Here is a 63,724-nt window from a genome sequence, read left to right as displayed (position 1 = left end):
GCAGTCAACATCACCTTGCCTAATGTGATAGTAAGTTTTAATATTTGATAACAACCAAATATCTCAATTATGTTCTAATTATTCTGCTATGTTAAACGATCTGGGCACGATTTTTATAATATCTTAACATTAATGATTAGCAAACAACCAAATTACGCACTGGGTTCCTTAGGTGTTTCTATAGTATAGGTATTACTCCATTATTTATAAACAGCAATCGCCGGAACCTTGCGCTGGGTCGGCTGCTGATGTGTACATCATATTTCTTTTGATTTTTCTCGACAATATCTCAACAGTTAAGAGCAGCAAACGTAGGAACTATGGGCTTGGTTGGCTGCTGATGTGTAAATCATATATCTTTTGATTTTTCTCGACAATATCTCAACAGTGAAGAGCAGCAAAACTATGGGCTGGATCGGCTGCTGATGTGTATATCATTTTTTTATTATTTTTATCGACAATATCTCAACAGTTAAAGAGCCGCAAACGAAGAATTATGGGCTGGGTCGGCTACCGATGAAAACATCCTATTCCTTTTGATTTTTCTCGACAATATCTAAACAGTTAAGAGCAGCAAACGAAGGAACTACGGGCTGGGTCGGCTATTGCTATCGACGTCATCGTAGCTGCTGAGGCGCTGCTCGATGTCGTGAAGGCGACGCTGCTGAGCCAGCGTGGCCGGCGTCGGCTGGTCGTAGCCATCATCACGCCCTTCTGGTCCGTCGATGTTGTCGTCCAGCCTGTCAAATTAAAAAATATAACTCAGTACTCACTGCAGTGAGTGACAGAGAGCGCATTTTCTCGTCGACGAAAACGTGAAGTCACGGACGGACGGACGGACAGACAGACGGACGGACGGACGGACGGACAGACAGACATGGCGAGCACAATAGTGCATTTTTTCCATAAATGAGAAAATGCGCTAAAATAAGATGATGGAATGTTTAGAACGATTTGTTGCTGATAACTTATTATTGGCATGAAAATGTTATTGATTCTTCTAAATTTATCGTGATTATGTTATTATTCGCGGGAGAAGTTATAACATTCTGTTTTTGGTTCGAGTTTGCATTTTCAGACTGCAACTAAATTTGACAAAGTCTGTATCAATATCTCATGATGTAACTGTTGCCTTTAATCCATTGTAATCATCGAAGATGAAGCGAAAAATTTATTTTAACAAATCTCCAAATGCGAGTCAATTTTCTGATTGAATGATAATTTGGCGTTTTGATACCGAGTGTGTATTAAATTTAAACACTATATATGAACTGATGCCATGTGAAGGGATTTTCTTCAATTGTTTATATACATAAGATACGAAAAAATCTTCCCATCAATCATTCATTCTATCAGAAATTGTTTCAGTTAGAAATATCTAAAGCACGATTGAATAATGTCGGTGTGAAATAAATTTTAATATTATTTAAGCAGAATTCAATGAAATTTAGCTTACGAAACCGCTAAGAAAGGAAAGAATAATGCTTCGAGACCGATGACAGTGCAGGATAATTTTGAAATGAATTCTTACCTCAGCAAGTTAAATAATAATACAGAATAATAATATCAGTTAATATTGGAATAAATACTATTTTCCGCCCTCACCCTGTAGTTCCATTCGCAGGTGAATCGGCTGCGCTTTCCACGGTGAGATCTTCAATATCTTGACTGTAGAAGTGAGGTGATAGCATGCAAAATAAACATAAAAAGTGACTTCTCACCATGCAATTCATGCAGATGAAGTTCCCATTTCAGATAAGCCATACTAATGCAGAGCGTAATAAATGCAGCTTTTCATGTATGGTCAACGTTGCTACCATATATTAAAATTTTCGGCATTTATTTTTAAGAATTCATCATTTTTATGCTAATTTTGATGAGATTAAATAACAATAATTGCATTATTAATTACATTATTCATTAGACAGTGCTCTCAGACTATCCTATAAGGAATATAGTTTCAAGTTTGCAAAAGCAAGAAAGTTTTTAGTTTAATATAATTCAGCCAAGCTTTGTTTGTGGGTCGTTGACGTTACCTTATATACATAAGCAAAAGACGAGGAAACTGTTCAATGTCATGTGCATTTAATCAAAAATTTAACACGTCTAAAAATATATGATAGGCACACATTAGTAAAAAGTTATAAAATTGATGAGTTTTGTGGCAAGTAATTCTATCTCAAAATGATGTTTTGTAATTAAGTTTTTACCCTAGGTCTACGAATACATTGATGGTTTTCGGTGATTTTCACATCTCATTGTCTGGTGGCTTGAGAAGCCGTTAGTAGATAAATAGTGAAGCATTGAATTTGAGAATTTTCCTAACAAAATTTAGAGGTGTGAGCGACCCTGCATTAGGGCCACCTTAGACTCGAGGAGCACGTAAATTAGATTATCTAAGTCCGCTTGCGCTCGGGTTACGAATTAAGGGCAGCCTTTTGGCAGCTTGCTAGCTCGGTATGACTCGTGTCGGCCAACCCTTTTCATATTCTCAGACACAGTAAAGTCGAAGAGGAGATTCTGACCAGAAACTGATTTCGGTCGGGCGGCCAAACACACCCATAATAACTTTGCGCCGAAGTAGTGACTCTTCGGCCGAAGCCTAGGAGGTACCCGAATCTTGTAGGGGCTTGTTCCATACTAAAAATGTAGCTCTGGTGATTATAATTATTTAGATTTCCTACTTACTCGACGTCTTTTACGGCCCAGACGTTGAGTTTAGCATCAGCGCCGCCAGTGTACATGAGCTCGCCGACGATGGCGAGGCACTGGATGCTCGACTCGTGACCGACGAAGAGCTTCTTGAGAGCGCCGCTCTTAGCATCGTAGGCGCGGACGAAAGAGTCCACACTGGCTGTGAACACTGTCGGAAATACGTTTCGTCAGCAACAGTGCTGCATAATTCGTGTATATTTTGTGTATGAACCCAATCTATGGCCATGTGTTACATAGTTCCGGCTACTGACATATCCCATTATGCAGCTTAACGCAGATGATGGCATGTTTAGCGCCTTTGTAAACTCTGGTGCAGTTGCCGAACTCGCGCACCCAACAGCGCGCAGTACCGTCTTGACTGCCTGAGTACAGCAGAAGGTTGAAGACAGTCAGGCATATTACTGGACCTGAGTGACCTTCCATCACCTGCGCACAAAGACAACGTACAATGACTGCATCTCAGCCATCTTTTACCTATGACGTAGATAGTAAATATCAGAGTCATACCTTCAAACTTGACTGTTTATGTATTTCTTCACTACCAGATTCGAAATTATCCACATGAACTTTACACCAATTTAAAATTAGATCTGACATATCAGCTTGAATAGCTTTTAAGTTGAAATTTTTATACGTTCCAAGGAATTTCTTCAGTTGAAGTTTGAGTTGTACCTTGAGACACTTGTATCGTACCTTGAACCACTTGTTTTGTACCCTGAGACACTTGTATCGTACCTTGAGACACTTGTATCGTACCTTGAGACACTTGTAGCGTACCTTGAGACACTTGTATCGTACCTTGAGACACTTGACACATCTAGATGTGTATAAGAGACAGGTATATCATCATTCAATGTCACATAATCGTATATGTATATCATCATTGAATGTCTCATAATTGTATATGTATATCATCATTGAATGTTTCGTAATCGTATATGTATATCATCATTCAATGTCTCATAATCGTATATGTATATCATCATTCAATGTCTCATAATCGTATATGTATATTATATCAATGCTCTTTTATTGCGGGTGCGATGCAAGTAATCGTGTAACACTCTGATTTAAGTAGTTAATGATCTTACGAGATTATGAAGTGTATAGCGTTTGTTTAAATCGATGTTTTTCAGCGGGGGAAAATAGGGGTTCAAGTAAACTAGTTTCAGTTAAATTTAGTTAGTCTGTAATAATACTAGATTATAAAGTGTAAAGCTTTAGCTTTTACCACGGTAAATGTGTAGCCAAGTAAGCGCGATATGTTCCAGTTATCGTAATCTTATAATCATCAACAACTTTTTAAAACAAAGCACGACCCGAAAACTATTTCCAATTAGAAGATAAAATTTCAAGAAATAATTTTTTCAACACTCAATCATGTACCATGCAATGGTTCAATAATAAGCGAAACACTCACCGTAATAACCGTAAATTTCAAATATTAATACATTTTCACATAATCTATTATTGAATAATATCGTTCAATAACAAGAGAGACACTCGTCGGAATAGCAGTACATTTTCAATAATTATATATTTTTACATCATCTATTATTAATAATATAATGCAATAATAAGAGAAACACTGACCGGAACAGCCGTACATTTCCATTAATACATTATCACATTACCTATTATTAAATGATATAATTGATTAATAAGCGAAACACTCGCCGGAACAATCGTACATTTCCATTAATACATTATCACATTACCTATTATTAATAATATAAATTATATAATGCAATAATAAGAGAAACACTGACCGGAACAGCCGTACATTTTATTAGCCAGTTTTATGTCCATGAAGCTGAGCCAGAGGCGGTTCCCCAACAACGGCTGAGCGAGAACCTGTTTAGCCACAATCGTTGCTTTGCCGTTCATGGAGAAGAACTGGAAACAAAGATTTTGTGCATTAAAAGGCAACTTTTTGTCTGAGTTTTTATCTTTGCCTCTAATCAAGTTGTTATCTAGTGTTAGGTTGTACAGCATGTACTCAATGAATTTTAGATAAACGACAAATAATATTTAATTGTACGAGTATTATAAGGAAAAACTGCAAATGAGGACAGCATATTGTTTACATACTGTTTCACCGAAGGCATTTGAATTTAAGCGACATTAAATTAGCAAATCTAGAGAACAATCGAACAAATGTGTACTTTTCCTTGCACCAACGAAATTAGATTCTCAAAGAACGTCCGGGTTTCGGACTTTCATCTGATAGGTTACCAAAATGGCATACTACCAATAGGATCCCGATCACTCACATGGCTACCGTAGTGCATGACCGAGTGGTAGTCGTAAGGCACTTCATAGTTTTTGGTTTGGTACTTGCCGAAGTTACTTATAGTCTCTGGACTGATGTTTTCCGTCTTTATTTCCACAAACTCGTCGCGATCAGATCGCGATTGCTCGTGAAAGAAGCCTAATGCGTGCCCGATCTCGTGGACAGTTGAACCAATCTGCGCGAGTCAAACGGAACGCATAGGATAGTGAAACTTAACCTGAAACAAATATTTCAACAATTAATGAGAATTAAAAATTTGATTCGCGAGAGGGTTTAAGCTCTGAAGACATTCTACATACATTTCCATATATTCCACACAATGTATGGAACTCTGTAATTCCATACATTCGAAAATAATTAGAAGGCGGCACACTAGCGCGGCCGTGGGCAAAACTATCCTAATAAATTCAACACCGCAATAAGAAACATAAATAGCATAATTCCATACATTCGAAAATAATTAGAAGGCGGCACACTAGCGCGGCCGTGGGCAAAACTATCCTAATAAATTCAACACCGCAATAAGAAACATAAATAGCATAATTCCATACATTCGAAAATAATTAGAAGGCGGCACACTAGCGCGGCCGTGGGCAAAACAATCCTAGTAAATTCAACACCGCAATAAGAAACATAAATAGCATAATTCCATACATTCGAAAATAATTAGAAGGCGGCATACTAGCGCGGCCGTGGGCAAAACTTTCCTAATAAATTCCTAATAAAAAATAATAATAATAAAAAAATAAACACCGCAAGAAGGAAAATAAATAGCATTGTTACATTAGACACGCAGTTTGGGTGCAGCCAGATCTGCTGGCCATGGTCAGACACCCTGCCGATGTAGGAGGCGCACTGGTTGCTGTTCAAGAAAATCAAGCGAGCGCCGGTGTAGTTAGGGTCTGCTGCTTTGAACGTCACGCACGTCTTGTCCTGCCAGTGCGCGATGGCTTTCTGCACGCCCGTGCGGTTGATGATGGCTGTAGTGTGAATAATGGAATAAATTTACTCGAGTTTATCATGGCAAATTTACTCGAGTTTATCATGGCTGCAGTATGAATATTGGAGTAAATTTACTCGAGTTTATCATGGCTGTAGTATGAATATTGGAATAAATTAACTCGAGTTTATGAATATTGGAATAAATTAACTTGAGTTTATCATGGCTGCAGTATGACTATTGGAGTAAATTAAATAGAGTTTATTTAAAAATATTACGATAAGTCACGATAAGTTTAAGATATTATTAACATTTATTAAAGTGATAGGGTCATAGTGTGGTTTACGATGGCTGCAATATAAATATTAGGCTAAATTAAGTTGAGTGTACCATTTTAATATCGTTAAAAGCGTTAGGGGCATACATCGGCTTACGATGTATTATGAATATTAGGAGAAATTTAGTTCAGAATTGTAATTGTACCCTTTGAAAGTGTTAGCGGCAGATAATGTCATGAACTATAAAAGTACCGTAATCGTTCCTAGATTATTATTTCAGTAGAATTGTTGACATACATTTCGGATGAATAAAGTTGAACGGATGAGTAAAGGTATGTAGCAATGAGTAATTTATGACACGTGAAGGTTAAAATGTTCATCAACAGTTATTGTCCCTTTTTTAATTGTAGACAATTTCAATTGGTTATCTCACGAACGTATTGTAAGAACTCGAGGTAAATATTACACAAGTTATTTCCTTTCTTTACGATAAGGTGGTTAAGTTAGCGGAGCAAAGGTTATTTTATGTTTTCGATAATATTTCGATTTTCCTCTTTTCACTATAGTAAAATATTTTCATTTTCCTGCCTATCTACGAGAAAAGACATTAATTTTGTTAGATATTCAGGTTTGTTAAAATACTCGATTTATGGCAAACTAATTCTTAGTTCACTAATAATGAAATGTAACCTAAAAACTCTGATGTACCTATCGTCAAGATAATCTCTCGCAAACGGATACCGTAGTTACAATAACAATAATATTATTAATAGTAATACTAATAATAATAATAGCAGTAGTAAAGGATTAACAGGAGTGAGATCTAACAACAATAAAAAAACAATAATAATACTTATAATGATACCAATAATCATCATAATAATGATAATAATAAAAATAAGATATTCTTACAGTCGCCAAAAGTGTAAGGCACAGAGATGACGCCACTTGGGCCGGAGGGCCACAACAATATCAATAATATTGATTTATTTAATAATAATACTTATAATGATGCCAATAATAACAATAATAATGATAAATAAGATATTCTTACAGTCTCCAAAAGTGTAAGGCACGCACAGAGATGACGCCGCTGGGGTCGGAGGGCCACAACAATATGAATAATATTGATTTATTTAATAATACTTATAATGATACCAATAATAACAATAAAATATTCTTACAGTCGTCAAAAGTGTAAGGCACGGAGATGGCGCCACTGGGGTCGGAGGGCCACAACAATATCAATAATATTGATTTATTTATTGATTTATTTAATAATAATACTTATAATGATACCAATAATAACAATAATAATAAAATATTCTTACAGTCGCCAAAAGTGTAAGGCACAGAGATGACGCCGCTGGGGTCGGAGGGCCACAGCAGTACGCTGTAGGGGGTCGCCTTCCTCGTGACGGCCTCCGTACGTTGCTGCTGCGTCAGCACGATGTCGCCCTCGAACGCGTGCTCTGATAACGTCTCTGGGTCCAGCTCCTTAGGCACTATCGTTGACTGCCCAATCTAAACAAATTAGAGAAATTTCGAAAAATGTCGTGCTCTGATAACGTCTCTGGGTCCAGCTCATCAGGGACTATCNGCCATGTCCGTCCGTCCGTCCGTGACTTCACGTTTTCGTCGACGAGAAAATGCGCTCTCTGTCACTCACTGCAGTGAGTACTGAGTTATATTTTTTTATTGGAAACTTTCGATTTAAGCAGTCTAATGATATAAGTACTAGTCTATGCAAGTAATGAACGTTTCATTGCAATCCGTAATAATAAATTACGATAGATAAAGTAAGTAAAGTAATAAACAAGATAGATAAGTAGTTCCGATAGACAAAGTTATGCTAAATCACATGGAAATAATAGAAAAACAGAACATTTATTTTTAGGATGTGTTATGTGAACCTGTCGTTTTTCAGCCAGTAAATGAAATTTCCGGCACGTTGGTCTCAAAACACCAATACAGCACGAGGCGCATGCCAATAACATAATTGAAGTCTATTTTAATTCCATGAAAAAAATATCCGCAAGTCCCAAGCTGTCCTAGCCAATATTTTAAATATAAGCTCGCCTAATGATTGACACTATGATAAATCAGCCAAAAATTCCGACGTATTTTACCTTATACATTTATTTTTTATAATATAATTTATTATCGTATCAGAAAATTAATTAGATTATAGAAAATATTTAAAAATTATAGATGAATATTTCTCGTTCTCTCTCGTATTTTCCGGTAAATAATGGTACTAAATACACATACTATTGTTGTATTAATGTATGAAGCGGTTTTCTTTAGCTCACAAACATGATGAAATTATCGTCGAGCGAAAACGAATGCAATCGAAGAAAGACAGACGCCATAAAGCGAAAACCTTGCACCGTGGAAAAACACTTGCAGCAAAAATTCCCACCAGAACTTAATGTCTTACGTAAGATGTCATGTAAATTACGGAACATTTTTTGATTGGTGCGAGTAGTTTCGCTCTATATCCTAGTGCATCAGATGATAATATCTTGACTGACGCGCTCGATAATACGAATATCGTTACCAACGAAAAGTTTTTCCATACATCAAAATGATTGCACCAGATCGTGGATGTGTCGTTCCACTTTAGAATAGCTGTTTTCCTGTACATAATTGGACATCACTCCCGGAACTATCATCCGATTGCTCTCATCCACAGGCAACAATGATGGTTAAATGCAAGCGAGTAACCGCATTGTCCTGGAAACTCACAATCGCTAAGCACAGGTTATCCTCTGAATAGCATCCCCAGACAATGAACCCGTTCCATAATTGCGGTACGGACGCCACGTTTAGGTCTATGCTTCAATAATTGATAAGCTGTATCTCCTCTATGCTTCAATAATCATGAAGTGAATTGATAAGCTGTGTCTCCGCTACATGGCGCATTAACTCTTTCATGGTTCAAGCTTGAATGAGATCGTGATTTAAGTGGACTGCATAAGCGTTTTTGCAGGATTAAATTACAAGCCTTCCAGGATGTCTAATTCAGATCGAGATGATACAAGCGATGATTTAGATAAAAACCAGTGACGCACGATCGGAAATCCGAAAATTAAATTTGAACGGCAATTGCTTCATTGCCAAAAATCAGAGAACAAAAACACATTTTTCACAATGAGATAGAATGTAAAATTTCACGGAACATAAGAGAAACATAACAGAGAAAGTAACAGAGATTTCTTGACAATACCAAAATAGTATGCAAATAAAGTATCAAAATTGAGGTTCAGCGTAACAAAATTAACAATCAAAACAACAACAATCAATTAACAATCAATTCAGCGTAACAATCAATCAAATTAGAATTTGATTGATTAGTTTAAAACCATATCTCCTACATCAACACCCTTTTCATCAATGACACCGCCACCAAATTAACAACTACCTCTCCATACGTCCAGAAAAAGATACCGTCAATTAAACATCAATGTATAATTCAGTACCAACGTCCATGATAATGATACCGATTAGGTGGGCCAGAAACTCGAAACAAATTTCTAAAAAGCTTCAACGCAGAACGGTGATACCCGGATACATTTTTCATAAGTTATACCGTAATCTATAACATATAATTAAATAAATTGAATTATAATTACTTAGGTTTTTTTACTTTCGCATTGTACTAATGATAAAACCTAGAATATAACAACTTGCTAAGATGTAATATTTTTCTTAAAAATACACCAAACAATAACACTTCCTCCATCACTAGCAGCAAGGTAGCAGATAAGTTCATATTATAACAGAAAACAGCATTTGGATTATTCACAAATTTTACAAAAAACGTTTCTGGAATTGATTTTTTTGAAAGTTCAAACCTTCAATCAAAATGACAATAAGTAGGATACTGATAAAGTTCAAAGTTTACGCTCAAGACAATCTAAAGAGCAAGAACTGAATGGGAATGAACCGATAAGGCATTTTTAAAACAATCCTCGCAGCAAATTGCAATTCTCTGATGATGGTTTTCAGCGCAAATGCTGTATTTCATTAAAGTATTTTAGTCAAAATAGATATGCTTTTTGAAAGGTCAGAATTAATTAATAATGTTATTGCAGCCTAACGAAACAACCACCGAAATTTCACTCGGGATGACGTGTGAAATTTCGAACAATCGATTTCAAACCATAAAACTCAAAATTGACTCCAATTTATCGAATTAAAAAAAATCTGAAAATCATTCACGGCGTAATTTCAACTGATTACATACAAATTAACCTTCGACTGTTAATTACAGTTCACATAACAGCAAATTTCCGAATAATATCTTTATAATTATACTGACATATAAAAGAATTGAGGTGTGTTATAATAATAATAATAGCGTATTTAGCCTTTATTAGGCCGTAGGCCTGTCGCCGATTCTTAACATCACAGAACACACATAGTTATGAGACACATAGTAATACTATTTAAACACTCAACTCATTTTATTACTTTTTATACTTTCGTTTTTTCATATACGAGAAGAGAAAAGGCAACTCACGGGCAACAGAATTGCGCTGGACGCGACGGTAAGGTAGGCGGTTATCAAAACGAGGAGCTCGACTGTGAACGTCATGGCAGCGCCGCTACTTTATCAACACAAGGCCGAGTTGTGGTGCACGCTTTCTTATATAGCAGCGGAGGGTCCCGGACACGCTGTTATGGGGAGCTGGTGTGCGTCTCATGAGTCATAACGATCATTTAACCCTGTACCGCCGTGTGTCACTCTCCGGGAAAATAACTTTCAACTTTAATTATATACGTAAACTATTGAGTGTAGAAACCTGAGGACGTTTGTACGCAACAGAGAACATTTTAAAGTTGTCGTACGTGGAGGCAAATTATACGTAAACTATTGAGTGTAGCAACCTGAGGACGTTTGTACGCAACAGAGAACATTTTAAAGTTGTACGTGGCGGCAAATTATACGTAAACTTGAGTGTAGCAATCTGAGGACGTTTGTACGCAACAGAGAACATTTCAAAGTTGTCATACGTGGCGGCAACCATCAGTGCAAGTCATTTTGCGCTCACTAGAACGTAGGTCTCCTTTTTGGGAAGTAGACTTGTGACAATATTGTTCCGGTTACTCATATTTGGTGGTAGAGAGTTAAATGCACTCTTTCTGACACTCAGATCTGCAGCTCAGGATCGTGTAGCGGAGGAGTACGAATTCCATTGAAGAGAAAAAGTGACGTTTTACAATTTGCCTACTTCTGCGAAGCTTTTCAGTTTATACTGGCATTCACTAATCTCTATATTATTCCCAATTCTTTGTGTTATATTATGTTTTGTGCACTCCTGTGTGTCTCTAAATAATTCACGGTTCATGTAGCGAAAGAAATATAAACTTCATACAGAAATTGTGAAGATATAGGAGGCTACCATAGACCAGAGAAGGATAAGAAAACTTATTTATATTCTATAGTTATTGCTGCATGAGGAGATACAAGAGAAATATAAATGCAAAAAATAAAATGAAATGTAGTAAAAATTCAATAATTGATGAAATAGCCTACAAAATTAACCTGCCGTATAGTTAAAAACATAAGTTTTTGACAAGGAAACATACTTCAAAACTAGTTAATTGTGCTTTCAAGCCGTGTTAGTACTAGCTCAATACTAATAAATGTTCTGTTGCGGAGAGGACATAATGATCTTGAAATTTTGAGCAGGTATTTACCATTCATGCCTGACAACTCGTAAGTAAGAAAATACCTACCTTATAAATGTATGAAAGATAACAATTCTTAATGATTGGTCAAATATATTTCCTATGGGAGGGCTAAAGTGGGCACAAAATCCAAACGAATTCCATGCAGCTATTCATGGCTGTCTAACTATGAGATCTCCCTTTATCACTAGAGAATAACTAAACACTACGTAATAACTAAGATAAAGTATTAGGTACTAACTCTAGCAGAGGGAACGCTAGTGTGGAGTAAGAGCCTCTAGGAGACGATGGTGCAGAGCAGCGTCGTTCCTATTGCTCCGATTCAGCTGAAGAAACAAGAAATACATTAAGCAACGTCCCTTGATTCTGTATTGATAAATAATTATAATTTAATTTATCAATATATATCGATATGTGTCAATACTGATGTATAATTATCATAGCATAGATTGGTACATTGAGAATCAATGTAACAATGCACTGAGCGAGCCATAACATATCGCGTGGTAAAATCAAGCAAACATGCACACAAATATTCTGCTAAATACTTGTATTATCCGACCCTAGAAGCCGTCAAATCTGCACTAAGATCAGTAAAATTATTTCATATCGTGATTTTTGGTGCGAAGAATTGTTAGAAGCAGCGCAACAGACATTGGGTAGACACATGGAATAAACTCACTAAAGCAATTAAAAACATATGAGGCCGGAAATTAAGATTGGATTTTTATTTAGCAATGAATTCTGTTACTAATGAGAATTTTCTACAAAAAAGTATCAAATGTTTAAACTGACAGTACATGGCGGGTTATATTCATGGTGTTAATTTAATGGTCAATAAGATACAGGCTTCTTAATCGCAGTTACGTACCTTAAAAAAATTTAGTAGAAATATCATTGATACTTCCACCATTGAAACAAAAGACAAAAAAAGAATCGTACAGAAACTCAAGGAATGAAAACTGCTAAATAGAAAATTGTATAAATCTGTCAGAAACTCAAAAAGTAACGCCAACATCAGCATCTATTTGCCACCATGTGCTTTTGTTGTCAAGTACCGTGACTAGCAGGGCGTGGGGGTGGCCCCGGATTCGCTCAACAACGGGCAGGGGTCGGCCACGGCCCGCCACTGGGATGGTGAGCAACAGGGCGCAGCGTCGCTGGTCCAGCAGGGACGCGAGGGCTCGGCAGAAAGTATCGCTCAGCAGCTCCATCTTGCCAACCTCGTCCACGATAAACACCGAGGCTTTGGCGACACCAGCACTACTTGCCTGCAACAGTTTCAACTATTATTTAACATTATGCAGTTTTTAGCGCATTTTCTCATTTAAGGAAAAATTGCACTATTGTGCTCGCCACGTCCGTCCGTCTGTCTGTCTGTCTGTCCGTCCGTGACCTCAAGTTTTAGTCGACGAGAAAATGCGCTCTCTGTCACTCACTGCAGTGAGTACTGAGTTATATTTCTGTTAACAGAAATCATGTGCTTGGCTTTGCACATTTTTTAACTTCAATATTCATTTAATATAACATTCAGCATTCAAATAGCCGATTTTCAAGAATAATAATTTTACCTTTTCCATAAGAGGAAGAGCAACACGTTCAAAGCCCACCACGTCAACAGCATAGCGACCAATCATGGGTAGTCTCGTGCCATCTCCATCACTGCAATGGGATCACTTTTAGATTTCCACCAATTTTCTAAGGAAGCATGCAACTGAAACATTTACTTTTATCACGGTAGTATGTATACATAGCCCTACTCACGACCAAAGACGATTTATGGAACTTTTTTTAATGAATCGGTTTTCTTGCACTTATTGAAAGATTGAGCTGATTAATCTTTTGTACACAAATTCAAATTTTTTACAGAATCAATTTTCTATTTAACAACAACGAAAAATATGGAGTTCTACAAAAAGCGTTTTGAGAGTTCATACACTGATATTAGGATACGGTATAGGTACCGGTACTTAGGAACAAAACCAACTCAGTTGCTAGCATCAAGTTAAGTACAACAGAGTAACACAATTTTTGTGCAACAGCAAATTAAATATGTATTAGCTCAGCATGACAGTCCAAACGTTTGTTGCCATATCTTTGGTCCTAGTTAAACTTCATAAGTAGGTATATCATAGGTCATGCTGTTGTGCAGCCTGAAATACTCACACCAAATGTGAATAGAGGCGAAAGGCCGCCTCCCGTCGGTATATGCGGTACGATATATCAATGATAATCTTGCTAAACATTTGGGGAGATGTAGTACGGTAAGTAATTGCATATGTGGGTTTAACAAAATTCAAGAATACACAGAGCTCAACATAAAAAAATAAAAGCATAAAGTTTCTATAAGCATTTTTTTAAATCCATAAAGATGGAGGCTAATAACTTTAGCTGAAGTAGATAAATAGATATACATATATATTAACCACTTATATTAACCTTATACAACAACCTCTTAATAGCTGCCAGAGGAGCTGTCATGCCCTCTGTAGTAACAATATTGAAGCCAATTCTGTTGCCATGAGTGTCACGCTTCTCAGTTGTGTAGAATCCTGCAACAGAAACCTGCTTCTCTTGGAGCTGCTTCATCAGCTTACAAACCAAAGTAGTCTTGCCAACACCTGAAAAGATTGAGTTTTTAATTTTAGAAGAAATGTCAGCAAGATAATTTGTGGCAACATAGTTTCTGTGTTATCACTCAAAAATGAACAATAGTTATTGTTGGCCTGATGAGTACCGTAGCATGCAATTAGTTCAAATTACAGAGACTGCTGAGATTCTTTTAAAAAGTCAAAATATTAAAAAGTAAATTTCAAATTATTTTTCCATCTAAGAGTCATTATTGTGACCTCCAACAGTTACTTAACTTTTTCATTTTCAAATAAATTTAGAAACAATTAGCTTCAAATAATCAAATTCATTTCTGAAAACTACAAAATTCTAAGAGCATAGATTGGAAATTAACCATATAATAGGAATCATATTTTTAGTTAACAAACCAACTGGCAAGGATATTCAATCTTATGAATAGGTACATTGGTCCATTCAAATAACTTAAATTTGACAACAAATTTAATAGTTAAATTTGAAATATGAGAAAAGATAGAATCAGCACCAAAATTCAATGGGGCATTGAGTGCAATTACATGTTAATTACTAAATGGAAATATGATACCATTACATGAATACCGCTGTACATACTCTGCAATATAAAGTAAAACATCTTAGAAGTAAACAGGGATTATGATCTACCGTCAAACGGGTAATAAGGGACAGGCAGGGTAATAAGGGAAGGGTGGGGTAATAAGGGACTTAATAAGTGACGGGTGGGGTAGGTAATAAAAGGGACAGGCGGGGTAATAAGGGACAGTCCTCCAACATTTCGTAGAAATGTAACAGCTAAACCAATTAAAATATTACCAGCAGCAACTAGTTGGTGGAGGTTCTTTGGAGGGCAATAATTTTTGAACATAATAAGCCAGTTGATATTGGTAACATTTTGGTAAACTTTTAGTTAAGATAGCAAGACCATGATATACACATTCAAGAAGAACATGTCTGATTTATTGCCTGCAAGTTGATTGCTACACATATCATCACAGTTCCTCAAACTACCTAAAATTTTTGCTTTATCTAGAGCAAACTAAAATTGAAAATTTTTGCAAGCATGAAATTCCCAGCTGATTTTTGACTTGTACCCTATAGCATTTCATGATGCAACTGTGTTCATGCAAGCAATAAATGGCATTTCCTGGCATTCATAATGTTGTATATTTAGTACCGTAGGCTTATTTGTTCAATACCTAGAACAACTTCAATAATGATCATAAATTTTAAGAAACAAGATTAGTGAATTGAGGTGTATCTACAAGATAGAATTACTACAAGATACAATTACTACTATGGATAGTAGGTACCAGTATATTGATTGATTTCTCATAAATTATGATAAACTTTCCTTAGGAAAAATCACTCATCAGTTTGGCCAATGCAACTGAAACTTTTCAATTTTACATATATTTACATACTGATATTATTCCAAACTTTCATTTGAATCATGTTCATTTTTTTATTCCATTCAAGCAACATAGATGCATTATGAAGTTAATTTATACATTAAATCTTACCAGGAGGGCCAGTTATGACTATAAATGGGAGAACAGGCAATGATGACATAGCTCTGCCCGATGAAGCAGAAGTGGTGACCTGCAAACAATGATACGGTATGATATTCAATAGACATATAACATTGTAAGGTCAAAATTGAATTATTATATACTTGATTTTATAATTAATATTATATTCAATATATATAGGAATTTTAGTAATCCAAAGCTTTAGTATATGGATGCAGGCATGGAATATTTCTACTTTCAGAGCCACAACTGGAGCTTAATCACTGTTTTGGAGCTGCAAGATTCCCACAAGATGAATTATCTCCTATCTAATTGCTAACAAAAGTGCAAGGTAAAGCAAAAAGATTCAAAATTTATCAAAAATATGGCATTTTTGAGCTTCAAAGTTTTTCAAGCCAACACCTGTCCTGTGTGGAACTTTTATGGAAGTAATATTTTTATATACCTATTGCAAATATTTTTTGCTACAGACCTTAGAAGATCTATGTTTTTAAAATCTCACTTTTCACACTTTTTTAGAGGTCATAAATATATGATTTGTCAACTTGCTTTATGCTACCGTACATAGATACTAAAAATGTTTAACTTGACATCACTATTTTTAGTTTTGCAATATTTTGATTAGTTTAGCTGAACACTGCAACATTTCTACGAAATGTGGGACGACTGTCCTGTTTAGCCCTGCCTGTCCCTTATTACCCCATTTGACGGTATGGGTACAAGTCAACAGTCGCAAGGCTGCTGGTGCAGGTTGCCGGTTGGAGATTGCCTTAGATCTCCATTAGAATTTCATTAATGCTTCAAACCAAAGATGACAATGCCAATACAAGTCCTACAGTCATGTGAACCCATCAACTCTTCCAAAGAATTTGTTTGGATCCCAAACTTTGGCCCAAAGGGAACACAGGAGCATGGGCAGGCATGGAACTGTTGGAACATACAGTATCTATTTTTTTAGGTGATGACTGGACTCAGGAGTTTTCTGGCAATTTTTGGAACTACCAGATTCCTGCTAGATGAATGCCATTACCTCCTATCTAATTATTAAAACAAAATGCATGGTAGGGCTTTGGACCATGAGATTCTAAATGCATTGAAAATTTGTCACTTTGGTCTTTGAGGAAATGGGATTATTTGTAATAAGTAGGAAAATACTAATCACAGTATCTGGGTGAGCCTGTCCATATCAGATCTTAAGTGAAGCTGAAAATTGATCTATAATTTGTTGCTGAACAGTTTTGCCTAAACTTTCAAAACGCTGGGCTGCTGGCCCATTTTTATTAAAAATTTTAATAGTAGTATGAAAGAAGAATACAAACATCTATAATTCAAGAATTTATCTCAATCTCAATTCTCATGCTAATAAATATTTATATTTAATAAGAAAAAATTGCATTATTAATTTTGGGAGTTCAGATAACTAAGGTACATTGCTGAAATTTATTTTGCCATAATTAGGTACCTTCTTACCTCTTAAATACTGAGATATTTGATTAGAATTACCTAACTTGGGAAGTAATGAGTCTGTTATAAACAAGTTAAAGTCTTTAAAATCTCTTTTCATTTCTCAAAAATTGTTAAATTCAGAAAGCATAAAACTGATAAAAGTATGGATAGGCTATTCATCAATCTGCACTTCTGCAGTTCACTGAGCTCAGGCCTCAGCAGCTCCCACCTCAGTGACCTCACCAGTCACAGTCTCTGGTCTCACAGATAGCTATCCTGTCCTGTAAATGGAAATGGCTGCATAACACAAAGTTACTAAGTTATACCTACTTTCAAAATTAAAGATTCAAGTACAAACAGATATAAAAACAAGTTTGCTGAATGATGACTCTGATTCTGATAGATGTAAATTTGCTAGTAACCAGTAGTAAGTGCAAAGCACAACTTCATCAGCATGAGTCCAGAATTTGAAAATAAAAGCTTAAATGAACTTAAAAAGTTTTAAAAAATTTCTACCGGTACATCTAAAAACATAAACATTTTAGATATATCACGTAACTTACACTAAACTCTCTTCTGTAGAGTATATTCGCCTGTAGTGTGACAAATAGAGTACGTACCACGGGGCATGGTGCAATGTTTTTGTTGTTGATTACAGCTTGAATCCTTGAAGGCGAAGTAGCCACGAAGTGTTAGTTTGAACGCATTTGGTCTCTCCTGCTATCGTGGCAGTCGTCCTGGAGACCTGCGGTAACGTATGCGGCAAATCAGAACGATTAGAGTATGAAAGACTAACATAAAGAAATTTGTTAAGTTCTATAGATTGAATTTAATTGGAATTATTAAGTGTAAAAGTCTTTGGCATGTATTCAGGGCAAATTTTACTTTCTTTAGTTACGCATAAATTGATTATATACAGGCCATGGGCCTATTTCTTCAGTGCCGACACTTCTATTCTTCTATTCTATACTGAAGTAACAACGTCTATTTCATACGTTAATGCCTAAAGACATGTGGGTGCCACCAGCAAAAATGCTTGATTGATGATAGCACTTCATGATATTATCAAGATTTCATCTTTGACCCTAGTCATTGAAGATGATTTTTTAAAATCCGATACCCCTTCCTTTTCCCATTTAGTTGCAAATGAAATCTCACCAATAAACGGGCATGAATTCTCGTAGCTTTAATAGCCACCTTAAAACCACAAATACCCAAGAGTTTAAACTGGACATGATTGCAACGCGATGGACATGAGTAAAAAATGTGGCCTCGCTCGCCTGTCTGGATCTGAATCAGAAAGATGAGTCATTTAAGTGCGCACACAACCTTTAAAAGCACTGCACAATCACAGTAATAACTATTGCCAGCTGAATATCTGACCGTTCATCTCCGACATAACACGAAAATGTCATGTTTTCAACGAATATTCAATTATCAAAACTCATGCGAGGCCAAATATTGACCGAGCATAGTAAGTCGAGTATTGTACGATTGAGGATCTTTTCTGTCATTTTCAGGTACGTAGTTTACATTCGTATACTCCAATCCGTGAACTTGCAAAACCGGCCCAAAAAATTACTAAAACGTTCAGATGCTATTGTGATTTCGTTCGTTGTATTACCACCTAAGCCTACCAGGCTACCACCTAAGCTTATCGATGACGATGGGCAGGGTTACTCCTTCCAATCGTAGCTACTAATCAAAAGAGTATGGAAAATCCAATCCGTTCTTATAGGCACTCTGTCTGAAAGTTGATTCACATAAGTAACTTACCATTCTAAATATCCACTGTTTGCCCCTTACAGTTTCAAACCATATCCTTCCTCTATCAGCATGTATAATAAGTTTATATGTGTATGTTTATAAAGGTAAGACAGGTAGATATTTAGATATTTCTACTCAAAATTTGCATTTGCAAGTAGGTGAACGTACTGTATTTCTTGATGCCTTCCGACATATGTTGACCTTGACTCCGAAATATATCATTATTCAAGGAAGAATCCATTTGGAATTTTTTCATAGATGTTACTATTGAACTTAAAATGTGGTATCACTGCAGTTACTGGTTACTCGCTTCATCTCATACAGCTGGATGAAAATCGCCTATTTTCGTCAAGGTGCTTCATTGCAACACACGAGAAGGTATCCATTCAGATCGTGTTATTTCCTCCTCTTGATGTTATATAAGATACATAATTTTCACAGTATTCTGCCGTTTTATTAGTTGCCGTTCATCTCATTTGATCACCAATATTACATGTGGAGGTTTTTTGCGATGTTGATAATTTATAACAGGGCCAGTCATTAAATTAGTCATTTAAATACACACTTCACTTGAATTTTTTAGTAATGTTGCAGTAAATCTTCACTATAGACGACAATTTTGTTTTATCAATTTCTAATATTTTATTCAAGCTGAACATTGATTTTATTGATTTTCTTTCTATCCACACGTAATGGTAATCAGAATCAGCGTTGGTTTGGCCGTTAGACATTTCGCCATAGTAGAATATTGACAGCTTGTTGTGGTCTCAAACCCGCACCTCTCAGCTCCAATCTTATAGCAGTCTAAACTGTCACAAATGGACCAAACTGTATTCAAAATCGAAAAAAATTGTTTTTTCTTAGTTCCCGCGAGAAATAACATAGGCACTTTATATGGAATTATGTAAAAAAAAAAACAAATAAATTATTACAAATTATTTTCCAAACATGATTCCACAGCTTGAAATTTTCCAGAATAACTTATGAGTGATATTTTATTTGAGTCAAATTTATACCTCATGAGTGAAATATAAGTTTTGTGTCTTTTATTGAACAGTTAAAAGACAAGAAAAGAATATTTTCATCATAAAATTGTAATTGATCATAAGTCAACAATCCCCAAACAGCAAATCTTTTAAATCAAGATTGTTGCCTATTGTTGCCAACATGAGCGATTGTTCTGATCGAACATCTGGTCGACATGGACGATGTCCCAGCACACTTGTTGGACCACACTTGTGGTCCAACATCACACCTACCACAGAATGCGAGATATACATTAATATTGGAATACTGGTTGTACATTTTCCTTGCCTTTAGTTTGTGAATTAAAACCGTGGAAGTACGACGCGCATTGTGTTCAGTAAGGTGTAAATACAGAGTTGAAATTATCTGAGTGAAAGTTCGCAAAGAAAATAATTAATAAATTTATTTATTATTAATAGCATTAATTAACTCATGGTTTTTGGATAATTAGTGATCATTAACCAATATTTGATGATTTTAGTCTCATATTAATAAACAAAAATTAGTCATGTCATTCACGCGGTGCACAGAGCCTCGATTAGAAGCGTTTATATACGTTAACTGACTTCAAAACAAATATTTTCCTATCTAAAAACCTATGCAAGTCCAGAAATATTGCTACAATGTTTCTCTTTTCATGTCTAATAGCTTAAACTATTCATTAATATTATGGATGCTTCGTTCCCATGTTCGATAACTGTAATTAAAATGACTCCATATCCGATGGTACTGTTTCTGACTTATTTTGTTTTACATTTTGATAATTATCAGAAAATAAATATAATGTTACGATGAGAATCATCTACATCTGTATGAGTTACATGGATTTATATGGGTTAAAAAGGGTTACATGGATTTATGAAGTCGTAAGTCACTTAGGTGACCACCAAGCAATCCAGGATGGGTTTCAGTGTCATTCTAAGATAATTTTAGGAATTAGTTTCAAAATTTAATGATAATTGATGATTTAAAATTGAACATTCAATTCTTAACTTCCACGCTCCAGGATCCTCTCTGTAACACAAATCAAGTGAAGTGCTCCATAATATGATTATTTCTGTATACATTACTTCAAAATACAGTTATTTATTTATTTCATATTTCAAAAGTCATCCGCCCATCAGCAAACTTGAAGCATAGCAGAGATTTTGAAAGATTTTTGATGCTCAAATTTGTTTTGAATGGGAATTGAGATATTCAGTATCTAAATATATATGTCCTCATTCAAAATGAAACATTTCAGTAATAATGGTTTTAATATTTACTTTTGATCATTAATTATCAATAAAAAAATCTGTTTTTATTAAAGTTGCCAAACACAGTATACAACATACATTTTTTGACATTAAAACAAATCTAAATTATAAAAAAAATTTAAATTCATTAAGAAACTCCTATAAAATAACGTATATAATTGGTATGCTCTGTTTGATTTTCTTGCAACAACTCCACTGCACAAGACTGCACTGCACAAGACTGCACTGCACAAGACTGCTACTGCACTACACAAGACTGCACTGCACAAGACTGCACTGCACAAGACTGCACTGCACAAAACTGCACACTCTCCAAAATTTTCCCCTCTCTATCGCGCCTGTTCTAAAATATACCTCAAGTCATTACTCTCATGCACCTCATTTAGTAACATTTCCATTAAAACCAGCCTGTCCGTTTCATTTACTGTTAAGTAGAATTGTTTGCGAAGGATTTGCATATACGATTACTCGTCATGATTCCTCAATAAAATTATCTTCCGTTAAAACAAAACATATACATTGGTTGAAATAGAAAAATAATATTTGCATTGCACAAGTGGAATGACTGGCAAGTAAAACCATTTATTTCGAACATAAATCACGGCGTAAGAACAGTTGTATACCGTTATAGGAATCTTCATAATTAAAACACACGCATCAAATAAGCATTTACTTCTCTTCACTTGCTAGCCTAAACCAAAGTAAAACTTATGATTATAACTAAATTTACCATGTGCAAATTAACACCCGAGATACAGGGAACAGAATTAATAAAAACAGTGGACTTGAGAACTAGGAATTCAAAGTTTCACTTCATATATTACCTGCAGGTTGTATATAATAATATAATATATGATCTTCCCTCGTCACCTTTGTGAAGGTTTTTCACTTGTCCTCACGATTTAATCTTAAACATTCTTCCCTTTGTCCGGTATAATGTTCATACGTTACTACGGTATGTTAGCCAGCATAGGCAGGCACTTTACGACCAAGCACAGAACTGTAGTCACACAATCCGAGCTTTAACTCAATAATTTGATAAGTTTTAACCACAACGCAGCAGCTGCAATACCCGACGGAATTGCGCTACGTATATATTACGATGCATTTACTTAAATGTACGTGCTTTTATTGTTCGCAATGAATTTTTTCAAGAAATGCTTCGTAATCGTCAGAAATCGTGCAAGAACCATAACGCGTATCAAATTATTCCACCCTTTACACCAAAGAATTTTTTTCACAACCATCATGCATGAAGCACTCACCCTTTTTCCTCTCACCCGTCCCCATATATGATGCATATAACCCTCATATCATACACTCCTGCTCTCACAATAAGAAGTAGGTCTCCACATCAGCAACACATGAAGCATACATTAATACCTTATCATTACTTTGCCTTCAATTATATATTACCTCATAATTAAGATTGCCCGAATCAAAGTCTGTCTTAGTGGAGCATCACAATTGAATGGATGAATGGAGCGTAGCAGTTGCTAAGCAGCTTAAGAATGCTCTTGGTTGGGAAGGTGATGTGAGACCAATTACAGCTCTAGCATACATAGCGTGGCCAGTAGCGATGAAACATGGTGATGTTCGCACGAAATAATCCTCCTATTTTTATGCTATGAATTATTGTGTCGAGGGAATAAACCCAAATTTTGTCTTGTGCTTCTCAGAAAAGATGAGATATTTTATTGCTTTTAATTCTGTATTGTGTCGAGGGAATAAACCCAATTGTTTCCTGATGCTTTTGATAGAAAATGAGATATTTTATTGCTTTTAATTCTGGGAGAGCTGCTTCGTCCTGGATCATATCTCTACGATAAACCACAAAAAATTATTGTGATCGTTCTATATGTTGTGAAAGCCACTATAATTCTGTCGAAAAACGAATGAGCTTTAAAATCGATTGTTAGTGATCATTCTACTTCGTAGAGGCCGCTATTATTCAATTTAAAATCATAGTGAAATAGTTATCCTCTAAGGCTGTTGATAAAATATAGGTGAAAGAGTGTGCGCGTTTAATTTTAGAAGCAAAAATACTACAGATTGAGCTAATTATCACCGGTTGGAAATTCGTTAGCTTTACCGCAGAAATTAGGCTATCAAATGATTGCCAGGAAAAATAATTTGTCATGAAATGATTATTAAATATTTTTCCTAACGGAATTGTTACTAAATACTATGAAATTCAAGGCATATTTGGTTGAAAACTCAGATTATCGCAAAGTAACACAGTAATGACAACCGTTAGCTGCCAGAGTTAAACGACGTCTCTCCTCCCAAACTTCAACACGATTCTCCCTGAAATTAAACTTTTCTTATCACAAATTCTCCCTCTCATCTAACCTGCGCTGTAATACCTCTTCCCCTGAACTTGCTTTCATCTTCTTCTCAATAAAAATCCCATTAACGCATTAGATTCAATTAAACATTCAATTAAAACGCTCCAAATAAAATTAGTACTTGACGCGTGGCAGTTAGCACTAAATCCAAATCCTAATCCATGTTGTCATGCATCAGCAGCTGATAAACAAAAACAAAGCAAAGCACAGAAAAGTCTGAACTGCCAGTTTCTTTAAGGGGTTATTTATTATTGTGCTGTTGGTTCCTTTCTTCACTCCTGAGATTCCACGAGATATAGAATTATTATATCATTGCTCCGTATTTTTACATAAAGTAATTGTTTAATACCCGCCACGATTTAATCAGAAGATAATTAATATTGGGAGTAAAAACGATGATTTATGTAAAATTATAGATAATACAAACCATTTAGAGTATTTTCCTACTCTAATCTGTGTGTTTATTCCTTTGAATATTTGAACATTCATGGTGCAGATTACACGACGAATTTGTCTACAATCAATAAGGCTACCTTGGTAACCAATGCACTGCCTCCACCCTATGTCGCTCGGACCTTGAAACTTCACTGCTCGGTCAGCCTAAAACAATTCGCACAAACACTGAATGATGGCATAGCGTTATCGTATTAACCTCATCAAAAACTATTCAAGTCAACCAAGCTGTAGTTCATCAACATAGCCGCAGTGGAGGGTGTTCACTTATGACAGATTTTATAATTAATTTCTTATAGTTCGTAGAAACAAGACCTTATATATTAAAATTTGTGTGGGAGTTCGAGATAGTAAATTATTTGAAATTAAAGTTGTATGAATTTAATTGCAAACGACTCTACGGGGTTATCGCGTAATATTTAGATAGCGTTTTAGCTAATTTAGCAACGATCTTGTATTGCCAATGTATTTTTTACCATTAATACGCTACTGAATCATCTTTTTGCGAGAGTTTTCCTTCGAAATTTGTTTGAGGCAGAACGGGACAGGATTTTTGAGTAATTCTATGAGAGCTGAAACAGTTTTTTTCGCTCAGTCGCCATCAACACCTGAGCGTAAAGGCTATCGAGCTAGTTTTAGTTTTTGCATTTAATGACAAACAAAAAGAGTCTTTTGTCCTAACAGAATTCACACGGCGCTAAATCTATAATTAATTTATCTTCCAGTATGCTACAGTTTGTCTATTTTCAAGTATCAACAAGAATTTAAAAGCTTACAACACGCCAAATAAATTCATAATATCATTATATGGAATATGTAGACGACTAGCGCCATCATCACTTCAGAACCTGGAAGAATGTAGCTACAACCAATAGAGAAAAGTTGGTGTAAACATGAAAGTGTTAAAAATCTGAGTACCAAATACACACAGCAAGGGACTTAAAAAAATATTGATTACATAATTCAAGCGTACTAGAATTGGAGACATTTATAAGGTAAGGTTTCAGGTATAAAATCCAGAAGGAATCCTTACATGCAAGGCAACAGAGGCGGAGCTAAAACCTTTTAATGGCTCTCGGACACTGACTTGTTACACTCTGCAGAGTGGAGCCAGGTGCTCAGCTGAATAGAGAAAATACAGTCTTTATGTCATATCTATTGAATGTTTTTATTGATTATTGTCATCGATTTTTTCTGTATACTTCAGGTTTTTACCTGATGATGGAGCATTTCTTCGAAACGTTAATAATATGGCGAATTTGCTTCTTGTTAAATTCTTTATAAATTCGTAGTGCAAAACACTAATGATATAAGAATTTCTATCGGCAATATAAGCAAATTTCATTGAGAGCACGTTTTAAATCTGGGCAAACAATGCGAAAATGTTTTCGGAAAGTTTGTAAATTTGTTCGATGTGACATGAAGTGTAAACCGAAACGAGGATGGAAGAAGGCATTGGCAGCTTTAATTGTCGCCAGTGCACTTTTGCACTTGTACTTCATCTTACGAATCCCATACTACGACATCCTTGGTGAACTTCAACGCATAAATTTAAATAAACCTGACCAAATGTCGTCACTGACGCCGCCATCATCTGACGCTGCATCGAATCATGAAGCCGGAAAGAATGACTCAATACTGTCAATAATCGATGGAAAAACATATGTTTCAACGAAGGGATTGAGAGATATAAAGACAGAGGTTCCCTTAAAAAATCAACAGGAAAACAATGGATTTTTGAAAAAAATTACACAGAGTATGGCAGTGATTGGAGTACCTGATAAAACAAAGCAAAAAGGCACGAAGGCTGTGGCTGTCAAGAAAAATCCCCAAGATGCGCCTTCTGGATTAAGTAGAGATGAAATCTTTGCACACTTTGTGCTTCCATCATTGGACTGGAAAAAGAAAACCGGTCCAAATGACAAAAAAATTGTTTATGACTTGTCCGAGAAGGCCAGGGCTGAGGGAAGAATTGGCCCTTTCATTGTAGATAGTAAAAGAATCTTTAAAAGCTTAATGTTTTACAATGGAACGCGCTTGCAAGAGGCTAATAGAACGAAACCCAAAGATACTACTAGAAGCAAAATTCTTTCAGAGTCTTTCAACGAAATCTCGCAACAGGTTCAGAAAATGAATGAACAATCCAATGCATCACTAATATTGCTAACTCGTTCTAAACCTACAGCAACGACACTAATGTCATCACGCATGTCTGAATCTTCCGTTCAAGTTACGCAAAAGCAGCGAATATCGCAAACTGTGATTGAATTTAAGGGAAAAACTTCCGTTGCGACTCTACTACCAAAAGGAAGCGATGCAGCGAAGACTGAGAACATTACTTTAAAATCTGGTCCAAAGACGGAACCGGCCAAAAAATCTTCAAGGACAGTTCCGCTTTCCCACAAAATAAGCTCTGACGAAGTTTCACTCAATGAATCTCAGATAAGTATCATCAAAGAAAGAATTTCTGCCATCAACGATGAACAAAAAATATACAACGCAGAAAAATTCGGCCCATTATTGATTGACTCAACTCTCATTGTAGTACAGGTTTGTCATTAAGAATTAATTTTAAAGAATTTAAACGGTTTGGCAGATAAAATGAGTTATATTTCTGAAAAATTATTATATATCAGTTGAAAAAAGTGTATGAAGTTAGACCATTTTACCATATGGCTTTCAAGCACAGCTCCAACTGGTGGCGAAAAAACACAATAGGCTCTTTATTTTCTACATAATATGGGCACTAGAAGAACCAAAATCATAAGTTCAGAAGTCGTATATTACCAAATTTGGTCTTGCCTTGATTCTTCATCGAGTTTGTATTTTTCCAAGGTCCACAATCGGGAAGCAACTCTGAAGTTGCTGATACGCAGTCTTTCAGAGGCCAGACATATCAACGAGTCTTTGGTGATCTTTAGTCACGACCTTTGGAGTGACGAAATAAACTTGATTGTTCGGAATATCACCGCATTCCGAACGATGCAGATTTTCTTTCCGTTCAGTGTACAATTACATCCCAAAAAATTTCCTGGCCAAGATCCAAGAGACTGTGCTAGGAACCACAAGCGTTCGAAGCAGTAAGAGATGAAAAATATAAATTTACTAACTTAAATAAATTTAGTAGCTACACGTTATTTCCTATATCTATTTCAAATCTTACTGGAACATAGATTATAGTAACACTCATATTTGTTTTTCCGATCTGATGGTTGAGGATAGAATATCAAGACGTCACTAATAATGTGATCATTTTATTATCAGAAGGCAAAAATCATGACGGCAAAGAACTTAATTATTGCTTAATATCAATTCCCAGACAGAAATCGTTGCGATTCAGGATTTGCCAAAACGAAGACTGGCCTGACTCCTTCGGTCACTTCAGGGAGGCATTCTATACGCAAATAAAACATCACTGGTGGTGGAATAAGTTCAGGTAAAATGAAAAAGTTAAGGTAATCTATCGAAACTAATGTATAATTTTGGTTTATAAGTGGTAGAAGAATTTATCGAATGAATAGCTGTCTATAAGAGATTCGAAAAAACTTTCTTGCGCAAAGAATATCTTCACGCAGCGGTCCAAGTTGAGACTTTTGTTTTCATGTTAAATTATAGTTCCAAATTTTACTATCTGCTAGGACGAGCTGATCCTGCACTCACATTATTCGATATTGATAACTTTAGCTCCATTCGTGTTTAAAAAGTCAAAACGAAAATATATGAATTGGGGCCAGATGTGAAACTGGAAAGGCGCCCGATGATAGTAGAATAAAAAATTAGATCTAATTTAACGAGAAATAATATCAAATATTTTTATAAATCCTTCGTTCACATTAAGAATACGGGTTCCAAGAAGAATTCATTCTAGCTGTTCTAGCATGACAAAAAAAACATTTGTTGAGGCAAAATTAAGTTAGAATTATTATATTCATATAATTCAAATTCTCTTCAGTTCATATATTTGACTAGAGGTAAATAATTGTGAAATTGTTTTTTGTGTTAAGCTTATAGATGAAGACATAAAAAGACGCATTTTATGCTAGTACAAGCTTGAAGCAACAAAATATCTTCTACATTTAATTTAAATCAGGTCCTTAAGATTCAAATAACAATTAATGAAAACTTCAACTCTTGAGTAGCATGTTCAAATTCCGGCATTAACAAACAATTGTGTATTCGTGCGTCATGAAGTTGCGCATGGACACTGCAACTAATTTCGCTATAAATACAGTCTCATTGCAGTAGAACATACACTCAAAGAAATGCGTGGGAATTTGCCCAAAGAAAGATGCACTTTTTATTTGTGCAGTTCATCATGAATCGACAGAAGTGAGTAGGGCGAGAAAGTGCGTCACTCTCTGGATAGTAATTATTGCTTAATTTCTCGTGCGCATAAACATTCGTATCGCGGATACGCAAGATATTTGAGCAGCTACAAGTCACCCACGACTTTTGCGTGACTCTGTTTTTGTGACCAATTTCTTCCAAATTATTTAGTACAAACCCTTCGATAATTATATATAAATATTATGTATTATCGCTGCGCAGGATATTTAAAGTCCTGAACGTTAGCCGCAGCTGGTCCAGCGCAACGTTAAACCGATTTCTTAATAACGAAAGACCATCCGTGGTAATGATATCTAACTATTCTGTACTTGGCTGCGCAGGGTGTTTTATGAGCTGAACATCACCCGCAACTGGTCCGGCCCGACGTTGTGTCATCCGATTCTTCATAACGATGGACAATCTGCGATAATGATATTTAATTATTCTGTACTTGGCTGCGCAGGGTGTTTGACGAGCTGAACATCACCCGCAACTGGACCGGCGTGGCACTGTTCTTGGAGGACGACCATTACGTTGCTCCAGACTTCCTCCATGTCCTGGAGCAACTCAAGCAGCTTGCCGTCAGCGCTCAGGGACGCTTCCTCTCACTAGCCAACCTGGAGAAATCGAATATCAACAATGACCGAAATTTCGTTAGTATAGACGATGTCTAAAATGCTTAGTATTTGAAATTTTAATGAGGTACCATTTTATGTAACATATTTGTCAAAATAATATATGTACATATAGGTTTGCATTAATTGAGCAAGCAAGCTTGTCATTAAAGAAAATGATTTTTTAACCAAATAAACCATCTGAACCACGCCAACATTTATACAACTTATTACCACGCCAACATTTATATAATTTTTTACATCGTTTGAATTACCTTATACAAACTTCAACTTATAAGCACATTTTAATAACAGGCCTACCGCGCGACGCCAGGCAGTCCTAAATTCAACACGGGACTTGCGTTCGACCAGGTCGCGTGGTCGCTCATCAGATCCAAAGCCAATTTCTTCTGTTCATATGACGACTACAACTGGGACTGGACCTTAGCAAGCCTCATGTACAGCGATAAGCGACTCATTGACGTAGCTTTTGCTGTAAAAACATCGCGTGTGTTTCATCTGAAGTCGTGGTGAGTGCGTATCAAATTTCTGTAAAAATATCGTCGGTATGTCGTGTGAAGTCGGGTGAGTAAATAATTAATTTGCTTTGAAAACATCGCGTATGTTTCATCTGAAGTGAAGTCGTGGTAAGTATTTAATTTATGTAACAGCATGATGAGTATTCCTTATGAAGTCGTAGTGAGAGTGCGATTTAAACAGTTTTTAAATTAAGCTCTGAAACTCTTCAACATTACACGCCGGGTAATGATAATTTCATATCACTTATAACAATATTTGGAGCCATGTGACTGTATTGACTTTGAAGCTAAAAGTTAGTGATGTACGTTCAAAAATGATCAGTCGTTTAAAGCGAAATTGAATGATTATGGGGTTCACAGCTAAATTGAAATAAGCATAACCTTAATCTTACATGTAAAATAATAATATATATTTTAATTTTATCGCTTAACCACTTATGAAATATTTTTTATTAAAATAATAAATTATTTATTACATTTTTTAAGAATTTTTAATTAATCAATTACTTAATTAATAGCTAGTTATTAATTAAATGTTTAAATAACAATTATGTAATTAATTAAGATATATTAATTATTAAAAATTTTCTTTTAATTATAAAGTGCGCTTTATTAAAAATATGTTTCAGTGGAACACATTCAAAAGGTTCTAGCTGCTCGAACGGAGCACCAGACGCCGAAGTGGTGCCGAAACTTGCCGCCCTGAAGCCCTACCTCTTCCCCGAGTCTTTGGTTCTCCAGGGGACGCTGCAAGGCTCGCCGCTTAGGAAGGGTAACGGAGGCTGGGGCGACCGTAGAGACCAGGAACTGTGCCTCGCCATGGCTAATGGAACAGCGTCTGAAATGACCCTTCACCGTATCCAAAATATGACCGAAGTTCTTCCCTAAAATTAAAAAAAAACAGGATAGACAGAGAACTGTTTTCGCTAATGGAACATCGTCTGAAATGACCCTTCAGCGTATTCAAAATATAACAGAAGTTCTTCCCTAATAAAACAGGATAAACAAAGAACTGTTTTTTCTGAAGGAACTGCGTCTGAAATGACCCTTCAGCGTATCCAAAATATGATTGGAAGTTCAACCGATCAATCAAAGAAAATTACCAGAATCTAAGACGTAACGTTTATCGAAGTTTGAGTGGCGAAGTATGTGCTATTAGTGCAGAAAATTGGTACACTCATAGATATTAAAATAACTTTGTCCAAATATCGATGAAATTTGTGCCTTGTGTGTTTCGGACCTAGTTTGGTCCGGCTATAGCTCATATAAGTGCTAAGGAAACAGGCACTTTAGAATTTATAAGAATTTGGAATATGCTTTATTAGCATCCGTATTTTTAAAATCATATGGTTAGTGTTAGCGATTTGGCTCACTTATTCTTAGCCATTATTTGATTTTAACACTCGCACCTCTTGGAAACTGATAAAACGACTATACTAATACTGAACTGATACTAAATAATCTATACTGAACTGAAGTAATCTATAATCTATACGATACTGAACTGATTTATGGAATGGATTTTTTTCAGTATGACTGACTGCGCATATATCACATTTATCGTTACTAATGACAGGATCATTATTTAACATATTTATAAGCGCAAACTCGTTTTTATCTAACACTTCAATTTAGTTTCAATTCAGTCTAAAGGCGCCATAAGATCAAAATCCTTTTTTGAATAATCTTATTCAGAATATAAATGCAATTTAAATTATGAATGAAATAAAATGATAAAAATTTCTAAATGTAGTTCGCAAAATAAGGTGCTACCGGCAGGTCACATACGAAGGAAAAATTCCCATTATTAAAGAGTATGATAAAAAAGACAAGGGCTAATTATAGTCGCAGTATTCAAATTGCATTATTTAAAAAAGCTTCTCAGCCGGAATTTAAATATAGGGAATTAATTTTATTCCATATGTTTACATTATTTCTCATTTAATTAATAGACAAAATTCCATCCGCCCCCAAGCTCAATTTCCAAAGTATATAATCAAGGAAATAATTACATGAATCGAAACGTTAATACTATAATGTGATCAAGAAGATATTGTTTCTTCCACCTGATGCATGTTGGCGTGCTGAAAAGGCACATATGTCTTACATCTATAAGTAAGAGGACGAAGCAAAATAGTTTTATTTGGTACCCAGCGTCAATTAGCTAAAATAGTGCCATGTATTGTCACACAAATACACCCGTTCACAATTGGTCTACGTATAAATGAATGAATTTCTATTATAAAGTTTCACGACGTCTTTAGAGTCGCCAGTTCACACCTGCACCAAGTCAGGTTTTTGATCTGCATTGTTAAGTTCAACTGCCTCCAACTGCCGTTGTGAAAGAACGTTCTATTCTAGTCATTAAAATTATGCACACGCTTTGAATTTCTCGCACTGGAAATATAAATAAACTATTTCTTTTCACCAAGATTACTTGTGCACGGATTAATAACCCTGTATCTGTAGGCTAATAAAAGACAATACAAAAGTAGAAGTTTAATAGTAACTCAAATAGATCATATAGAAGCATGAAGTGGGCAAGAATTCAGCATTGAGTTTGAATATTTATTTACTTTTTTCATTTGGCAAACGATTTCAAAGCCATATTTAGGATTTGATGGATTTTTGATAGGATCAACAGAATTTGATGTGTCCAGTGGGAAAATAAAAGACTGGGAGAAGTACGAAAGATTGTTTTTCTTCAAACCACATTTCTTTTGCGTCCGGACAACAGGGTTTGAGAAATTCTGCCTGTGATATAGTTACTGTATTTTGGGTGCGGACAATAGGGTTTGAGAAATTCTGCCTGTGATATAGTTCTGTCTCTTATACACATCTAGATGTGTATAAGAGACAGCCTCATAACGTCATACGTAGCTCCTCATAACGTCATACGTAGCTCCTCATAACGTCATACGTAGCTCCTCATAATCTCATACTTTTCAATGTCTTTCTTATAACGTTTTTTAAGCCTTTGCTGTCCTATGGTCGCGAGTTTTATTTTTGCCTTGGCCAAGATATTCAACCTTAGGAGGGATTTTCTTCATGTTTGATCTTGAGCTCCTTATAGATTAACTATGTTGCTACAGCTCCGAGCGCGCGTAGTGTCAGGTAGAATTAGTTATGTCTTGTTATAATCACTGCGTTTTTACTATATTTCAAATTCTAAGAGCGAGACTTTGATCATAAGAAGAACAAATCTGTTTTATCTATGAGCGGAATGCTTAGAGGGATATTACTTTAAGGTTCTTATTCTTAATCTAAGCTTGCATAGTTATTTTTTAGGAGACCGCAAGGTTTCACTAAACGTGGACGAAAATTCGTTCATGGAAACGTAAACTGCTCAGTTTAGCGAAGCTCCTTCGAGCAGAATAAAATTTTGCTCATGTTATTTATTATCTAATATTTTCTCACAGAAATATGGACGTGTTGGGAAGATTCCATTCGCTTTAGTTACTGATTTTCAAGTCACTTGTGATTGGATATTCTAAGAACCAGATCCTGATGCCGGCAGAGACATAAAAGCATAAATAAATGTTGATCACATGGATGTCATCTTGACCATCTTGGGAGATCCTTCAGCAACATAGGAGCATTTCTATCCTACGTCCAGGAGCTGTAAGTTATCCTAGTTCTATTATATTATTACTATATCATTACATTACCATATTATTATGTTATTTATAATAATATGTTATATAATAATATTATTGTATTATTATTCAAGTTGATCATTGTGAGATATCCTATTTTCCCCTATTTCTCTCTCCTGTTTGTTCGCGTTGACCCTTATGAAATATCCTATTATAGTCACCTGTAAGATTATTGTTTACGTTCATCATTTTGAGATAATACCAACAAGTTATTCTGGTAATGAGATTTTTTGTAAGTTATTCCGTCACATTGTTATTAAAAGTTTTGATATCGGTACGATATCGGGGTTATTAAGGGTTGGATTAACAAACGGTTTTTATATCGAGATTTATTGTACCAGATTTTTATTGGAGTTTATCATATGATGTCGTTATTAAGCTTTATGATGCAAGATTGTAATTAATGCTTATTTTGAATTTTTAATTCAGGGTTATAATGACAAGTTACCCATGCTTGCCCTCATACGTCAAAAATAATTCCTGAATTCTTCATTTTCTTTGCTGGTTCTCAAGTTTTTGAAAATGAATAGGTACTCCATCAGTCTTACAGGTAGCTGATGAGAAGATGAAAATAATATGTGGTTTTATCTCATATTATCGCAATTTTTCGACATTATGCTCTTTCTCTAGACTTATCCTATTTTTCTTCAGGAGTTAAAGGATTTGTGAAAGAAAGATTTTCACTTGGCTCTGTCGGAAAAATTTTCGTGTTATTGACTGACTCTACGGCTTTAAAGAATATTTAAATTTCAGTAATGATTTCCGACTTGTTCAATAAGGGAATTTCGTAACTTACAAATGAAATTAAATAAGAATGGAACATTGAATCCTGTTTCTCCATATGATGCTTACAATAAGTTGCACGGGTCCCGATCATTTGCATCTTTTGTTTAGCTATTTTCTATCTGAGGTTTATCATGTCGATATAGTATCGATAATATTTGTAATATTTCCATGCATACTTCAGCTGAATTATTTCTGTGTGGGAAGTTTTCCCATGATCGAACATTAATCTACGGATATTACTGCAAAGATTTAAGTATCTTGGTCCATCACTGCACTTATGAGCCTTTGTCCATCAAGCAAAACGCTCAAGTAAATATCTAAGAATAAATATCTGTACAATTCAAGAAGCCATCATTTTAAGAAGGGATAAAACTAAAGGATATAACAGTTTTAAATGTAAAATTGAAAAAAATGCAGAAAACACATCACCATGTCGTATTTTCCCAATAAAATCGTTGTTGCCAGTTGAAGTCGAACCATCTCGTTTTGAAATTCTCAATGCTTTTTAATTACAATTGTTGCGAATTTCTGAGAAAATATAAAGTCGATGCTTCCTTAAAAAGTAAAAATTTAAGGAGTTCATATTGACTTGGAATGACGGGATCAAATGAAAGCGACAAATAAATTATTTAACGATATTCAACTCAAGTCACGACAAGATCATTAACTAAATTACCTTAGAAGTCAATGTTATCAAATATGAGCTCGCGGCTGTTGGAACTATAATAAAACAAGGCAATTACTAAGTGCAATTAATGTTTTATGTTAGTAAACTTATTCAAAGGCCGAAAAGCAAACCCCGGAAGCCATAATATTCTGTCAGTTGTGTCAACATGAGAATAATTACGCAGGTTGTTAATGCGTCGAACGCACGTCGCGTTAGCGCGCCTCCAGCTGAGCCGCTGCCACCGTATGGAGCACATCGATCGTCCTTGCAGCTCTCCGTCCCACTCTGTCCCCTCTCTGTCCCACTCAGTCACGTCTCCGTTGTTCACAATCTCCTCTCTGGCCCTCTCTAGCCCCTCCCTGTTCCGCCCAAGCTGCTCTTTGTCTTACTCTAACGCCTCTCTGTCCCACTCAGTCACGTCTCCGCCCCTCTCAATCTCCTCTCTTCCCCCTCCCTGTACCACTCTATTTGCTCTCGGTCTCTCTCTTATCTCTCTCTCTGTTTATTTTTTGCTTGCTCCTTGCTGTCCCTCTTTGACTCCAGCTTATTTCTGTCCAATTAAAACATTTTTTCTCTCTTCGTCCACGAAAGTCCGGCGCTGTCACGCGTAAGCTATCTTAGCCTGCACCCAAAGCGTCAGTCATAGCCATCTTTGTCAAACAGAGATCACCCACAGAGACTCACCGATCTTACCTATTTCTTACGTTGCCCTATCCCACTCAGTCTTAAGTCTCTCCAAACATGGGGCCGCTTTGCTAAATAAGAAAATAAATACCAATTTTTCAATACGTTTCTTCGCTTCCGCCTAAGTGGGATTTGTTATTAACGTTCTCAACGGTAGTTGTGCAGTAAATTATGTTAATAGATTTGGTTTAATTGGTTTATCGCATGGCAGTAATTTCCTGATATGGCGTTTGTGATCTCGGTGGTTCACGGTCTGCCTCCAGTGGCAGCTTCCTTGCTTCAGTCATCTTAAAAAAATGATGTAATTATGCTAATTAGAAGAATAATTAGCGATGCTAATTATGATTAACATTGACAAAGCCAATTGTGACTAACATTGTTAATGCTAATGCACCCGCGTAAAGTACGAAGATGATGTTTATGGAGTGCGCTACAGCAACGGGCATGAAGAGAATATAAAATAATAAATTGCAGGGTACTATGCAGTTGAATTTTGCTTTGGACAAATATTATTAATGTTGAATAGAGCTATGACCGAGCACGGATGTTTAATTAGAAGATAATTCAACAGAATAACAGAATACTTGACAGTAATTTAGGATGAAAAAATAGTATTTTGAAACTGAGACTAGGACGAGCCGGCTTTTTGATTGAAATAAGACAAAACACAGCTAATTTTTATTTCACCATAATCATTAATATCAAATAATCAAAAATGTATACATTAACATATACAAATATAGTCGATTTTTTCTATAACGTAATCGGTAAGAATACGCATAATTTTAAAAGCTTAGATGTTCTCGTGGAACGATGAGGTAGGTATTAAATGTTCAATTATCTACCACAGCCAATACACATAACATAAAATATTTGAAGAAAATGTAAAATTAATTTTATTGGGTCAAATTTGTGGGGTGCTGTTTTATTAAACTTCATCCAATATTTGTGTTTTAAGGTTGAACGCGCGTTTAGAGCGATATTCTTAAGTTGATGAGAGTATTGAGTAATTATTATTTTCTGAAATGATAATAATTTCTGTAATTTTTTTTTATATTTCGATAAACTATTTGAATTAGTGCACTAATTTATAAAATTTTTCCTTTATATTATTCTTTCTTATGATTTTCATGGAAGCTTCAACTAACTTAACCTCAAACCTCCGACCTCAATCGAAAGGTGGAATCGTTCCAATGCACAAAATTTGAATTTTATAAAATGTAAGAGAGCAGCTCGATCATAGCCTGGAAGATTGAAATGACGAAAGTCGACCACGGGAGGCATTTCACAACAATGTAAGTGTGAAGTGTTGAAACTCGCCCATTCATTAATGGATGACCATTAAATAATAATCGTGTTTTCCGATCCGATTTCACAAATATCAGATTTCAGATTTCACAAATAAGAATATTTACTTATCAATGAAGGACGAATATCACATTTATAATGATTGATGCTTAGAAGTTAACAGTTTAATTGTTTTTTTTTTCTTATAAAATGCGTTTAACGCGCTCATTGAGGTGTGATGATATCTTATACCAGAAAATTACGGAACAGACCATTGCTAAATTGTATTAATTAAATGGTGCGCGAATGATTCGTTGTCTATAGTTGGCATCCTCTTATAACGACCATAAAAAAACGAGTTTTTTTCGCCTTCCCAGCTAAGCTTTTGTCATTTGAGCAGAAGTTAATGCTGGCTTTACGCCAATTAAATAAATCAAGTACATAGACGCAGATGTGCATGTTCAGCGAATTACTGAATGTTCATCCGTTCTGAGTGCAAAAGGTCAATAAGATTCTGGAAGACATGAGCTGTTGCAATTGCAAGACATAAAATAATTATCTACGACCCAGTGCTAAATGGATTCCATTTCGAGCAAAGACAATGGAATTATACTTATTATAATGGAATTATTTATTCGGTAGATTGAAATAAGTCGTTATCACAAAACATTTGCATTGAAAAAACCTATTGTAATTTTTTGATTTTTTAATTAAAAATGAATTTATAAAAATTGTTAGCTTTTTCAAATTCGCGAAATTTTTCCGCAAATTTGAAGTTATAAATCATTTACCTCCACAGGAATATTTTGTGGCTGGGTTGTTAGTAGTAAAATTTTACAAAACTATTGTATAGAACTTAATTTTGAAGAAGCTAATTATTTCCAGCATCAACAAGGCTGAAGACTTGTGGGAGCGGCGGCTACAAAAGGATGACACGTAACGTTATCCTTGTAGCAAACATTATCGAATTACTCTACGCTTTTTGCATGTCGCATTAATTCCACACAGGGAATGAATTTATAATCGAGATATGTGTTAGGTACTTGAAAATAAGAGACAATATTGCACAAGCCGTGTGTGTGCATTTAGTAACTATATCGTACACACCTCATAGTTCATTGTGCACGAATAATGCCAAATGCCACGGTTGAAAAGTTGTTAATGCACGCATTCCCTTGCGACAAACTAGTTCTCGGAAATTCTTTCTATTTGTTGGCAAATTATGCGACAAGATTACTGCAGGGACAATTCTGTTGTCAGAGTAAACTTCTGTAGAGCATAATTGCAGCCACACGCCTACGCATCGCGGGTGTTAGACGCAATTTTGTGATGCTTCTTCACTCGACGGAACTTTGTGGTATACCATCGATATTGAAGACATCCATTTACGTTACTGGGATCCGTCGATAACATTAATATGTTCTGATATTGTGTTTTTTTCAGGCAATGACATACTGAAAGCACCCACGCGTAACTCAATATAAAATTGACGATGCTGAGATCCGTCTATAACAATAATACCTACTAATGTTGTAGGTTTCTTTAGGTATTGACATATAGGAAGCAACCAAGGAACATCTAATAAGAAATACTTGACGTACTAGTATAATATCAAGAGATTAAGTGTTTGTATCAGGGCTACCACGCTCTTGTATTTAACAAATTCTTGAGATATGAAGCGGGTTAAGTAACTGCGATATCCAATAATTAATCGTACATACGATCTGAATACTATAATAATCGTAAATTACTGACAGCATTACAATCACTGAATTGATAGGTGTATACAACGCGGCTATCTCCCAGGAATATTAGCTCTGTATTAAGCATTTTCTGGATATCATAATTGTTAAGGCATTATTCTCATCTGAGGCGATAACCAAAATGTGGATAGTGAACCAAAAATACATGAAACTTCAAAATGAAAGGACTGTTAATTTCAAAGAATATATTCAATATGGTAAATGAATTTATAAATGAAATAGTTATTATAGAAATTTGATACAAGTTCTTCCCAAATTACTTTGATGAAATTTTTGTATAAATTCAGGTCTTACCTTCGTATATTTATTAGTAAGTTCGACATACATTAAAAAATATTTTTTTAAGTCAATATTTTCATCGCCGAACCTTGCAAGTCCTTCTGTTTGAATTTAATTTCCAGAGTCCTGTGATAGTAACATCGGAACAGAATGTCGTTGACATCACGTAAAAGGTGGAATATAAATTCGAAAAAGTCATTAGCTTCACTTCCGGGATCCATTTTCCCTTAGCTATCAAAATCACTGCCAGAAGCGAACCATAATTTCTAGGTCTACAAAATCCAACATGAAATCCGGATATTTTTCGCTGGAAAAATCTTGACGAGTTTATGATCGGTGAAGCTCACCGAAAATCCAGAAGCTTGAACGATTATTGCAAAACCTTCCTGCGGCGACGAGCTCTCGTTGACGTCAGCACTTTCTCTCTTTATCTCTCTTTCTCTTGCTCTCCTCAACCCCAGGAGCTGCCCACGCATCTCTCTTTCTCTTTCGCTCGCTTGTCTCCAAAGGTCAAAATGTGATAGCGCGCGTGCCGTGGCCGCTTCGCGCAGCCAACGCGCTTTTTTCGAGGTCACTTTCTCTGTGTTGAAAACTAGCATTAAAACATATGTTACATTAGATTCCAGTAAACTGAAATATTCATGTTGCATATGTTATGCCGGGTTTAAAAGTATTCAAGAGTTTCCCTTTAAATTTTCAAAGAATTTTTCTGTCAATCATATTACATAGTAGGCGATAACTTGTGAAGCCCTGAGGTGTCGGCGTGTGATGTGTGATTTTGACTAAGGAAATAATAGTCTTCATCGATGGTTTTTGACCATTGCTTTGTAATTTGTTTGCATTATTTTTTTTATGATAATCCTGATCGATTTTGTGTACCTATTTAAGCGACATTATTCCAATGTCCTTTGTTGTTTGAATGGCGGTGGAGGCAAACATGGCTCATGGGTGCACAGGCTATTTATTTTCACTTCATCACAAGTTCGCAACACTAATTACGTAAACTGTGAAATTGATGTCTTTCCAAGAGAGTAAATATATACAAATGTCCAGCGACTTTAGCCGACTTGATTAACTTAATCAGACAATCATTAGGAACATCGAACTTTAGTTCCAATCTGGACGAATTTTCTACGAAATTGTCCGCACTTGTTTTCTGTTCCTTTATTTGGACTATGTACGTAGGTACAGAAGATTCTGTACATAGTGAAAGATTCTACACCTAATTGAATTTTAGCAAGTAGGAGCTTGAAGGCATGGAAAATAACGCACTTATTAATAAATGACAAAACGTGTCCCATTAACTGTGCCTGATATAAACTTACATATATATGTTTCGGCCGTTGAATAGTGAGAGAGATCATGTCTTTAAAGCTGCAGTTCCCTTATGACGTCGCGACGTGGCCTTCATACGTGCAATTTTTTACAGGTGTGCCCATAACGAAGTATTCAGGACTTCATCCCGATGTCGTCGCGCAGCTCCTCCATCTCAAGATGAAGTTCCTCTTGAAGAAATTCTTACGACTTTCACGACCCCCGCGACGACCCCCAGACTCACTGGGCGGTCACCGTCTCTGCGCTTGCCATCGCTCGAGGAAGATCCAAGTCAGCCCTTGTCCACGACAGCGGCGCAGGCTACCACTTACGCCAGCCTGGCCTCTTCACATTTCAAAGAATCCATATCCCCATCCCTTTCCCCATCCTCACCATGTGCACTTTTACCATCATCATCATCTCCACGTCACTCTCTATCCGCTCATTTTTCATCACCGCGCACTTCGGTGACGTCCTTGCCTTCAACTTCTCATCCATCAACTTCATTGCATTCGACCCCAAGCCTAATGCCCCACATGATCCACCTACCAAAACCTGTAACTCCCACGTCACCTAACCCATCTTCTCCAAGAGCTGCAGCTGCTCCTAATCCTCCTCCTCCATCCCCTGTAGTTCGCCTCCAAGAATTTTTCGAAGATGAGAAGGACTCTTTAATAGCTATTTCTCAACGTTTGTATGCGCGTCTCTCAGAATGGTTAGGGAGGAAAAATCAACCACGAACAACACGACTAACCACTGAGCAACATGCGAGAAGCGTCTACGGGGTTTGGACCGAAAAAGACAAGCAAGATCTGCAAGCGTCCAGAAGCCGACTCTCATTAATGTCAAGAAGAATTGGAGGTTCTTTGAAGAAGAAGAACCTGTGGAGATTCGAGTTCCACCTTGTGTGATCGAAGAAAGACGCGATTCTGGATCTTCGGGTCCAATTCAGCCGGATAATCCAGATCATTTGTCTGAATGGACAATTCCTTGGGATCAGTTACGATTCGGGAATGTTCTAAGAAGAGGTAGTACGACAAAAATTTACAGGTTAGTTATTATGCAACTTGTATGAGTTTGATCTGGAATTGCGTTCACTAAATATTATTTTCACCGATTGAAATAAGAAGCTTATATTAAAATTAAAATTACTGCTAGTTACCCATATGTCGCCACTCAAATGATACTGCACAAAACTTATCGCACGCCATTAAGAAGTTATTCAATATTAATTTTTCATATTCAGTTTTGAATATGAAATAGATAATTTCTGTTGGAAGCCGGCGACACAAGCGCTGTTGCGTCTAAGTGAAATTGTTTATTCCAGAGGTCGGTGGCACGGCGACGTGATGATACACACATTCGACGGTGATGATAGCGCCGCTCGTCAACAGTTCGACCGCCTGGTGACGGTGTTGGCGCTGATACGTCACGAGAACGTCGAGCTGTTCATGGGNTAATGCTCATCACAACGCCAGTTGACAACTCTGTAATGCTCATCACAACGCCAGTTGACAACTCTGTAATGCTCATCACAACGCCAGTTGACAACTCTGTAATGCTCATCACAACGCCAGTTGACAACTCTGTAATGCTCATCACAACGCCAGTTGACAACTCTGTAATGCTCATCACAACGCCAGTTGACAACTCTGTAATGCTCATCACAACGCCAGTTGACAACTCTGTAATGCTCATCACAACGCCAGTTGACAACTCTGTAATGCTCATCACAACGCCAGTTGACAACTCTGTAATGCTCATCACAACGCCAGTTGACAACTCTGTAATGCTCATCACAACGCCAGTTGACAACTCTGTAATGCTCATCACAACGCCAGTTGACAACTCTGTAATGCTCATCACAACGCCAGTTGACAACTCTGTAATGCTCATCACAACGCCAGTTGACAACTCTGTAATGCTCATCACAACGCCAGTTGACAACTCTGTAATGCTCATCACAACGCCAGTTGACAACTCTGTAATGCTCATCACAACGCCAGTTGACAACTCTGTAATGCTCATCACAACGCCAGTTGACAACTCTGTAATGCTCATCACAACGCCAGTTGACAACTCTGTAATGCTCATCACAACGCCAGTTGACAACTCTGTAATGCTCATCACAACGCCAGTTGACAACTCTGTAATGCTCATCACAACGCCAGTTGACAACTCTGTAATGCTCATCACAACGCCAGTTGACAACTCTGTAATGCTCATCACAACGCCAGTTGACAACTCTGTAATGCTCATCACAACGCCAGTTGACAACTCTGTAATGCTCATCACAACGCCAGTTGACAACTCTGTAAAGCCCATCACAACGCCAGTTGACAACTCTGTAATGCTCATCACAACGCCAGTTGACAACTCTGCCAATAAAATTTCAATTTTAATATCGGGAACACATTGAGTTCATTTCATTTATAAATTTTTAGCCTAGAATTGCATAACGCTTCTCGTGATATAGCTTTATGTTCACATAATAATATTATCAAACCATAAAACCCCTTAATTTCTCAGCAAATAATTCTGCCAATATTTTATAAATATCCCAACGAACAATCTTGCTAAAATTTATTTAGACATACCAACATAATTTTGATACCTCATTTCACCATCCAGCCCACATTACTTAATAACTCTCAATACAAGTGTCGACACTTAATAACTCTCAATACAATCCTGCCGACACTTACTTTATAACACTCAAAGCAATCCTTCCAGCCCATATACTCAATAAAGATCCTGCCACCGCAAAGAGGCTGAAACTCTGACACACTAGAATATAAAATTTACCCACTGGTTTAATTAATCCTTTTTAGTAGCACTATTTATCTCACATCACGTCTGTTAATTCGACTTCATATTAAGACATTATTTTTTCAAATGAAGAATCTGCACCTATCAAACACAGCTGTGCTGACTGACCGAAAGATTAAAAATTTAAATTTTGGTCTAATAAGTTTGCTTCATCAGAGACAGAATATTCCGTTGCTGTTCTCACGTCATTAATTTCTTGAACGCGGCATTCGATTAGAAACTGCACCCTTATTTGCAGCAGGCTGCACCTTGTTATTGCTCTGAGAAACGTTTACTACTTTTTTATTGGTAGCATAGTAGAAAGCTTTATTGACAGATTAGTAGATAGCTTCATTGGCAGTTAAACTGTTGTTTTCACCTCTTTTTCTTCTGATTGAGTTAACGTATTTGACTGATTACTGAAATTTATTGCATGTAAGAACACTCTGTTATCTTTTAAAACCGGCTAGAAGTAATACAGTATGATCAAATTTGGACGAGCATTCATTTTTAGCGCATTTTCTCATTTATGGAAAAAATGCACTATTGTGCTCGCCATGTCCGTCTGTCTGTCTGTCTGTCCGTTTGTCCGTCCGTCCGTGACCTCAAGTTTTCGTCGACGAGAAAATGCGCTCTCTGTCACTCACTGCAGTGGGTACTGAGTTATATTTTTTTATTATTCGGGGATTTGACTTCGGCACAGCAATAGCTTGTGTAATTATAAATTAAAATTTATCTTTTTAGCATAGAATATCACTTGTGTTATTAAATAGTGTTTGATTAGTGACCACTTTTCCCCTCTCAAATCTAATCTTCTTTAAATTACTTACCACCTTGCTGCTTGAACCTTGTCTTTGATGTTATTTCCGACACCAAAATTAAGGATATTTCACCCGAATAAATGTTAAGATTAGTGATAGATATCCATTTCGTCGGGTATTTGATGTTTTTTCTCTCGATAACTGGTAGTTTCTTGAACCTTTTTGTATTAGCTGCGGCGGGGGAAAGTACGTGAAAATCTTCCATTTTGTCACTTTTGATTCCCCCTTGTAGTACATATTTAGTCATCAGACCAGGGGATATTCAATGTACATTGTTCGTAACTTATTTGTTTGCAAATCGATGATATCTGAAGCTAATTCCACACTGATTTTGATTAAGTATTATGTTGCCAGGACTCGTACGTTATGTTTCTTGAAAACCACGGCACCAAATATCATGTTAGTATTCGAAAGTTAGTTTGCGTGACTTTGAAGGAACTTAAACAAAAATTGTATACAAAGTTGAAAGAATTTCCTAGTTTATCGGTATATTTAAGAATTGAGACGTTGAATTCAGAATGAATTTTCTACAATATGCACCTGAACGCATAGTGAGTGCTAATAAACACAATCGCAGACCCACGAGCACAATTGATGATATGACATATATATTGTCGATATGACACTGCAATGATTTTGTGGTATAAGATTCAAGTTATTCAGATTTTAACATCAAAGCGGCTTTGGTAGATTTTTGGAACTGTAACCAAGTCCGTAATAAGGGCATGACGTTTCACACAAACGAAATAATGAGAAAAACAAGTTTTTTTGTGATTATTAATTCAATAATTTCGTGTGCTCAGCTCGTATCACATAACAACCCAACAATGTTATTTGAGAAATACGTTTTCTGTACCATTTAGAATAAGATAGATAGACTCATGATAGATCCCAACAGTCACGCCGGCGAATATAAAATAAATAAAATTATTTTAATAACTCATCTATAGCCTGCAGCCATACTATTGCATCCACGCATGGTTAAATTAATATTTGTTTGCTATCAAGGACTACTACACACAGGACATGCATAGCCTATGTCCAGCCTCTGCTAGCAGAGGCGATCGCCTACACTATGAAAATGCTGTTGTTTTAGTGGCATCAACAAATGATATGCCCATAATTGTTTCATACTATAGTATTACAATTTGGCAAAAAGTCTATGGTTCTGACCAAGGACTACTACACACATTGTAATACTATTGTATGAAACAATTATGGGCATATCATTTGTTGATGCCACTAAAACACCAGCATTTTCATAGTGTAGGCGATCGCCTCTGCTAGCAGAGGCTGGACATAGGCTATGCATGTCCTGTGTGTAGTAGTCCTTGTTTGCTATATATTATTTATATAAACCAAGAGTATGAACATTCCAAAGCTGAATTTACAAAATGGTTTTATATACAAAGAAGAAAATAATAATAACGATAATAATTATCTTAACGAGATTATGAACATATACGATATCTTACGACTCTTCCTCGAAACAAGATGCTGACTCGCTTTCAATTATTTAATTTCTAATTATTTAATTCCCACCTAATTATTTATTAATTTAATATTTAATTCTCACCATAACTTCCTCGCACCCACATCTCGTTGTTAGGTCGTAATTAGAGGAAATTAAGTATTAACAGTAATGGTAATACCTTTCGTCTGTGATCATGTATAATGTAAACCTATTCTTAACTCGTGCAATTAGGATCTTCCTGTTCTTCTACTTGTTGAACTTGATGGAGTGAAATTATAGGATGTGATTGCCTTAAGAACCTCATACCTACATATGTGTCAATCCTATTGTTGGATCAGTGTTACCAAGTAGCCAATGACTTGTCAAACTTGTAAATCGTTGTCATTTATTATTGTAGTTCCCTAAACTTCATTGATTGTTAGTTAAGAGGAATTTCAGGACTGCCAAACGGAGTGACAATCCACATTGCTTTTAGCTTACGTACAACCTAAATTTCGTGTTAACAAAATAATATAAATGATATTTATAAACGAAAGAGTTTAATAGCACCCTGATAAATATATGTATTGGCCAAAGATTAGTGACGGTGTCGAATTTTTTGTGTCGACTGCATATAATGAAAAATCGTTTTTTGGTGAGTGACTTCTCTGCGAATTTGTGGTCGCTCCAGAGCTCACTAATTATTACAACACTTCTCTTTAACTTCACTTCTTGTTTGTTTGTTTGTCTGCTACAAATCTTATAATCGATATTTGACACACTTCTACCTGTCCAATCAATCTCAAATTTTGCACACGTGCTTTAAGTTGGTGACAATGCATGAATCAATTGACAGGATAAATAATTTTAAAAATTATTTTTTTTTATTATTAAAAAACTTATAACTTGCTACAAATCTTATATTCGATATTTGACACACTTCTACCTGTAAAATCGATCTGAAAATGTGCACACTTTCATAAAGTCGGAGACAATGCATGAATCAAATGAGAGAATTAATACTTTGAAAAAAAAAACTAAAAAAGAATTTGAATATTAAAGAATTTAAAGAAAATTTCTCAAATATTTATAAATAAAGTAAGAAATTCGGTGTAAACATGTAACACCGGAGACACTGGCCTCTTTCGAAGTGTTGCCTATAAAAATGGATTTTTAAATGCATATTTATTTTGACACGTAATTTTTACCGAAATTAAAAAAATATATTCCATGAAACAAGTGTCAAGCGAGGATATTCTATCCATTCAATTCGTTCGAGTTTAAGAGACTAAGCCAGTATTTATTAACTTCAGTTTGCTAAATTAGCGAGTCAAAAAGTTCGATAAATCTAAGTTATCCTCATAATCCCCTAGAGGGTTCTGTTGTGTAGGTATGCTATTATTGTTTAATATTTTATGTACCTATAAGACTGTCTCGTTATTGTAGTCAATGTTCATAGATAGTATCCCCACCGACCGATAATTTTTGCTATAAAATTTTTTTGAGTTATCTCTGCAGTATTTTTAACAGGCATGCCAGACTATTACATAGAAAAAATGAACAATATTCACACCCCACTAATTTTCTTCACATCAAAAAGTAATTGTATTTAGCCGGAAGGACCTTAGACAATGACGAATAAAATATAATTTTTTTCTGTGGATAGGCGGAAATTTAACTTATAACTATCAAATCTGAGGTTATTAGTTTTTATTCCACAATAATAAATAATTTGATTAATAAAATACACGTAATTATTAGTTTTTTTTTGCGATAGAAACACGAAGATTTTCAGAAAAACTCATGGTTTGAATTTCACAAACTTCGAATGGTTCGACCGCTGCAATTCAAATTTCTAAGTCTAGTACGAGAAATTTTGTTCAATTATATAATATATTTTATACTGTGCATTTGCCTATTGAAGCCGTAAACCGCAATTCGAGAATTAATTGGAAATTTTCATTGCCATATTTTTTAGGTGATTGCATGTACGTTGTAATAGGATTTCTGGGTTTATTGCTCAGAATTTTCATTTAAGTATAGCACATATTTTATTATTTCCATTCATTTCATCCTTGATGAAATTTCGGAAGCTTGTAAATGCAGAAAATGGTGTGATTGGTAGTAAAAGAAATGTTCGATTTATTCAATATAATTAACATATTCACATATGTACCAGAAAAATGAGGCCTATTATCAATATAATCATCTATGAATTTAACTCCAATGAAAAAACGCATTTTTGTAATCCTATACAAATAAAGTATAAACTAAATATTAAGACTTCTATTCTACATATGTAAAGCCCTACTGAAGCTCGAACGAAGGAAGGATTTACAAGTCATTTTCACGAGCGAGAACAATGCACGGGAGCGGTCAAATTTTCAGCTGCTAAACGGCACTTGATTCTGAAAGATTTTGTATCATTTTTGCGTGGGAAACTAATCGACTGTGAGGCTACTGCACTAATGTCACTAGAATTGTTACTCGAGTAAGAAACTGGTTCTTGACTGTTCAAATGCAAAGTTTGTGACCAGGAAAAATGTGGGGTAAGAGAAAAGTGATAATTCGATGAGGTTTTCTCAGAATGATAGGCAACTTTGTCTAGTTCAGAAACACTAAGCTGTCGAATGGCTTCTTCGTAGTTCGGTAATTCATTATCACCTGCTTCCAAATCTTGTAAAACTTGTTGAAAGTCTTGCGGTTTGTTTCCTTCGGTAAGTGTTGAGGTGGAGATGTGGAATATTTGGTTTGAATTATTTTCGGAAGCTATGTCAGAAGAGTGAGAACTTCTAGCTTCGTCGCTTTGTTGTCGATAGTATTCCTTGCCCCAACTTTTCTGGTATGGAGGCGGAGGGTCCAAATTCAAACGTGAAGTTCCTGAATGTCTGGCAGAAACTTGCGGCCTCGTAAGCAGACACCGCACTGAAATCGAGACTCCAACCACTACTAACAACAATATGAACCCTGTGAAAAAAGTATACATAAGGTCTTATAAGATCAACAGTCAGAATAAGATAGCAATTATTTCAAAAGTCAAACACAAGGACTGTTTGTCAGGTGGCTAATTTATGTAATGGTATGAATCTATAAAAATATAAATTCATTGATCCCACATAACAAATTTAGCTTCATATTTTCATATTTAGCTTCATATCATTCATATTGCTCAACTCAGGGATATCCAAATACTAATATTCCACATATAATTATGTCTCTTTCTGAAATCACCTAAATCTTATTATTTTATTAGAATTTGTTCGATTAAAGCCACTGAAACTAAATTTTCTACACCGCGTTTCTGAAGTGAGCATACCTGAGATAATGATGACGTAGTAGGCGAGTTCGACGCAATCGTTGAAGTAGAGCGCCAAGCCGATGGTCAGACCTACGACGGCTGCGATGCCAGTGACACCGAAGCCGAAATGGACCTGAAATTTCAAAACTTGAGTTACTCAACAGCTTTGATTTAGGTTACTCTTATAATTTTCTGTTGCAAGCTCAGTATTGGAATGAATCAAAGGTGTAATCGCTAACAACACTTTCTTTTCACAGGTTAGCAACGGTTTTTATACCATCACAATTCGAAAAGTTGAATGTAGTGAAATCCCATCAGTCAATTTTCGTTAACTATAGATTCATATTCAAGCACTATAGGAATGAGTGTGCTTTCCTACTAAAAGAAGTACCACAGCTTCAATAATTTCTATTAATGAAAAAGCATATACTTGATATCAGCAGCATTGCTGACGCATAGAAAGCTGACTGATATTTAGTCTTATAACTCTTCTTTCAACTTAGGCTAAACTTACGTAAGCGTTGACGGGCAAATATAATGAAAATCAACTAATGGTCGAGCAGCGAATCATCGTAAAAACCGAACTTATTTCAATCAATCGCTACGGTGGAAAGAATTTCATCCATAGATGCTTTCCCGTCTTCATTAAGCGGCAGTTCAATCTCTCTCGACTCGTCTGTACGACACCTGGAACAACAAAGCATAAGCTATATGTTATACACAAACATGTATCACTACAATATGTTACTTTATCACAAAATTTGCTTACATTAGAGAAAAACGAAGCGTTTGAAGACATTCTTTGACTTGACACGGAAATTTGTTTCAGTATTTATCCTATTAAATTGAATGAAATTTGTTGCTGACATTAAAACTGCTTTACAATATCAGCACGTCAGTATTTAAAGAGTTTGTACTCTCACTAATTATAAGCGCCACTAGATCACAATGTCGAAAAATAACTGTTAACTGAAATGTTTTTTTTTATTTGCGTGTCACAGATGGCGCTCGAAGCAAAGCAAACAGGAAAGTGAAGGGAGATTTTCGAGACACGAGCTTTTATCTTATTGACATCCATTATCAGAGCCGTAATCTCTCGTTATCTTGTCGCATGGGCTGATTTATGACACCAGATTGCGCCTCATAGTTCATTTATTGCTTCGTAAATGATGGGCATCACATACATGTTTAACAATTAAAATGGAAAAAATATATTTTCTTCGGGACTTGGAAATTATATTTGCAGCCAAATATATCAGATGAAAACATCGGTGCCAATATGACATTGAATTATGAGTGAGATATTCAAGCTTGATGATTTACTGAATAAAATTATAGTTTAGTTAACGATCGTCATTTATACGAAAACCTTGTTGAAATTTTTTTGAAACATCGGTATACGTGTATACGTTTGTTTTGATTTAATAGATTCAGCCGTGGTCTAAACTACTGAACTTAAGGTGATCCATGAATATTTATGAAGAGGAATATGAATTACGGAAATTTCAAAAATTATATTTAATTAGTAAGATATTTTTTGCTTATTAATATGTGAGGTAAAGACTGCCTCTTTCTCAAAATAGTCATCTTCAAGCACTTTATTATAGTAAAACATAGAGTTAATAATTTGTATAACATTTAATTTCCGTTTTTACACTTCTAATGTTTTTAATTTTTCATCTGAATGTGTTGAGGTGATCGATCTAAATTCAAAAACCATATGAAAGAAATGGAGAGTAAAAAAGTTTGTAAACCACTGGCCCAGCTCCAAAGACCTAACAGAAATTTTCAATATGCGTTTAAATTTGATATTATTTTGAACTTACCAGGAATTATCGGAGATATCCTCAAAAATTACCAATTTACATTATATAATAAGGAACCTTATGATACGTAATTACTCAATTTACTCTAACTTATAAAAACGTATAATGATTAGCCATTATTTGCACCGTGAATCATAAATGATATATAAAGGCTATGGTAATGAGGTTACTTGCCTGTAGCACTCTTGTATCAAGTTTTGGTCAAATAACACCATGTCAAATGTGAACGAAATTTTATTGCAGCCAAATAAAACCACACAAAATAAAAACCAAGTGAAATGTGAACGAAATGTTATTGCAGCCAAATAAATCCACGCAAAATCAATACCAAATCAAATGTGAACGAAATGTTATTGCAGCCAAATAAAACCACGCAAAATAAATAACAAGTCAAATGTGAACAAAATGTTATTGCAGCCAAATAAAACCACGCAAAATAAATACCAAGTCAAATGTGAACGAAACGTGTTTTATTTGTGTTTAGTGGTGCGGTGAACATAAACGCAAGTGAGCAAAAAAGGCGTAGTTTCGACATTGATTGTGGCCATTTAAGGGTTAACTGATTTACAATAAATATGCGATTTAAGTCCTAATCATGATCTAACTCAACTTAACTTGCTAGGGAATTCCATATAATCATGGCACAGTGATCACATGCAGTTCATCTTATTTTATAAGATAAATAATCTCCCTAATAAATTTACTCAGATTTATAGCTAATATCTTCGCTTGATAAACAGTTTAAATAGGGAGATGAAGTAACAACAAGGTTACAGGTCAATGAATATAGATTAACTTTTGCTAATTCGAATTTCATTTTGACTGCGGTAATCCACTGTCTTACCCATGAGCTGACCTCCAGGCAACCCCGTACACAATTAATTCTTTAGCGGGATAAAGTTTTCGCTCCGACAAAGATTAGTAAACGAAATAAATGCTAAAAAATTATTTACTAAAATAAATCTCTGCGCGCACAAAAATTTAAAACAATATCGATCGATCATCTTTTCATTGACTTGTTACACATGGAATCGACAAATGCCGTTCAGTAACGTTATAAATGATATATTGAGGTGATTATTACACGTCAAATTAGCAAATGATTGTGAAATAGTGAAATATTTCAGTAAAATATAATAATAATTCAGTATTTAAACATTAATTCAATATTGTAAATTATTGTGGTGGGAGATGTATGTGATGTACATAACAGACATGTAAGTTACATACATACTAGCCATGCACGTTATATAAATAATAGCCGTGCACGTGATGTAGATAATAGCCATGTACGTTATATACATACTAGCCATGTACGTGATGTACATAATAGTCATGTTCGTTATATATGTAATAACCATGTACATTATATACATAACAGCCATGTACGTTATACACATAATAGTCATGTACGTGATATACATACTAGCCATGTACGTGATATACATACTGCCATGTTGCGCTAACTATGAACGTTATAGACATAATAGCCATGTACGTTATATAAATAATAGCCATGTACATGATGTACATAATAGCCATGTACGTTATATACATACCAGCCATGTACGTAATGTACATAATAGTCATGTACGTGATGTACATAACAGCCACGTACGTGATATACATACTAGCCATGTACGTGACATACATACTAGCATGTACGTTATATACTGTACATAATAGCCATGTACGTGATGTATATAATAGTCATGTTCGTTATACATATACATATAATAGCCATGTACGTTTTATACATAACAGCCATGTACGTTATACACATAATAGCCATGTACATGATGTACATACTCGCCATGTACGTTATATACATAATAACCATGTGCGTGATGGACATATTTGCCATGTACGTGATATACATAATAGCCATGTACGTGATGGACATACTAGCCAAGTACGTGATATACATAATAGTCATGTACGTTATATACATACCAGCCATGTATGAGCATTCTATCCCGATACCTCGCATCTGGTTGCCTGATGGCATTTCTCTGTTGCGACATCATATGTTCGGCTCCGTTGATTACCGATACGATGAAAAATAATATTTAAAAAAGAAACTTGTAAATTCATCCGCATGTAAGGCTATTAAAATTGAAAAATCAATTTTATTTTCTATATATACTGCTATGTTCAACTTAAATTAAATTTTAATGTTTCTAGAAAAAGGTAGTGCAGCAAAAACATTACTTATGTTTTACCTATTAAATGCATTTGCCTCGCAACATTGATTTTGAGTTTCACCTAGTAACATTTAATGGCCTGTTGCTACGGGAATGTTTCATTATAAGTAATTTAATTATTAATTTTTATTAATACAATGCAATATTAATACAATAAAATAATAATACAATAATAATAATATTAACTATTAAAGTGACCTATGTAGTTTGCAATGAAGCAATCGACTTCGTTAACCAACATCTTGCTGTGAGTTAATATTAGGCTTTATTGAACTCTATACTAGAATGAGAGAATAATATTATACATATTTTAGATACAGGAAATATCAGGGATAAAAATATCATTTGTATTCGCTAAATAGACATTAATCCAGAATCGAAATTCTTATAACGCCTTCTAAGTACTATTCAATTGTACCTATTTCAATTCAACTGTACCTTTACCTATTGTACCTATACCTAAGTATCTATTTCATTTCAATTCAGAGCGAAACGGTTCACTCAAAAATATCGTAATTATTTATTTTCTGCACCGAGTATAAATTAAACACAATATGTTAGAAATGCATATATCTCTTGAAAGTTAGTAGCTTAGTTGCGGAGATAATATAAAAATTCTGTAAAATGGCAGTGAAGTAATTAAACTCTTTGCCGCCAATTATATTGGGGGGGGGGGTGGGTTAAATTTACATTTGGATTTTCTATTCGAAACAAATGATATTCAGTATTGATATAAAGGTGCAGGTGGTATAGCACTCCGTCTGTCCTCTGTACAGGTGGTACAGAGCTTCGTTTGCATGCTGTGCAGGTGGCANCATGCCGCGGCCATCGAAGTTATAATTGTCTCAGCATTAATCCCTGTCTCTTATACACATCTAGATGTGTATAAGAGACAGGTATAGCACTTAGTCAGCCAGCTGTGCAGATGGTATAGCTCTTAGTCAGCCAGCTGTGCAGATGGTATAGCGCTTAGTCAGCCAGCTGCGCAGGTGGTAAAGCAATTCGACTGCTGGCTTTTCAGCTGATCTTTGCTGAGCCTCAAAGGATTAACGAAGTCTCGTGGTATTTTATTATTTCTGTGAATATTTTATTGTATTCTAAACTCATTCCGCGACTGTTGTTATTAATTTCAAGAAGTGGTTCCGAGACAAGTACAAGAACCAGCGACTCGATGTTGGAAAATAAGTTGCTCTTAATTTTTCTCGTCAATTAAGTTATCGCGATCCAGCTCGTGCGGTCTTAATTTTACCTAAAATAATTTTGCTAATTTGTTTATGCTGAAAAGTTTCCTAAAAAATGAAACGGTTATTGGATGACGTGACAGCAGAAATAATTCGATATGTGAGCGTATATATATGAAAAAATTAGATCAGTACTCACTGCAGTGAGTGACAGGGAGCGCATTTTCACGGATTGTAGTCACGGACGGACGGACGGACATGTCGAACACAATAGCGCCTTTTTTCCGTAAATTAGGAAATGCACTAAAAAGGACAACAAAACATTGTGTTCCTTATTTCGCATGAAAAATGTCCAATAAAATATCTTATCTTAATCTTAAGCGTTGATCTTATCATCTTACGCTATTTCCGCCGATGAATTCTACGTCAGTGAAGTAGATGGTTGAGTTACTACAGGTTTAGTGACCAATAGTAAATTAGATAGATAGGCTGTATTGAGCACATTGAGAGGCCTACGTTAGCCCGAAGCTACGATAAAGGTTTCTGAAGACTCTCGAGCCTCTGTTGTTATGGGATTCTATCTCACCCAACTAGAAAAATTATCAGAATAATCAAGATTAGAACCCGATAAAGAAATTATTGGGCTTCGTGCGTCGTACGTGAGACATTCTTCTTACTTCAGGAAAAAACAATCACCTGAATGTCATCGGATAAATTGAACAGGACATTAGCTTTTAATTGCCATTCCTTGAGACATAATCACCATCTCGTTTAATGATAAAAAATGTTTATCCATTTATTTTTCAATCCTACTTGAAATATTATATACTTTTCTAGCTATACCTTCTAACCAAGTTATATTGAACCTTTATGTATCTTTACATATAATTATTTTGCCAAATAATATTCTATACCATATAAAATAACATACAAGATATTACTTTGATTTAATAACATTCAAGCTTTAATTGGTGTACATTGCAATCAATAATTCACAAATCGCTTTTTTTATCTGTTGACCGATTTATCCATCAAACTTTTCTGTCGCCAGTTATGAAGAATATTATAATAATAGCGGTTTCAGCGTTATTAGGCCGTAGGCCTGTCGCCGATTCTTAACATCGCAGAACATTCACAGCATTTTGCGGTCTCGAACTCGCAACTCACTGCTACAATTCTGCTTCGCTTAACCGCCCGGCCTCCTTGCAGATTCTGACCAGAAACTGACGCACAGAGCTGGGATTGAACCCGCGCCTCTCTGCGCCAATCTTGATACTCTGAACTTTAACCACTGGGCCACCCTGCCCAGGTGGCCCAGGGTTAATATTATCATAGAAATAATTTATAATTATTGTGATTGCCTTGTCTTCCTCTATTTAAGCATACAACTTTCATGATGAACCGAATAAACACCGAATGTTTTCCTGGATTGAATAACGTTTGATGATTTAGTAATAAACTAAAGGAATTTTTCGCTAAAATTTAAAGTTCTGCTGCTCCATGAATGATTTATCGGTATTTTCAGGTTAATTGCATTAATAGGAGTATGTTAACATGTTCAAAACTCACCTTGATGCAAGCTTTTTAACCTGACACTAGATGTGGCCAAAATAATATATTCATCAAAAATAAACATAATTTATACGCCACTTTACCTAACCATACGAAGGGGGTTATAAATAATTATTTATGTGTATATTAATTTAGATCTGGCAACGTTACCCGTGCACATAATCTTATCTAGAAAGAGTGGCCGATAAAAACGACACTATACAGGCTCTCTACAGCTTGCCTGTGAGGCTTCCCACGGCTCCGCAGTTCTTACCCGATAGTTTATTTTCCACAAGTTCGTTAGAATCGCGGGAGGGTGTGCCATCTAATTGCCGTCTTCATCCATTACCGAATACTTGCTCCGATGAACAAGGATTGACTGAAAATCCACAGAAAACTGAAAACAATCTTTTTAATCTAATTTTCGATCCAATAAAAAGAGTAAAAGTTATTCAGGATGAGTGGTGTGATGAATGTGATAGTGCGGCCATGACTCATGTCTTGAAACTACTAACGACGTCGCCTGAATCGAAGTTTGATCACAACCGTTCTTTGCTAGAAACCTCAGCTCATTTCAGCAAACCCGTAATCTCAGAACCTGAAATTGTCCTTTCATGTACAGCGATCAATGAAAATGAAATCTCATATGAAGAATTCAATCAAATTTGCACCACTAATGCAGGCTTTAAAAAATATATCAACCACAATGAAACGAGTAAAAGCCAACCTGATGGCAATGAATCCCATAATAAAGAGGTGCAGAATTCGGATACTGACCAAACCATGTGCATCAAATCAGCGACGAGAAATGACGGAAAAGGGGTTCCCAATCATATTGGATGTGAAGATACGACAGAAAATGTCGTTTCATCTGTGGAAATGGTTCACTCGGTGTTCCTGACACTAGAAAGCCAATTCTAACATCTAATAGTTTCGAATCTACTAAAGTAAATTTTGAAGATGCGACAGCTGCTGTAAATACTCAGCATGCTCCTTTTGCAGTAGAGTCAGACAGCCAGACACCACGGGTATACCATTGAAGGCTGGAGTGGACGGGCCACGCCCATTGCCTGCCACAGCTCCTACTGCAGTGGCCCCCAAAGGCGGGTCTCCGGGGTGTGGGTGCTCAGCAGTTGAAGAGGAGCGCCGTGTCGGGAGGCTCAAGACGCTGGGCAATTACGAGCAGCTCGATCATCTCTAAACGAAGGTGAGCTCAGTGATGCACCGCTACCTGTGCGGTGGCGATGCAACTAGTTATTTTAGGTTAGGTATTCCAGTTCTATTCATTATTTAGTGCTCATAGGCTTACTTTATGAGTCAACCTATCTACGCATATGGTATCATCAATGGAAAGAAATTCAGCTAGCGGAATCACCGTGTACAAAATTAACCCTATATTTTCTTCAGTTGCTGGGACCGTTGTATGAAAAATAAATCAAAGTTTGTAACTTTGCCAGCCAATCACTGACGGCTTTTCATGGCAAATTCATCAATCACTGACATGAAATTGGTGTACAAAACTTTAGCGTGACCTCCCTTTTCAGCGGAAGGAAAAATTTAATTAAATTTGTAATGAGTAATGTAAAGAAAACCATTCACTTAAACTGAATTTATTGAATCGAATTTGTGTCGAGTAAACAAAAAAAAAACGGAATAAAGACGATTGGCGCGAGCTGCTGCCCGGTGGAAGTCCTCTGAATCGGGAGCAGGAGCTTCACCTGGCCAGTGTAAACCAGCCAGGTAGCACAGGGAAACTGACACGCTAAGCTCCGTGCCACCCATCCTGTCAAAATAAATGCCAACTGATTTTAATGACACGAAAGCCAAAGAGAAAATTGGAACAAGTTGAATGTTAGGGTTCTAAATATTAGATGCTTAAATTTAAGAATCTAGCAGCTATGCTCTTGAAATTTAAATGATAATCTTAGAATAAGAGATTATAAAACAAATTTGGCGTTCTAGTGTACTTAATATATAATCAGTTGGGAGACAAGACGGGTTTTAATATTTGGGTTATGGATTGAGAGTAGTGAAGGGGTATTACAATAATACAAATGTATTATTTGTATAGCATCTAGTCTCATTGTTATCAGTTAATCAGAGGAACCTTTAATATGCGTGAAATATTTGGTTCGTGTTTCGCTGTTCGGATATTATTCCCCCATAATTATTTCTAATCTAAAGGCGAAACATTAGAGCACCAGCTATATTTTGTAAATGAATTCAGCAAAGGAATCCTGGCTACTGCATTTTTATACATCGAAATTTTTGTAGCTTCTATTTCGAAATGCGTTTGATTTCACATTTATTCCATTGATGTTTAGCGTTTGGCTATTAATATTAAGTGCTTGCTTTGAAAACTGATTTGCCGTTCTGTTGCCGGATGTTTTGGAGTTTAGTGTGGTGAAAATGGCAGAGACGATTTGTTGTGCCATGGCCAGTGTTGTACAGGTAATTGGCATGCTTGAATGTATATAGCATCAGAACGCAGCAACCTTATGCTTTTGTTCTGACCGTCCTTTTTTCTTTAGAAGAAAATAAATTTTTACCCATTGATCTTATATTCTAGTAGATTACAATTACTTTTCAATATAAAGTGTTATCGATGGTATGAATCCATGCAAGACTACCTCAAAGCACATAATTTCTGGCTTTCTGATCGTCGGTCTCTTGCTTCGAGTCCGTACGCTTACATTGCGCAGTAGGCATGACTGCGTCTTCTCATGAACATTCTCGCTCCCTATTTTTCGCGGTCACATTCTTATTGGCTTTACACGCCTTTTACATTTACTATTTCTCGGTTCTCATTTTTCACAAATTTTAATGAGTTTTCATCAGCGTCTAATGATGCCTCAGGTTGTTTCCTTTCAACCGTTTTGAACTCGTTCGTTAAACTGGTCGCTTCTGCATCCAGCGTTCAAATAACTTGCCATAGCTCACCCAATAGCCAGTGTATCAAGAGCAGCTTGATGTTCAGGGAAGCCATCTTTTGTTGGCCATTATAAGGGAAAGTTTTTTCCTATGTAGAATTTTTCTTTTGCGGAAAACCTCACCAATGATTTAATATTATTTTGTACATGATTTTTGTCGAGTTGCTCAACAGGAAGTGAACATTACTCCTGTAATCCTGGAAGTGAACATTCAATAAAATTATGAGGCTGGAGGCGACCTGTGTGATGGTGATGGTGATGTGTGAGCTGATCAAGAGAGTGATGGTGGTGGCTCTGATGGCGGCGATCGGGGAGCTCAGGTGAGATTCTTCCAACATCACTGACCAGTTTCGGCCCATTGTTTTTGTTCGAAAAACTAAGCATGGATAAACGATATAGGTATGTAGCATTGTAATTATTCATTGCTTGTCACGTCCAATAAATTTTGTGATAATAATGGTATGCTACTTCATTTTGTGAGGTATCACTTGAGCATATTTTCATTTGTATTCAATTATTTCTACATTTTTTAGCCTTTAATGTTTATTTCTCGTGTCCATGATGACTGAAATTCATATTCCAGCTCGGCCCTAAGTGCGGGTAGGAGAATGCTTCAGCCAAGTGCAGGACTCTGTTGATGAGATGATAGTGTGCGGACGTTCTTATTTCCAGTTCAATCCTTATACGCTTGCGTTTTTATATGCTTCCGCACCGCCAAACAGCTGATCAATGGAAGCTGTTTCATCAAAGCATTTACACAAATGTCAGACTTGTTTATTGCGTACAGAGAGTTAATTTATCGTGTTCAATTAATTAACTTTGTCTCCAGCTCCACGATTTGGAAAATTAGTTGCTGTTCATGATTGTATAACTTGAATGAATATTTGAAGTTTAATCTACTCTAGCTGGGATAGCGTCATTACTTGCTAGTTCAGCAGCCGTATGACTGGTGTATTGTATTAAGTAATGGAACATAATTAGTATATGGATGTATTCGTATGTATCAGCTTTGAAAACAGAGCTGGCATAACACTGTGATGTACTAATGCTTCACTCTCCTGCACACTCGCCGCTGGAGGGCGGTAACTCACTCACTTCTCCTCGACAGTTGAGAAGACAATCTTGCCACGGGTGAGTTCTCAATGTCTGCGTTTAAAACGATGCTTCATTAAACTGTTTAGGCCAAACTAAAACGATTGAAAGACTATAATTATAGTTTAGTTTAATCTTGATTGTCCCCCTAGAATGTATCGCCTGTAGTTAGGGTGAAGTTAAAAAGTTGCTCAGAACCATAGTGAAATGCATCGCATAGTGCATGCATATGGTTGATGCATGGTGCAATGCATCAACCATAGTGAAATAATTCAAGCTAAGTAGCTTTATTATAGTTCATAATCTGATGATCAATTTTTGCTGCCAGGATATTGAATATAGATGATTTACTATTTCTGTCTCCGTGTGCCAAAAGAATATAAATTTTATTCGTTGTTTCAGCGCGTCTGACCTGACCATGGAGCTCTTGTGAGTCTGTCTCTGAGAGCCTCACAAGTGGCGCTGCTCACGCCTCTCGTCGCAGTGCTGGCCGTCTTGTGAGGATTGTGAGTGACGGCTTCCTCATACTTATTTCTCTTGAGTCAGCTCCCCTGTTTGTCCGTATCATTGTATTTAGATTGGGCTACGCCACCACTTCTTGATTAGCTCATCCACACACCATACTGACCAGGCCTAACATTACTCTCAATTCCTTCTAAATTCCTTAATAAATTTTACGAATATGTTAATACGAGCTCAGTTCCTCCGCTTCGACTAAATTCATTCAAATTTATAGAATCTTCAGGCAATCAATCGTGAGATCTTCGACAGATTTATTTTTAATTTTTTAATATTCGGATCGCACGGCTAAAACACGTTTTGTTGTGTAATTTAAGACTGTAGAATTAATTCTGTAACTTGTAAATTGTATAATAAAATATATTTTCCATTATTATATTGTCTTTCTTCTTCTCTTTTTAAGAGGAAAGTAATAGATAATGACAGATTTTGCGTAATTCTTTTGAAAATCCCATTCACATTTAGTGTACTCTTCAATATAAATCTCGATTGTTCCTACATAAAAGTGATATGATCAGGTATGGTCAAGTTAAATAAATAAAAAATGGATCTTTACACACCTGTGCAATTTGTTATCAATTGTGGTTGCTCTCGCATGATGATATTTCTGCTATACGCCATGCCGCGGCCATCGAAGTTATAATTGTCTCAGCATTAACACCAATCTGCCGCTGCGAAGACAGTAGGTATACAAGGTACTTGAGGAGATCACTCTGTTTGATCTTATCTTGAGCTACCTCAACGAGTAATAATAGGCAATTGTTAGATTCAAGTTCCTTAGTAAATTTGATGAATTTATGTTGCGAATTTAGGAAATCGAAGATGAGTTTGACGTGATCGAGAGGGATGCTTAAAAATTAAAAAAGTGTCAACGTATCTGTTGTAGAATATTGGCTTAAAATGAAGAGGGCAATTGGACAGCCAAAAAACCTCGTGAAAGAATGACTTAAAAAAATACGTTTCAAACCTATAACGAGGTCATTTACATCCTTGAACAGAAAAATCGGACAAATTTCAATTATATCATGAAGAGGCACATCAGTAAACAAATTTTCCACGTCAAAAGGGGACGCCTGCCGGGGACCACCACTGCCATGCTTCGCATGGACTATCATGATCCCTTCCCTGAAGAACGTAGCCTATAACACTGCTTGACTGTAACATTATCAGCCGCAAGTCACCAGACAGATCACATCCATTGAATTGGATCAATCAGCCCACAGGAAAATAGACTGACGTAGAATGACCCAGCACCGTATGCCAATACGCGAAAAAATTTTACACCACCCGGACGGAGCGCGCCGGAGCCTTGCAGTGAATATGATACCCGCCACCGACCCGTCCGTATCTCATGATTGAATTAATACAATAATTCAACATGGTTGAATTAATACATTAATTTATTTATTAATTCAACCATGTCCGCATCTGCCCCGTGTGTCGAATCAGCGTACCGTCGAACGACAACTCGTACTAGGATGATAAATTTTGGAACAGAACTAGGTATGCTTTCTGAACCTAACCCCAGATGTTGTGAGCCAAAAGTGACCGTCTGGTGGTGGGGAGCGCAGCCGTGCACCACCAATTTTGTGCACCAATAAGCCCTGAATCGAATGCCTTGGATCTCTCCGGACCTACACCAATCAGCCGTGCACCACTCAGCTTTGTCCTCTTCCGGCCTTGACCACCACCTGCCGTGCACCACCAGGCCGCGGATCGAATATGACTTCCAGGCATCGTTAAATTACGTAATTTTACGTTCACCGCATCGGAGGTTAGGTTTCAGATAACATAGTTCTGTTCCAAAATTTATTGTCCTTCGACAAGTGGCCGTTCGACCGATCGAGGGCTGGTTCGACCCACGGCCTAGACACGGACGGCTTGAAGTGCTGAAGGCTACGTTCCGGAAGGCAGGAATCATGATGGTCCATTACATCCAGGGCAGTGGTGGTCTTCGGCAGGCAACCCCTGGTGGTGCACGGCAGGATTCACGAAGTTCCACTGCCGAGCTAGGCTGAGTGGTCGCAGTTCGTTGTCCGCTAGTTACAGTTCGAGCTAAAGTCAGGGTATGAAGTTATGATTCGAAGTAACTCTCACTAATTGACGATCATTACACATCTGGGGTATTCACTTCAGAATATGGTGGCGTAAAGCTAATATTTAAAGCAAGATGATGTCATAGAATAGAATAGAATAGAATAGAAGGTCGGCATTGAAGAAATAGGCCCATGGCCTGTTGCCATGGGCTACTTACTGACGGATTGCTTAATCCGCGGCTGATTGGTGGTCATCCAGAAATATGCTAGACGTTCCTTTCAAGGCTGATTGGTGCACAAATTTGGTGGTGCATGGTTGCGTTCCCGATTTTCCGATACAATCACAAATAGAACACACTGCTGCTAGAGGTCACAGCTTGCTGATTGAAAACTGAAAATAATAAGCCAAAATCTTAAACATAATACATTACAACTTGAAAGTTATGTTCATAGCAATAAAATAAATCTATTTCCTCTACTTGATCACAAGCTCCAACAGGGCAGGGTGGCCCAGTGGTTAAAGTTCAGAGTACCAGGATTGGCGCAGAGAGGTGCGGGTTCGATCCCGGCTCTGTGCGTCAGTTTCTGGTCAGAATCGGCGAGGAGGCCGGGCGGTTAAGCACAGCAAATTTGTAGCAGTGAGTTGCGAGTTTGAGACCGCACAATATGCTGTGAATGTTCTGCGATGTTAAGAATCGGCAACAGGCCTACGGCCTACTAAACGCTGAAACCGCTAATACTGATTAATCAATGTGATAAATTGAATTCATCATGTGTTATCCTCGCATAGTTGTGTTTCACATAATAGCAAGGAAATACACGTTTTCAAAAGCAGTAAACATCATCATATATTCAATATTTGCTATGTGTATGCATTAGGTAATAGAACGTTACAAAGGTAGAATTATTTATCTCTGAAAATTTACGTGTTTGCGATATTATTTATCGTCTAAAGCAGCAGTACTTCCCCCTAGGGGCGGTGGAAAGATCTGGGGGCGGTGAGGAAGAAGGGAGGCAGCAGTGCTGAAACCATTAAAATCATTTTATGTTGCTGAAACTGTTAAAACTGCTAGAAATATATATTGCCGGGATAAATTTTGGTTATGTTACCTCGTGATGCTAGCAGTTATTGTAGCGTTTATTAACTATTTGCCGTTATAGAACCCTCATTATGGCGTTAATGAGCTGTTATTATAGCGTTATAGAACTCTCATTATGGCGTTAATGAGCTGTTGTTATAGCGTTATAGAACTCTCATTATGGCGTTAATGAGCTGTTATTATAGCGTTATAGAACTCTCATTATGGTGTTAATGAGCAGTTATTTTAATTTATTTAATTATTTTTTATCTGAGATAAATTATTCTCATCGATCTCCTTCGACTCTGCACTTCTGAATCACCTTTCCGGGCTCATGACAACAAAATTTACCGACAAACCAACGGCTTAGCCATGGGCAGTCCCCTTGGTCCTACTTTTGCTGAATACTATATATGCGAAATCGAAAATCGAGTGCTTTCAGATGAACAGATCAAGCCTGAATTATACTGCAGGTATGTAGATGATATCTTCGTTGTGGTTCGAGATGAAGAACAGCTGAGGAATCTGCGACTGGCCTTTGAGATGAATTCTGTCTTGGAGTTTACATACGAGCTCGGCCGAAATCGTACTTTGCCCTTTTTAGATATAGTCGTCCAAGCTAAGAATAATTCATTCGTAACCAAAGTATACCGGAA

General features: G+C 36.2%; 6 protein-coding genes across 8 annotated transcripts in view; 2 read left to right on the top strand and 4 right to left on the bottom strand.

Annotated features, from left to right (window-relative positions):
• The window catches only part of LOC108674975 (WD repeat-containing protein 86), a 4,860-nt gene extending 1,342 nt beyond the window's left edge, over positions 1–3,518 (bottom strand). The window contains exons 1-5 of the mRNA XM_018162968.2: positions 3,514–3,518; positions 2,967–3,141; positions 2,689–2,863; positions 1,606–1,668; positions 1–740 (exon numbers count right to left, since the gene is read on the bottom strand). The exon at positions 1–740 is cut by the window's left edge and continues 1,342 nt beyond it. Of these exons, the coding sequence (XP_018018457.1) occupies positions 587–740; positions 1,606–1,668; positions 2,689–2,863; positions 2,967–3,138 (564 nt within the window). The 5' untranslated portion in view covers positions 3,139–3,141; positions 3,514–3,518 and the 3' untranslated portion in view covers positions 1–586. The remainder of the gene's footprint in view (positions 741–1,605; positions 1,669–2,688; positions 2,864–2,966; positions 3,142–3,513) is intronic.
• Positions 3,519–3,897: 379 nt separating this feature from the next.
• Positions 3,898–10,915, bottom strand: LOC108674940 (blastula protease 10-like). Its single transcript, XM_018162931.2, has 6 exons — positions 10,752–10,915; positions 7,558–7,750; positions 5,792–5,988; positions 4,989–5,183; positions 4,485–4,611; positions 3,898–3,902 (listed from the first exon to the last, which is right to left on the bottom strand). Exons 1-6 carry the CDS (start codon positions 10,824–10,826, stop codon positions 3,898–3,900), a joined length of 792 nt encoding a protein of 263 aa, XP_018018420.1. The 5' UTR covers positions 10,827–10,915.
• Positions 10,916–11,610: 695 nt separating this feature from the next.
• LOC108674960 (cancer-related nucleoside-triphosphatase homolog) lies at positions 11,611–18,223 on the bottom strand. The gene is made up of 6 exons (XM_018162957.2): positions 18,069–18,223; positions 16,051–16,129; positions 14,376–14,544; positions 13,495–13,585; positions 12,982–13,194; positions 11,611–12,249 (listed from the first exon to the last, which is right to left on the bottom strand). The coding sequence occupies exons 2-6, from the start codon at positions 16,097–16,099 to the stop codon at positions 12,181–12,183; spliced, it is 591 nt and encodes a 196-aa protein (XP_018018446.1). The 5' UTR covers positions 16,100–16,129; positions 18,069–18,223; the 3' UTR covers positions 11,611–12,180.
• Positions 18,224–25,458: 7,235 nt separating this feature from the next.
• On the top strand, positions 25,459–32,497 carry LOC108674922. Its single transcript, XM_018162910.2, has 6 exons — positions 25,459–26,905; positions 27,191–27,435; positions 27,675–27,791; positions 29,145–29,334; positions 29,611–29,825; positions 30,464–32,497. The coding sequence occupies exons 1-6, from the start codon at positions 25,730–25,732 to the stop codon at positions 30,720–30,722; spliced, it is 2,202 nt and encodes a 733-aa protein (XP_018018399.1). The 5' UTR covers positions 25,459–25,729; the 3' UTR covers positions 30,723–32,497.
• Positions 32,498–41,729: 9,232 nt separating this feature from the next.
• LOC108674931 (microtubule-associated protein 6-like) lies at positions 41,730–42,689 on the top strand. The gene has a single exon (XM_018162919.1). The coding sequence runs from the start codon at positions 41,730–41,732 to the stop codon at positions 42,687–42,689; it is 960 nt and encodes a 319-aa protein (XP_018018408.1).
• Positions 42,690–47,491: 4,802 nt separating this feature from the next.
• LOC108674997 lies at positions 47,492–49,667 on the bottom strand. Of its 3 annotated transcripts, XR_001931078.2 has the most exons (4): positions 49,420–49,667; positions 49,165–49,337; positions 48,669–48,783; positions 47,492–48,319 (listed from the first exon to the last, which is right to left on the bottom strand). XR_001931078.2 is itself a non-coding variant. In XM_018162990.2 (3 exons), the coding sequence occupies exons 1-3, from the start codon at positions 49,447–49,449 to the stop codon at positions 47,700–47,702; spliced, it is 765 nt and encodes a 254-aa protein (XP_018018479.1). In that variant the 5' UTR covers positions 49,450–49,667; the 3' UTR covers positions 47,492–47,699. The 3 variants fall into 3 exon arrangements, 1 of the variants encoding a protein (XP_018018479.1); XR_001931077.2 differs by having other exon boundaries at positions 49,165–49,667; XM_018162990.2 differs by lacking the exon at positions 49,165–49,337.
• Positions 49,668–63,724: the final 14,057 nt, after the last annotated feature.

This window comes from Hyalella azteca, unplaced genomic scaffold, assembly GCF_000764305.2.
Source record: "Hyalella azteca isolate HAZT.00-mixed unplaced genomic scaffold, Hazt_2.0.2 contig4930, whole genome shotgun sequence".
Lineage (NCBI taxonomy): Eukaryota > Metazoa > Arthropoda > Malacostraca > Amphipoda > Hyalellidae > Hyalella > Hyalella azteca.
Note: the sequence above shows the minus strand (reverse complement) of the source record. Positions and strands in the feature narration are given on the sequence as shown.

Bases quoted from the DNA above. Each gene is read 5' to 3' on its own strand.
- LOC108674940 (XM_018162931.2), bottom strand. From the start codon at position 10,826: ATGACGTTCACAGTCGAGCTCCTCGTTTTGATAACCGCCTACCTTACC. The intron at 5,989-7,557 runs GTAAGAATATTT...TTCACACTACAG, and splicing joins GCCTTACACTTTTGGCGACT to CCATCATCAACCGCACGGGC. The intron at 4,612-4,988 runs GTGAGTGATCGG...CTTTGTTTCCAG, and splicing joins TCATGCACTACGGTAGCCAT to TTCTTCTCCATGAACGGCAA.
- LOC108674960 (XM_018162957.2), bottom strand. From the start codon at position 16,099: ATGTCATCATTGCCTGTTCTCCCATTTATAGTCATAACTGGCCCTCCT. The intron at 14,545-16,050 runs GTAAGATTTAAT...CAATCTTTTCAG, and splicing joins AGTCATAACTGGCCCTCCTG to GTGTTGGCAAGACTACTTTG. The intron at 13,195-13,494 runs GTAAAATTATTA...AAACTGTTGCAG, and splicing joins CTCTTCCTCTTATGGAAAAG to GCAAGTAGTGCTGGTGTCGC.
- LOC108674922 (XM_018162910.2), top strand. From the start codon at position 25,730: ATGCGAAAATGTTTTCGGAAAGTTTGTAAATTTGTTCGATGTGACATG. The intron at 29,335-29,610 runs GTTAGTATAGAC...TTTTAATAACAG, and splicing joins TCAACAATGACCGAAATTTC to GCCTACCGCGCGACGCCAGG. The intron at 29,826-30,463 runs GTGAGTGCGTAT...AATATGTTTCAG, and splicing joins GTGTTTCATCTGAAGTCGTG to TGGAACACATTCAAAAGGTT.
- LOC108674931 (XM_018162919.1), top strand. From the start codon at position 41,730: ATGCTCATCACAACGCCAGTTGACAACTCTGTAATGCTCATCACAACG.
- LOC108674997 (XM_018162990.2), bottom strand. From the start codon at position 49,449: ATGTCTTCAAACGCTTCGTTTTTCTCTAAT. The intron at 48,784-49,419 runs GTAAGCAAATTT...TTGAAATTTCAG, and splicing joins ACGCTTCGTTTTTCTCTAAT to GTCCATTTCGGCTTCGGTGT. The intron at 48,320-48,668 runs GTATGCTCACTT...CTTTTTTCACAG, and splicing joins CTACGTCATCATTATCTCAG to GGTTCATATTGTTGTTAGTA.